Below are 72,089 nucleotides of genomic sequence, written 5' to 3'. Positions count from 1 at the left end.
AATTATATATTATCTTATTGATGAACGTTCAATCTGCCTACTAGATGTTGAAAATATCATTTCAGCCAAGTGATGATTGAAAAGAAATGTTAAGCGCAAGTTTCTAGTCAAATGGAAAGACGGTGCTACTTTAGGTTATATATGGATGACCAAGGATGAACTAAACAAGCTAAACCTTCAGCTATTGGATGCCTTGGATGCCTAAATGGAATCAACTCTCCAAATGAGTATTTTACAACCAAGGAGTGTTAATATCGTACAAACCATTAATTGTGCTAAGTTATAACGCAAAGCCCAAATGTTTGTAGGCTAATTCCAACGAGTCAAACAAGACCACAACAAAATTGAACTGTGCCTATTTTCAAGTCTTTTTCGGGGCATTTTTTTTATTTTTGGCCAAATTTTCAAGCTTTTTAATTGATTTTTATTTATTAGATTTCATTATCCCACTTTTAATTAATTTAAGGTTTGAATTTTATTAGGATTAAATTATGTTTGAATTTAAAATTTGGCTTTCTCCGCATAACAATATTTCTATAAATAGGATTTAACAGCTTATAATTTTGAAATTTCTGAATGATTGAAGTCTGATTATTTGTAAGGTTCATTGAGTGTTCCCAAGATCGAAGTTGAGCACACAGATTGTTCCTAATTATGCATGTATAGTTCTTTTGTTCCCCACCACCAGATCACCATCTTACATTGTTCTTCTCTCCCATAGACAAAAACACACGCACACTCTCTCTCTCTCTCTAACCAACAGACATGGCTGGTGCACCATCCCAACTAAACATATCCACTCTCTCTCTCTCTCTCTCTCTCTCTCTCTTCCACATCTCCCTAGCCTTCTCCTCTCACCCTATCTCACTTATAAGTATTTGGTTTTAGCTTGAGACATTTCTGGCAAAAATCTGTATCCGATTCTAACTGACATGTCAGAAAGCATGATTAACTAACAGAAAAATAAAAGTCAGGTAAAACTTATATGGGATGAAAGAACTGGCCGAATCTCAAATGGAGTTTAAGGATGCAAATAAAAGTTTTCAAAATGGACTACAATGAAATCTTAAATCTCAGCAAACTAGAAGCACTAGAACAAACTCTTAACGGGAAACCTTTATATATTATAAGGATTAACCTACTAAGCATGCAATCATTGAGATAATCTCCACATGTATGTGGATTATCTGATATACAAATAAAACACTCACAACTCAGGAAAGCGTTATTTTCATTATTAGATTCTCATTAATCTAGCTTAGTGGTCTTCTTAGACTGCAGCTTTGACCGCCAAGATGTGGTGAGAACGTAGGTATGGAGCTGTACCGACAAAATGCCACTGTGAATGGTACTCAGGATGACCTGATGGACGCTAAGAACTTGGCACATGTTATGTTTAGCGGTTCTATCAACATTTTGAAGTTGGATAACATAGTGAAAAACTGAGCATAAAAATTCAGTCCAAATAAAAACTAAACCAATTTTAGAACAGATCATAGCCTCTCTAAATTATTTTTTTTTTAAAGCAGCATAATCTAATAAACACATTTGAAAAATAAAAGTATGGCATCAAGACTTCTTAGGGTATGCAATGACCAGAAAATGCAGGTGAAAGAGCCTTTAAGAAAAATTAACTCTAAAAAGGACATTAATTTTGCAGAGGAATACCATGTCTCATTGGAGTGCTGTCATCAGATAATGATGGGAGCAATGTCTTCTTTCCCTTCTTTTTCCCACACAATCCAAAATATAAGAAAATAACAACGATCAGTAGGGCAACAATAACACCCACACAAATTCCAGCAATAGCTCCACCGTTTAGTCCTGCTGAAATCCAGGTTCATGTTTACAGTTAGCGCCTACATGCTCATCAATCATTAACTAGGTGATATACCACCATGAAAATGAGAAAAGAAGGTCCAACCATTTTTGCTGCAGAAGCATAATTGGGAAAAGTTAGAACCTAAAAAGAAAAAGGAAAAACTATTTATTGAGGCAGAGCTACGATCCCACCACCATATATTTACCTGGGTGAAATTGGGCGATAACTTCCATTTGTATCTGCAAATGGCCATTTGTAAGTCAGTAGCAGCCGTAATTTATCATGAACAAAGGTTAATGACACAACATGAAAAATATAACCACTAGAATTAAAATGCATATATTTAAGTAAAAAGGTCGCCTCTTTGTGTGGAAGTGGCACGAATTGATATGTCTTCCCTCTAAAAATGCAACTAAGACACCACTAATCCAGCAATAAACATAATATACCACAGAACCAACGTGGCTGCATAGGGAGCTGAAAGATTTTAGGCACAGACAACAAAAACTCAGCACAGGGATACCTCATAGGAAACATGCTTTGTTACCTTCAAAGCTGAAAAGGAACAGAACCATTAAAGACGAGAGTTGACAATCCGGAAAATTTGCTTACAAGGCATGGACCATATTAAGGAAGAATATCTCCAAAAATAGGATAAGGATAAGATCTTTGGGAACTTTCCTAATCTAATATTCATATAATGATGAACCAGAATTCAATGGATTTTACTAAAAAGCTCATAAACCAGCATAAATGATGAGATTAACAATATAGGAGACCAGACATCTAGGATGATAAGTACGGAGTTGTTGAATGATCGTGGCACTCAAAAATCAATCAAATTTGAAATATACCCTTGAGCAAATAGATCAAGGGTTCTAACCTTTGGATCTCTTTAGATTGCAATCCATGTGCCTCATCATCCCCTTCTAGTTGGTCGGCCCCACTTAGGACTATTTTCTTTTCTTATAAATAGCTTTAATTTAATTTCATTGTAAGATTTTAAGAACTATATACACACTTTTAAGCCTATAAATACATCCACATTTTGTACATATCAAGTAATAAAATTCAAAGTAAATTTTCTACTTTTTTTACATGTTATCAGAGCGAGGTTAGGGTTTCTTCTTCTAACATGTGTTATCTTTCCTTTTTGGATTCTTTCTACTATTCATTGTGTTTGATTTCTTTAAATTCCCTTCTAAAGAGTCAACTATCATGAATAATAAAAGTTAGATTATGGGAGAACTCTAAGGGCTACAAGCGTCATATCACTTAAATGAGAGAAACTATCTAAAGAGTCCCAAATTATAAAGATCTTACTTCAAGGAAAGGAAAAAATTCATCATATTGTGGATACTCCTCTGAAGCCAAAGGCCCCAAAGTTTGTACATTGGAATGAAGCACATCACATGACCATGACATGGCTGTTAAGTATCATAATGCCTGAAATAGTAGGTCATATATATTCCTCTCTACCACAAAAGAAGCTTGGGATGCCGTCAAACAAATGTACTCAAAAGTGAAGAATAATGCCCTCATCTATGAGATCAAAACTAAGATTTCAATCACAAGCAAGGTGACATTCATGCTATTGAGTACATTAACACAATGAATGTTTATCGGCTAGAACTGGATTATTACTAATATCTTAAGATGATATGCTAAGATGATGCAATAATTCTCAAGCAATTTATATAAATGGATTAAATTTTCAAGTTAGTGCTTATGTATTAACTAGAGAAAACCTACCATCACTAAATGATGTTTTTCTATCATATAAGCCAAAGAAAGAAGAATGATAGTAATGCTTGACATAACAATTTTTGAAACATCTGTCATGACAACCGCCAACACCAAAACCAAAGGACTACTGCAATAGGCTTTTTCCTTAAAGTGATTATAAATTCTCTACTCATTTTCTAATTATTTACTCTAATATTTGAGGGCCTTTCAAAATACTAGATATTTTTAGAACTATAGGATTTGTCAGCTTTATTGATGATTTCATATATCTTATCAAACAAAAATCAAATGACAATATTATTCTATCAATTTTTATGGTCATGAAGCTAAAAATTTTACATGCAAACATCAAGATATTGTAGGCTGATAATACTCGTATTACTATAATCATGTGTGATTGTCTTTCTTAGAGAATACATTATCCACCAATCCTCCTGCGCCAACAATCTCTAATAAAATGGAGCGGTAGAAAGAAAAAAAATCATCTTCTTCTAGAAGTCACTAAGACTCTTCTTTTCTAAAATCAAGTGTGAAAAAATGTGCTAGGAAGAATAATCCTAACTATCACATACATAATCAATTGAATACCCTCAAAGGTAATTGACTTCAAAAATACTTTATATTGTTAGCTAAATTCTTATTTACAAGTATATTCCACTACAACATTTATCCAAATATCTTTAGATGCATCGTCTTTGTCCACATCCATAAATAACATTGCTGTAAAATTAATCCAAGAGATGTCAAATATATCTTTATTGGGTATTTCTTCACTCAAAAAGGATATAAATAATATCATCCTACTACCAAAAATTTTCTTACTTCAAAAGATGTCATCGTTGATGAGAAGAAAAGTACTATCAATCAAACATATCTTTGAGTTATCTTCCATCTTTTCTACAATATAAACTCCAAAAAAATCAGATATTGCACCACTTCAAGTTTATACAAAAAAAATATAAGCCAACAAAAATCTCCAGTAAGCTCAAGGCTCGAAACTGTTATTAGATAACAATGATCAACCTATCATTACATATTCTCTTATGTATCTCATCCCAATACATATCTTTTCAAAAAATTTCCCCTACCCATAAAAGCTTCCTTACAATTATAAGCATCAATTCCATTACAACACCACAAACTCTATTTGAGACAATTGAAAACAAGAATTGAAAGCATGTCTTGAGAGAAGAGATTAATACTCTGAAAAATTCACACTTAAAACATTGTTGAACCAGCAAAAAGGAAAGAAAATAATAGAATGCAAATGAATTTTTTTATAAAATATAAAGCATATGAAAACCTAGAATGGTATAAAATGATATTGATAGCCAAAGGATATGCTCAATTCTATGAAATTGACTGTTAAGCAACTTTTGCTCCTATTACAAAAATGAATATAATACTTATTTTAATTTCACTTGCAATCAATTGTAGATTGTCCATGCAACAATACAACAACAACAACATCAAGCTTTTATCCCACTAGGTGGGGTCGGCCTACATGAATCCTTTTTCTCCATTGTATCCTATTAAGAGCCAAATTATCACTTAAATATAATTAAAAAAATATCATTTATAAAACTTTCTAACCACGTCTTTTTAGTTCTACCATTACCTTTCTTAACATAGGCCAAATCTAATAAATCTACTCTTCTAACCGAGTCATCGGAAGGCCGAAGTTTTATGTGACCAAATCATCTAAGGCAACCTATCTAATCTTATCTGTCATTGGAGCTACTCCAACATTTTCACACAACCATGTGATGTAAAAAATGCATCATTGAGGGGATGTTAAAGAAGTCTATATGAATCCACCACCTAAATTTAATTGCTCTTTCACAAAGAACAAAGTGTGAGAATTAAAAAAAGCTCAGCATGACCATAATTAATCTCCAAGGGCATAATTTGGCAAATTCATAAAATCCATAGATGAAACCGGAAACAAACAAAACCATGGAGATCATATTCACTTCCTAAAATATTCCAAAAAAGGAAAAATTTTAATTTTCATCCTATATATTGATGATATAATTGCTACATGTGATTACAATTGAAAAAAGTAGACTTTCATAAAAAAGCTTGCTGAAGAATTTGAAATTAAGGAGTGTGACAAACTCAAATACTTCATGAGAATACAAGTTACTTAATCAAAATAAAGATTATTCTCTATCAAAAAAAAATATGTCATGGATCTATTGAAAGAAATAAAAAATGATCGAATGCAAATATTGTAAAACCCTAACTAAATCAGGTCAAAAATTGAATGTAGATAAAGATGAAAAAGAAGTAGATATAGGACGATATCAAATATTAGTTGAAAAAATTACAGATCTATCCCCCACTCATCCAAACATCGCATTTATAATTATCTCATCAGTCAAACCCAATCAGTCTCACATTCAAACTACTTATAGAATCCTCAGATGCCTCAAATCAATGTATAGTACATCATAATACTTACAAATTGAAGGATATACTTATGGAGAATATGCAATACCACCAGTGAAAAAGTTGGAGTAGCTCCAGTGCAAGATAAGATTAGAGAGAGACACCTAAGATGATTTGGTCATATAAAATGCGGCCTTTCGATGGCCCGGTTAGGAAAGTAGATATAATAGATTTGGCTTATGTTAAGAAAGGTAAAGTTAAACCTAAAAGGACTTGGTTAGAAAATATTAGATATAACCTTTTTTTTATTTAAATGAGAATTTGACTCTTAACATAACACAACGGAAAAAAAAAAGATTCATATAACCGACCCCACGTAGTGGGATAAAGGCTTGATGTTATTATTGTTGCTACTCTTAACAATGAAGCATAACTAGTATAATTGTAGCTTTAAAAACATAGCTTCAAGTCATCATGGTATTCCTTTATTGGCAATATTACTGAGGCAATAGTTTTAATTATGGAGACCCAACTCTGTAAAAATTAAGTACTCGTATATCCCCATTCTTTAAATAGATAATTTAAAATAATTAAACCAGTCTCTAACATATCACTTACCATCCAACACTATTAATTGAGAAGCATCAATTTCACATCAGCTAAAACTATCCATCCTGCCCCTAATCATTATTCAATTAACATGATAATACCACATGGAAAGTTTTTTTTTTTTTTTCAAGCTCAAAAGAAATAGATTCTATCAGATACCAACTTGAGAAACTTTTTTTTAATCATTTTCAAGATACAAACAAGATCAGCAATTCAATTGAAAAACATAACCTCCAGTGAGCAAACGTCCGATTATAGGACAGCCAGGATATTAGAGTTCCAGTTATTGAAAACTACAATAAAAATAAAAAGGTAGTAAAATTTTTATTTCACGTGTGAATCATTTTAAACTTGATTCTAAAACAGTTTCCAAAGGGCGCGCACCTCTTGTGGGAACGAAAACTATCCCCGTCCCAGCGTTGAAATTTTTCCCGGGATTGTATTGCTGAATCAAGCTCTTCTGCGAGGATAGATTGAACTCCGCTGCCACCGAATCAAGGGTTTCCCCCGGACGAAGCGGGTAAGTCTCGAACAGGCCGTACTCCATCGACACCCCGGGATCCCCACACGAGCAATTGATAACTACGTTAATAAGGTCTCCGATCTGGATTCCAGATGCAGGGTAGCTGTTGGTGGCCGCAAGCCAGTCGGCGGTGGTAAGATTGGCATAGTAGTTGGTAGCAATTATATAATAAGTGTCACCAGACCGCGCAGTATAGGAGAAATTACGGCCGAAGAAATCGCCGGAGATGCACTCACAGGGGAAGCCGATGTTGAGGCGTTCACCATTTATGATGCTGTCCTGGTTGGTAAGAGAGTTGTAGGGCAGCACCTCGGCCGGTCTTTGGTTGAAGAAGTGGGCGACGTATGTGAGGTTTGAGGATTCAGCTGTGACATAATACGAGCCGAGGGCGAGGTCGCAGCCACTCCGACAGGAGGATTCCGACCGGCGAAGGAAGGCGGACAGAAGGAGGATAAGGAGGGATAGCGAAGCTTGAAAGGGGGATCGAAGCTGAAAATGCAAAATCATCTTTGGTAAGTAGAAGAGGAAAACCCTAACCTTTTAGATTTCGGAAACTCTTCTTCTACAGGACATAAGAAGCCTTTGGGGGCAAAGAGAGGAGTGCTGCTGCCGGCTGGCTACGACAGCCGGCGGCGTGCTGAAGTTTAGTAGTTCACGGCGTGGAAGAGCCGATTCCACTGTAAGACTACAGACTACCGAGGAAGAAATATTCATTTCGGATTTTTTTTAATGCCAAACTGTCAGCAATAAGTTTTCTAACCGTTGGATGCTGAGACTTTGACGAGGCGTTGCTTTGAGATCTGTGTAGTCATCATAAGTAGGCGTTAAACTTCGGCTTTTAGTGGTTTAGAAGTTCGCTGCTGGGAGTTGGGAGGGACATAGCCACATAGGAAGGGAAATATATATTAATTTATTTTACAAAATTGACCAAAAAGAATGAAATATTATAGGAATTAAAATTCAGTGATAAACTTTTTTTTTCATTTGGAATTCAGTGAGAACTTTAAATCTATTTTTCAGAATTAATTTATCCTTTTTTAAATTATATTTTAAATGTATAAAATACAAAAAAATAATATTATTACTATTACTAAAAGTTCAAAAAAAAGTTTAAATTCTATTATTATAAGACCCATATAGGATGGAATAATAAAAATATAAATAAATATTACAAAATAATTTTAATTTTGTTGATTTATTCCCTTTTTTATTTTTTAAATTGTTTTTAGTTATAATATAAATTATGATGACATAATATCTAAATTAAAAGGATAAATTAATATATCATTTAATAAAACTAATAACATGATAAATAAAACATGAATGTTTAAAGTCATATTTAAATATAAATTAATTTAAATTCTTAATAACATAAAAATATTTAACCAAATTTAAAATATAATATTTGAAATTAGTTCAAAAATAAAAAGCATATTATAACAAATAGGAGAAAGTATTCTATTCAATAGACAAATAATAAACTAATAATCTATTCAATAGCTTAAAAATGAAGAGAAACCCAATCTAGAATTGATCATTGGTCTTTTCTTATATTATACTTAAAAGATGATTGATATTCTCTTTTTTGCCCCAATTACAAATTTTATATTAATTACGATTTTGCTTGGTATAGCTTTATTACTATTTTTTAAAGCAGTGTTTTAGTTCAAAAAATTATGCTAAAAAGCTGCTTTAAAAAATAGTAAAAATGTCATCCCAAATAAAGCCTAAGATTAAGATACGATAAATATAATAGTTGTGGCAAAGATATTATATTTGATTAGATGAAATGGATTGCCACCTTCTATGACTTTTGACTATAGCTTTCCTTATAAAAGAATTTAAAAAAAAAATCAATTATGTAAGAAAACATCATTTGATATAGACATCTCCATTTATTAAGCTTTAAAGATAGAAGAATTTATATCTATTCATACCTAAATATTGTGTTAGAAAAGTCAAGCAATGTGAGAAAGCAACAATAAATTATTTATGCAAAGATTTAAAATCCTTTTGATATTTTACTTTATTTTTTTTTTATTTTTTATTATGTCATACAAATAATAAATTAGAAAAAGTTAAGTATTACACTATTTTAGTGGTTTTGGGATTAAAATAATGCCACAATATGAAACAATGAAGTAGAAATAGCATTATATATCAACCATTATATCCATTTAGAAAAATAATTTAAGATTTTCAATTCCAATATTAAAAATTGGATTAAAATAAATCACTTTCAACTCTAGTCAAATTAAGGCTCAAATTAAAAAAGATTATTACATCTATATAAACTATAATTAGTGATTAATCAGGATATTACTCTAAACTAATTATAATTTAATTGATAAAATTAAAGACAAAAATTTTTCTTAATTAAATTATATATATGTTAAATACAAGAAAATAGATTGATAATATTAATATCTGAATCTAAATTAAGATAAATGAGAAGATAGATACTATAGAAAATCAAAATTAAAAAATTATTTGGCTTAATCAAAGGTAGTGAATGGAATTATAAAAGTTTTTTTTTTTTTTTTTCAGAGAGTTCCCTTATCTATCTCATCACTAATAATATTCCAATAAAAAACAAAAATTAATATTTTGAGACAGCATCTTTCTCTTTAATCACATTTTATTTTGTAATCATATTTTTTCAAATTATTATTGATGTAATAAAAATTAGTTATGACTAGAGATAACTATTAGTCATATTTTATATAAAAAAAAAAGAATATTAATGATTTTAGACATCAACATAACATTATTTTAAGTATGAATGCATATATTTTTTTCAATAAAAAATATAAAAATATTTGACTCAAAAGTAACATTTTGGGCTATCAGATTTGCTTTGAAATTTGTGCAATATATATTTTTTATATTTATTATATTCATTTTTAAGTACATCTAGTAGTTTTGAACTCTGTTTTATCAAAAATTTGATTCCTAACTCAAAAAATTCCATTAATTTTGACAAAAGGGTACCCTATTAATTGGATTGCATTTGCATATTGTTGAATAATGGTTATTTCTAATTATTATTATGGTTACTGAAAGTTCTAGTTACAGAATCTTCATATTTAATTGGAATTATTTTCTTAAGTCAAAAATTATTGAATCCAAACTTATTTGTCTTTCATCATAACCATACTAAGATGAATGATTAAGGTTTTATTTGGAACAATTTTTTTTCACTATTTTTTTACTGATTTAAAAAAAATTTGTACTACAAAATTGATTTAAAAAGTTATAAAAAAGTTGTACCAAACAAAGCTAATTAGAAATAACAAAAAGAAAAAAAAAATCTACAGCAAGAAATTCTGAAATAATTTTCAGCGTTTCTTCTGTGAAGGAATAAGACATCTGCAGACATTCATTATTCATGAAGGAAGGAGTCCTTATGAGCTTGTTAAGCCATGATCTCTTACAATCACTTTTTCTTGCTTCTATTTTTGTTCACCATAACTTCGCTAAATAGAGGCTTTCATGATAACTTTTTTGCAGAGATAACTTATAAGGCTTTGGGACATTTTTTAATCACTATTTTTTTTTAATGTTTAAAAAAAAAATTAAGAGTACACGTTTTAGATATCAAGGATCAGTCTTAAGCCCATATCTTTTTGCTTTAGTCATAGATGTTTTTTTTTTGGGACATTTAGGCCATTTAAGGCAAACTCACACACACAACGCATACACATAGACTCGAACCCTGAACCTCTTAGTTGGAAGCCAAAGCTCTCAACCAATAGGTCAAGGAGAGTTGTGTTTAGTCATAGATGTTCTCACTAGACATTTGCAAGAGGATGTACCTTAGTGTATACTTTTTGCTTATGATATTCTTCTTGTTGATAAGACTAGAGAGGGAGTTTAAGGTAAACTTGAATTGTGGAGGTCAACGTTAGAGTCTAAAGGTTTTCGCTTGAGTAGGTCTAAAACGGAATATATGGAGTGTAATTTTAATAGTAATAGACCAAGTGAGGGGATTGTGACTTCGGGTGATCAAGTCATTAATAAGAGTACACGTTTTAGATGTCTTGGATCTATTGTTCGGAGTGATGGTGCAATAGATGCAGATATTATCAACAGAATTCAAGTTAGATGGTTGAAGATGAGGAATGCATCGGACTACTTGTTGTGTGATAAAAAAATACCCCTCAAACTTAAGGGAAAATTCTATAAGATTGTGGTAGTGAGGCCTGCAATATTTTATGGTGTCGAATGTTGACCATTAAAAGAGAAGCTTAATACTAAGTTAAGTGTGGCAGAGATGAGTGGCTTTACCCTTATAAGATATAGGATAAGAAATGAGCATATACGTGAAAGGTTGGAGTAGCTCCAGTAGAATATAAGATTAGAGAGAGTCGTCTTAGATGGTTTGGTCACATAAAACGGCGGCCTTCCGATGACCCGGTTAGGAGAGTAGAGGTATTAGATTTGACTTATGTTAAGAAAGACAGAGGCAGACCTAAAAAGACTTTGTTAGAAAATATTAGGAATGACCTTTCTTTATTAGATTTAAGTGAAAATTTGACTTTTAATATAACACAATAGAGACAAGGATTCATGTAGCCGACCCCACGTAGTGGGATAAAGGTTTGATTGTTGTTTCAAAAAAAATTATACTAAAAAAATAATTTAAAAAACAATAAGAAAGTTGTCCTAAAGGAAGCCTTGCTCTATGAGATTTTTGAAGCTCCGCTAATATCGACCAAGAAAGTGTTGCCCAATTTCACCCATACTGTGAGGTCTGCTTCCTGTCGCCCATGCTATTCTTGGCTTTCTCTCAGGTTTCGTTTGAGACGGTTTTCTTACTGCTTCTTAAAGCAGCTTTCTTATACAAAAATTTTAATTTTTATACTAAAAAATTACTTTAAGAAGCATTTAAAAAGCCGTCCCAAATGAAGCCTTAGACTATCTTGACTCAAAAGCCCATTAGGAGAACTATCTTCATGACCATAGAAGCTCCCCTTCATGTAGTTCATCGGCTAGGGGTCTCCCTGCCCCTTCAACCACCCACAACCACAATATTTCTCTCTACTTTCAGCTCAGCATTTCTCTCCTCTCCATCAGACTTATTCAGGGAAAATAAAACTATTTGAGGCTATTAAATCAAGATATGTTTAAAAATCATTATATTTTATTAGAAATTAATATTGCATGCGAAGAATTTATATTGCACTAATATCAAAATAAATTTAAAAAATTTTAAACTCATCTTAAGCTTTGCTTGAGACAGCTACTTACAGCTTTCTAAAATAGCTTTATAGTACAAAAATTTATTGAACTAAAACTTTTTGTACTAAATAACTGTTTTAGAAAGCAATAAAAAAACTGTTCCAAACGAAACTTTAATATAATTTTTATCAAGATACTCTTATATAATTTTTTTTTCTATAGAATTTTTTATACAATCATATTCTTTTTAATAAAATCATATATATAATTTTCTTGAATAAAAGATCAGAATAAAAAGAACTGAAAATTTTCAGATTTAATGAGGCTATTCTTCAAATCATCAACACAATGATGAGAGAAAAGAAAACAACATGATTAATTTTTCATCAAAGCACAAAAAGAAAAAGAAAAAAAAAAACAGTAAGAACAACAATATGATTGATTGCCTTGCTGCTATTTAATGATGAGCATCTTCTTCCTCACAGAACTTTGTGTATTCAGCTGGACCCAACAGCTGCTATTTAATGATGAGCATCTTCTTCCTCACAGAACTTAGTGTATTCAGCTGGACCCAACAATGAGTCCAATTCAGTTGGGTTGCTTGGCTTGACCTTAATCATCCATCCTTCTTCATAAGGGCTCGAATTGATCTTAGACAATGAACAAAATGGTTCACTAATCAACTCGTAAACGAATCGGTGCACTCTATGAATAATTCGATACTCGTTCATATAATACTCGCTTATTTACGTTATTTACGTAATTAAACAAATTTGAATAAAATTTTAAAAAATATATATTATTAATAAATAAACTTCGCAAAAATTCTCATTTATTGCTTAATTTTTATGCATTTATGCAATTTTTTTTAATTTTCATGTATTACTCTAGGTATAAATATAATAAAAATATGAAATAATTAGTTAAATATATTGATTGTTTTGGTAATATTTAACAAATTATATTAATTTTGATTATTTCCTATAAATTCAAATATATTAATAATAGTATGCAAGTTTAATTAAATTATTAACATTAACATAATTAAAATTTGATTACAACTTAAATCCAATGAAAATTTAATAAATAAAAATAAATAAGAATTTAGAATTCTAATTATATTCAAACTCAATTAGAAATCTATTAGATTTTTTTTTTCTTTGCTTGATTTTACCAATAAAAATGAGAAGTTTCAGTAGGAGTTTACATACCAGGCCTGGTGTTTCAGTGAGCTTTTTATTGACCTCCACCACTTCCCCTGAAATGGGAGAGTTCACATCGCTGGTTGCTTTGACGCTCTCCACAGCTCCAAAGCCGCTGCCTTTCGACACCGAGCTGCCGGATTCTGGTAGCTCTACAAACACTACTTCACCTAGATGGCCCTGCCATGGATGCAAGAGATTATTGCAACTCAAATCAGTACATAAATCGGCAAAAAGTCTCTGTAGATGGAGTTTAAACAGATAAAAAAGTTACTGTTTTTCTGCATATGCAAGAGAGAAATGAACACCTGAGCATGGTCAGTGATTCCAATGGTGGCTACTGAGCCTTCATCTTTGATCCATTCATGAGAAGAACTGTACTTCAATCCATCCAAAACTGCAGGAAATAGATTCAGACTTTATTTTGAGAAAGGGAGGAAAATTTTGAAATGTTTTATTCGTTTCTTTCATGATGTTCAAACAGCTAAGTATTGAAATTGAGTTTTGGATTGTACCAGAAGAGAAGGATCTGGAGATGGAGAAGGTGGCTCTTGCGCGGCCATTAGAGAGCTTCAGAGCATTGGCTGTTGAAGAAGCCCAGAGCTTAAGAGCCATATTATTATCTTTTTTGCCTTGTTCAGAGATTTGAATGAAGACGCTGAGGGTAAGGCAGTATTGGTGTTAGTTATCTGACTATGGAGGGTTTGTTTGATTGGTGGATATTGAAAGCCTCATCTTTGTAATCCAAAGTTCTGTTCTTGTGGATAGGTCCTTTTCTTTGGTTACTATAGAAAGGAAGGGTGTGAAAATTGAGGGTCATGATTCTGGTTCTTCTGGTGGGTGCTTCTCTATGCTTTTTTGTATGTGCCCATGCAGCCGGACGTGTAAGTTGGGTCACCTCTGTTTTTTTTTTTTTTTTTTTTTTTTTTTTTTTTTTTTTTTTTTTTTTTTTTTTCCTTAAGGTGATATTTAGGCCAATTAAAGAAAATTAACACCGACACTATATATGCAAGCTTCAAATTTGGAACATCTTGATTGGTAGCCACAGTTCCAACTAACAGGGCAAGATGAGCTGCATGTTCACCTCTGTTTCAGAACATACACTTCGACAATTGAAAAGGATTTCTGGATTCCCAATATATCTTTATACCTCTTTGTTTTTGGGTTCATATTATTGATTGTTGTGATTAGTGAATTTTTCTTTTTTTGGGCTATGATGATCAAGGGCGGATCTACTAAGAGCCTAGGGGGGAGTTTGCATCCCCCCCAATGAAAATTAAGGCTGGTTCCGCCTCTCATGATGATGATTCATCCCATTATATGCAATGCTCAAATTCATTTCAGTATTTATTTAATTGTATTTAATTTCAGTATATAATTCAGCATAATGTTCTCAGTTCTTTTGATTTTAATTATTGATTTATGTTTTAGACTACGATAGCTTACTGAGCCGTGTTAGCTCATCCTTACTTTTGCTTTTGTTTTCAGGCCCAAGGAAGGGTAAGGAGCGTGCTAAGTATTTTGTATAGCAAACTCTTATATGTACTATTGATATGTTTTGGTTAGTTTTTATATTTGCATGCTTGACATTTATTTTTATTGTGCTCACTGTTATCAAGCACTGTTGTAGTTAAATTTCATATTATATATGTTTTGAATGAAATATAGAAAATCATATTGAGATTCAATAGTCTTCCACTTTATATTGCAATTCAATAGTGTCTCTGTGTAGTATATAAATTGGATATTTTATTTTAGTACTTCTCCGACCAGATCTTGGGGTCAGTCTTGCCAAAATCGGACACGATATGACCTGTGTGATATCGAGTCAGATTGTGACACCTTGAGGGATCAAAGTGGTCTAAATGAGTCCTCCTCCTACAGCTATAGAAATTGCTAAGGATGATTATGCTTTGGTCTAGCCTACATTGACGAGTATTCATTCTACGATTTTTTTTTAAGTGGTCAAGAATCAATGAGATGACGCCTTTAATAATTTGTTAAGATCTATTGAATCTTTGAAATATAGTATCTTTGTCTTTTGTCATTAGGGATAACTCCCTTTTTTATTTTATTTTGATTTTTCAAAGATTTGCATGTAAATTCCATCAATTTTCTTTAAAAAAAATTACAACATACATTTTGATCACTTGGATATGCATTTTTAGATGGAAAAATCATATCTATGAGTGTCATAACAAAATAAAAAAGTTCATGTTGCGTGCTAGAATATACGCGGCGGTAGAGTTTGTAAATTTGCGTCCTAGTGTTGTACGAGTATTCAGCACACAAACAGAAAAGAGAAGTGAACACCAAGATTTTTACGTGGAAAACCCGAAAGAGAGAAAAAACCATGGGGTCTCGCCCAGTTGTAAAGTTTCACTAGTATTTGTTTGAAGTACAAAGGTTGATCCGTCTTACAAATCAAGATGATTAATTTACAATCAACTTCTCACAAAGTTACAAAGTTCTGCAAATTTTCGGCTTTTCCCGAAAATCCGACAGAGTTCCGGCATCTTCAGGCGGCAGGAAGAGCTCCGGCGGTGGTCGAGGAGGAGCTTCTTCCTTCTCCTCCTTCTCTTCTCCTTCTCTCTCTTCACTTGAGCCCCTTTGGTGTAGAATGAGGGCTCTATTTATAGTTTTTATGGAGTATCATAGCCTGTAAATAGGCGTGAGATCAGGGGCGAATTGGGAGTGTTTTGAATGGACGGCCGATATCGAATCCTTTGATCATGCACCGTTCGTTGGGCATTTGAAGGCCTTAATGATGTTGGAATTTGGCGATCTTGGGCTTGTTGGATTCGTCTCGTCGAGCTGTTCGATTCGAGTATAAGCTCGTCAAAATCGGAGACCGTTTGGTAACTCAAATTACGGTTTGAACATTCCAACAGCGCTTTGAGCCCTTGATTCAGACTCATTTGGGCTCGGATTGGGTTGATCTTGGTTTCGTTGGGTTCGTATTTCCGAGACGCTCAGTTTGACTATAAGCTCGCTGAAATCGGAGTTCGGGTGCTCCCAAAATTAATTTTTGAAGTTTCCAACTAGCTTTTGCCTCGAGATTCGTGCCCGATCAAGATAATTTTTGGAGTACGTATCAATTCTTATTGATACATCTAACGAAAAGTTAATCTACCTTAAATTTTATTGAAATTTTTTTTAGAGTATAACATTTTTCATATGCAATAATCAATTACATCAATTTTAGGATTATTGATTTTTTTAAAAAGAGTTTTTGTTAAGAAATTAAAATTTTTGTACTAAAACTCTATTTTATGAAGCAATTAAAAAGTCATCTCAAACGAAGCCTTGGGACATGATTGGGCCACTATCTTTTTGTTGCTTTCAACCGTTTTTTTAAACTAAAAAGCTGTTGTAGAAAGCAGTAAGAAAGCTGTCTCAAACGAAACCTTAATAACCAATTCACAATGAGATAAGTTTTATTTTGTTTATTTATTATTAATTTTAGAAGCCTTGAATAACAAGGCACCCGAGGAAAATCAAATAAGCCTAAATTTGACAATATCAACTTCAAAAATATTATAAATTGAGTCAAACAAATTTAAAATCAATAGAAGTTTGTTTACAGCTTAATTATCTGAACAGGATCAATCACATGAGGCAGTTCTTCACATTTTTTACATACCATTTATTTTAATTAGATTTATACCCTGATATAAAAAAAATCTTCTAGGAACTTTTTTGAATGATCCACTGCATCAAACTACAAGGTATCAGAATTATCATGATCATGATGCTTCTACAAAAAATAACATTATTTTATAATTATAAATTTAGATTAAATGACTTTCTTATTATTTATTAAAGCAATTTTCTAATACAAATTTTTTGTACTAAAAAACTACTTTTAGAAACAATAAGAAAGCCGTCCCAAATTAAGATTAATTTTATATAACAAGTACAACATGAAGAAATATTTTGAGAAAATTGTATATAATAAAGAGATTAAATTAGAACGACAAACAATATACTCTAAAACTAAAGCTTCATTTGGGACAAATTTCTAAAAAAAAAAAAAAAAAACTTTCTAAAAACATAGGCTTGTTTGAGACAACTTTTTATAACTTCTTAAAGCAGTTTTTTTAGTAAAAAATTATTTTTTTACTAAAAAATTACTTTTAAGCAGCAATAAGAAAGCCGTGGCAAATGAAGTCATAGTTAGACGAATATAAAGTTAAAACAAAAGAGACTAACACAGTCAAACCTGTAAAAAGAAAATGAAAGAATCTTTATTAACTTGACTCCTCATTCCCATTCTTCCATCTCTTTTTACAGAGATCTACAACTAATATAGATAAAGATAGATAGAGATAGATACAGGGACTCACGGGGCAGCCAACTATTTAATGCACAAGCAATGCTGCTCACACATGATTTCCACATTCAGTATACAATAAAATAAAACTGATTTTTTTATGAAAAGGGAAGCCCATATATATAAATATCAAAGGTCAGGTGGTTCACTTTTCACAGTGACGTCTGTAGCAGTGCCAGCAGCCGAGGAGCCTGAGCTTCCATTTTGAGGTCCAAGGCTACCAGCTACAATTGAATCGCTCACCAAATCAAAGTTGAGCCGGCCTCCAACTCTCCTGCCACTGCCATTCAGATTTCAGAAGATCAAAAAAGAAAAAAAATCAGGCAGAAACAGATGAAAGAAAGAATAGAGAATTAAACAAAGGAACATATTTTGATAAGAATAAAAGAACAACTACAACATCAAAAGCCTTTATCCCACTGTGGGGTCGATTACGCGAATCCTTTTTCTTCATTGTGTCATGTTAAAAGTTAAATTCTCATTTAAATCTAATAAAGAAATGTCATTTCTAATATTTTATAACCAAGTATTTTTAGATCTACCTCTACTCTTTTTAACAAAAGTCAAATCTAATGCATCTACTTTCCTAATCGAGTCATTAGAAGGCCGCTGTTTTATGTGACCAAACCATCTACGGCGACTCTCTCTAATCTTATCTTCCACTGGAGCTACTCCAATCTTTTCACGTATATGCTCATTTCGTATCTTGTCTCTAAGCATAAAGCTACTCATCCACCTGAGCATCTTCATCTCTGCAACACTTAACTTAATATTATGCTTCTCTTTTAATGGTCAACATTCTGCACCATAAAGCATTGCCGGTCTAACCACCATCTTATAAAATTTTTCTTTAAGTTTGCGGGGGACTTTTCTATCACACAACAAGTCTGATGCATTCCTCCACTTCAACCATCCAACTTGAATTATACTAATAATATTCCCTTTGATAAGAATGTCTCAATCAAAATTTAATGAAGATGTTATAATAAAAACGTTGAATTTATTTTGAAATAAGAGGATCATGCATTGCATTAATCGTAAAATAAATCCTATGATTGTAGAACCCATAAAAACTAATATGTAGTCAGGGATTTACTGACCAAAATTTTCTCCTAGAAAAAAAAATAATAATTTCATTGTGATGTCATGGATTCATAAAGCCATAAATAAGTTTGATAGACGCACCAATTTAGACGACTATTGATGACCATAAGGTCTTTAGATGGGCTCTGGAAGGCATGCGTGCTCTCACCAACACAGGCGTAGTAACTCTTGGAACTTGGGGCCAGTAAAGCATCCATCTGGATAAACAGATGAAGACAAAAATTAGACATTTGAGCTTGCTAGTGAAAGTGTTTTTGGTGGTAGGTTTGATACCCGACTTAAATCACTAAGAGCAAATAAATGAAAATAAAATAAAATGAATAAAAATAAACCACGAATTTTTATACATGTTTGCTCAATTGATAATTATTTTTTGTTGCCAGTAACTTTCATGATGATGATGATGATGATATTTCACAAGAGAAATTCAATCTTTTGCTCAGTACATTTTTTAAATCTCTCTGATGATCAAACCCTGACAAAAGCATCCCTTCCATAATAAAAAAAAATATATAGTTTGATTCACATATTGTGACTATGCAAGGCATTTTTTTTACATGACATTAATAATGCTCAACAACTTAACAAGAAGTATTAATATGAAATCATGTCAATCAGAGCCCTGCATTGGGTACCCATACCCACACCCACCCATGTACCCACTCATACCTGGGTATGGGTACACCCATGGCCTCATGAGTGGATATGAATGGACATTTAACATCGCAGGATAAACTGAGTTACATTGTCAATCATCATATGCCTAATATTACCACAATCCTCACTACGCAGTGTGCAGCACTGAACCGCGCTGCGACCGTGGTAATTTTGATATGCGCCTTGAAAGTTTGCAATCATAGCAAATGGCAACAAGCCTCAAGGCCATCAGTCTGTGGCAGACCGCGTTCAAAAAACATCAAAAGTAGGTGGGTATGAGTGAGTACGGCATCCCAAAAGTCACCACAGATGGGCAAAGCCCGCCTGGGCAAAGCGTGGCCACCCAACCAAAACCCCATGTTGGGCTTTGATGTCAACTTCAAACTAGACAAATTTTCACCTGCTTCAATGACTTTAGTTTTTTTTAGGAGTAAAGTGATCCTTTTTTTTTTTTAATAAAGGTTGAGTGCCCATGATTTTGATGCAATTGACATTTGATCTCAAAACATTGGCAAACATTTCCAGATCTTTATCAACTTAGCTAACACCTAAACAACAAGTAATTTACATTGAAAGCAACCAACAATGACAACAATTTCATCCTAGCTTAGAAACTTCAATGACTTTAGTTTTATATATATATGTGTGTGTGTGTGTGTGTGTGAAACAGATACTGAGATAAGGTGGCGAACCTTGGACTGCCGCAAAGGTGAAACGTAAACATTATGAGAAGCAGATACTTTCTTTGGTGACATGTCTGGAAGATTAGGGAAAGTGGACAACCGGGGCGACGAGGGAATATGGCCTGAAAATGGCAAAAAATGAAATGCATAAACTTCCACAGTAAATATGATAGAAATCAAAGCAGCAATAACAGGATAACATACCAATGGAATTGTTACACTTATCTTGAGCCAAGCCATTACTGTTTTCAACTTTAGAAGAACCCAACTCCACCAACAAGGGCTTAACAGATGGAATAAATACCGCATTGTAGAAGGTAATGATATCAATATGTTCATGCCCCTTCTTCTGTTAGCAGAAAATGTCAAGCAAGAAAATAAAAGCAAGAGTTGTTTGATTACAGAAGTTACCAATGTGCCATTACCGTATTGTGGATTGATGACCCATTAACATAAACATTCCTAAAAACTTGAGTTCTACACTGTGGCTGCTTTCTGTAGTTGTAAATGATTGCCTTAAATGTCAAATCTAAATTCAAGATCTGTTCAAAAAAAATTTCATCTTTGAGAAAAAGTGGACAAAAAGTGATAATCCTTTGTTCAATTTCTTAATGAAATACTCACCTTATTAACTCCATATATACTACATAAAATAAGTTGGTCGATATGTCTGTTGAAAAAGAGAGCTGTCTTCTGATTAAGAATTTGTTGGATGAGAAAGTAGACATGCTCTACAAATTGCTGAGGCACTCCGAGCCTTTCACACAGGCTTCTGATTCTGATAGCAGCCAATTTTGAAATCTGTAAAGCACCACAGGAAAATTAAATTTATGGAAGAAACAAAACAGAAAAAACTTTTGAATCTATCATAGGAAATTACCTTGCTAAAGAAACAACTGATCCCTGCCTCAGCACAAGGTTCCCCACCAGTTGAAGGGTTTGGACATGCAGGGCTAAGAGTATATGAAAAATGTCAGTATGTGCACACCTCAACAGGCAACCGCGCTCAAACAAAGAGAGAAGGGAAGACAACCTTGCAAATGCAGACTGAAGAGATGGTAACTTCAATTTGGGACTGTTGAAGCTAGTCAGGTTTTCTCTCACAGGTGATTTTAAGATATTATGATCAGTAACTACACGTCTGTTTTCACCGCATAATCTCTTTGGAGATCTGGAATCTCCATCTGGACCTAAAACCAAGAACACACATGAAAATGATAAGTTGTATCAAGAATTTGAAAGATTAAGAAGCCTTGATGTTGAAAACACATCATCTACAAACGAAAAGTGCGAGAGATAACAAGGAAAAATGTCAGAAATAGAAGCATAAGAGGACTGTGTTAGTAATCCATCTGATTTCGGCAAAGTTAGTCCTATTTATGTGCTCAAGCTTTATTTGACTGGTATTAACATGCAAAGAATAATATGTACGATGAAACCAGATTAACAAAACATATAGTAATATACAATAAGAGGCTACAGTATGTGAACGGCTCGCCAGTTGTCAATCTTCCTTAAATTTAAAACTGTCAATTTTCATGGACATCTACAAATAGAAACACATGTTAATCTGATTGCATGTGTCATTGATAAGCACGGCCTACAACTTCCCTCCAAACAGAATACATCAAAACAAGTAAATCCATAAAACCTTTCCTTTAAATTATACTGCAAAATGTTGACCTGAATTATGCCCTTTTCAATCTAGACGAGCTAATTTTTGGGAGAAAGCTGATCCAATAACCCGTCAAACTAAGCGCATCTAACGAGCATTTTAGAATTAGAGTCTGTTCAAGCATAAATCACATCAAACATATTCTGCAAACTAGAGTATCCTAGAATAAAATATGAGCTTGTTGAATCTTTGGGAGCAGTCCACTCATCCAAGCATGCTCATTTCACCGATCTTCAGGATAGAAAACAAATCAGATTAACGAAAAGTAAATTAAAGTAAGTATTTTAGGCGTCTAAACTCCTTCAAGTCAATATTCAGAATGCATATTAGATTGAATATAAGACTTTACCCAAATTCGCCCTCATTTTGTGAGGGCTTAATGAACCGATTCCAAGTTTTTCATTGGCAAAATCTCCTATGATTAACCACCTCTCCAGAGAAAAAGAGATAACTTTCGATTAAGGCATTTCATTAACTAGGCATTAGATGCTTAGCGTATGGTATCAACAAATTTAATATTAGGTCAGAAATTACCAACAAGCACTCATAGCAAATTATGGGGAATGATAATGAACCAAATCAAGATCTCATAATTATATTATACCGGGTTATCATAGTCCCTAGTATATTTAATCAGAGAAGATAGTAAAAACAACCTAACTGAAAGATTTTTGTCAGCAATTATGGTTACTTCATCTAAAAGAATCTTATAGAATTAGCGTGAATTTTTATTATAAGAGGATAAGTTCAAATTGACCTTTATTAATGAAGGGCTTTATGCCCTACCAATTATAATCTATGATTCATTACTTGCACTTTAAGCCATTGAGGAACTTGCATCCTTTGGTTGTGACTGTAATTAAATGGTATCATTTTGTAGAAAAACCATCATATAAGAGATCCTCAATCATAATTGTTAAATTGTTGCACCATTTGATGGTAAAATCACCCATTAGATAGCACACATCACATCCTTACTGGCCATAGAACATTTGAAAATGAATCATAGCGATACACTTATCAAGACTTTTTTGTGTGAGTTGACATTATACTCAAAGTTTATAGAAAGTATATTTCACTTGGAAAAATCAACTTTTTATGAATCTTCTTGATATTCTAGTATTTGAATTCAAGCCCAAAATGGTTTGCGAACGGATTTGATGGCATTTTGCAAACAATCACCTCTCATTGAAATTTAACTTCAACATAGCTATCATCGGGATATTTTAATATTATCAATTCTAGCCACTTGTTAGCAGAGTACTGGGTCTTCAAATTATAGAAAGCGTAAGGCGAACAAAAAATCAAATATTTCACAAATCTTATAGTCGCATGTTTATTTGCAATAATATGATTCATAGCGCACAGTTTATTTCACGTAACATAGTGTTAGTTGAGTGTTTTTCCCATTGCACTTGCTTGAATTGTTCGTGAAACACAAGCAAAGGTCAACACCAACAAAAGCACTGCATTTTGTCAATATACTATAAGATACTCCTACATCTCTTCATTTGCATATGGGCTCAAACTTCAGTTCCCTCGAGTAAGTACTTCAAATTTATTAATGAAAATTCATAACGCTACAACAGTGCATTTTAATTCACGAACACTCCAGGTAAGTGACTCATCAAAATTAAGTTCATACATTAAAACATATTCTGAGACAAAAAGTGCAAAAACAAGAGTTGAAGAATAATACAAGCACAAGGAAAGAGGATTAATAAACTGCATAGAAGTTCTCCAAGAAGTTTTTTGAGATGATAATAAAGAAATGCTCGGGCACATTAATGTGAAAATGAAAATATCACAATAAATTTTACAAAACGGTGATTAAACAGGTAATGTTGATACAATTGATGCGTGATAAAGAACTCATTGATAGGTTTAGTGTGGAAATATAAAATATTAACATAGATGACTGATAAAGTTAAGAAGAATGAATTGAGAAATAATCATAATATATGAAGGGAATTGAGGAAATAGCATATCTTGAAAAAATTATCATATAGAATGAACCAATTAAAAAACAAAATAAAATTAATATAGAGGCACTGCAAAAAAACAAAACATTAAAACCAAAGCCAGCATGGATAGAAGGTATGCAAAAAAAAAATTGCATTTAATATATTAACCACCACCAAAATACTCAAAAGGAATGAACAATAAAGATTCATCAAGCAAGCCCAATAATAGGGTAAAGCAAATGATTATGAAAGACTGCACCATAAACCTGTGAGAGAGCTCTTTGGCGCTATAAACATCAATAACCTAGTTTTACAAAAGAGACGACTATAAACAGAAAGGAATGCAAAGCTATAAGATTTCAAAACTAGCGGGTCGGCAAAAGAATAAATTCATCCAACAGAAAATTTGAGAATCTTTATATTATCAAATTTACCTGATGATCCTCCATGCTTTTGTGATGTAGAAGATTGGGTTCCTATTGTAGCGATATTTTTATGCAATGTAATTGAATCAAGTGATGGCATTGGCTCTGCTAAGAGTCCCAACCTATTTATTTCTGCAGCCAATGCAGGCTTTGCTACAATCAAGGAATTATAAAGAGAGGAACCTTTTTCCCATGACATGCTCTCTAAAAGTCGCTCTTCCAATGAATTCAAATGCCTCTTTAGCTCTCTTGGAAGAGTTTCCTCATGCCTCACAAAACTTTCAATGATTTTGCTCAAATCAAAAGCAGTTATTCCTGTTCTTTCCAGCACAGCAGGAAACATCATAGTGACAGTTTTATGCGTCGCCAAAACAAGCTCAGAAGCACAAGCAAGCATGCATCGATGAAACCGCTCACCGGATAATAACGAAGTAAGATTATTGTCATTTAGTCTCTGTGATTCTGCTTTACATATTGATTCCAATACCCTATAATATAACTTCAGAGATTCTAACTTCCGCTGTTCTGACCATACACTATCCATAAGATTCGCGCCTTGAAGACTTCCAGAAATGCACCGTTCTCCATAATGACTAGGGAAAATGGCCTCCAATATGATGTTGGCCCTGTGGATAACAGTGCTAGTTAAATCAGTGTCACAGGATTCGAGGAAATGCTGAAGCCCTGTTGAAGGTCTTGAAGGAAATGGAGAAACAACTTCACGAAGCCACTTTGCAGTAGTCATGGTGGAGCTCACTGGTGTCCACTGAACCATCCTAGAATTGCCCACAAAATTTCCATTGGCAGGTGATGCAGCCGGATGAGAGGCAGCACAGGTTATTATTGACTTTGTTGGAGTGGTAACCGCAGCATTATTATCCTGAAAAGCATAAATCAAAGTTATGAAACAATGAAACAAATAATTTAATTGAAAGTCAACAGAAATGAATCAATAGCTTGAAACAACTTTATACCACCATACCCTTTCACGAGACAAACTGATAGCATCCCCAGAAAAGTTTAAGCCTCCATTAGCATCTAAGCTATCCTCAACATTGAGAAATATGCGCTCATCGAGTTCACACTTGCTTTTGATGATTTCATCATAATCACTATTCAGAATAAGTAAATTACTCTGAAGTGACTTCTCATCTAACAGATCCTCGAAGTATGTCAGCTCATCTGTTATTGTGCTAAAATGAAAATGTATGAGAAAATGAAACCAGAAATATTTTGAGTTGCTATATCATAACCAAGCACTATCAAAGTAACATGAACACCTGTGTTTATGTCATATAAATTTTCTGTTTTGCATTCTGAAGCATGGCATGGTTTCTTCTTCAGGACATCTGCGATTAATTTATTAGCTGTTTCCATCATTCTCCTCAACTCCACTTCAGAAGCATCATAGCTCTGGCTTAAAGAAGCAAGAAGATCCACACCCTTGTCAGACTTCTTGGCTGAAATGGTAAGGCAAATTCCACAATAAGCATTTGTAACGAAAATGTATAAGACAAGTTATAATCCATAGAACATAAAATCAAGGTAACTTACTAAAGAAAGGTGAATTTGAAATAGGAAAGTTCCTCAAGCTTATTGGAACATGCAGAATAAGAATGGCCTATACAAGAACAAAAGCAAATCAAATAATCAATAAGAATTTTATTTAGATATCTAAGCCATGTGGCAAAGTCACATGTGCAAAATAAGCAAAACAAAAGAACTTACCAATATTGACACCAATGCATTAGTATAGGTAACCAGATCTTTAAAGCGGCTAAATACATTGGTACGCAACGCCAAGAATAGCAGCCACCCAAAATAATGGTAATCTGAGACATAGTCTTCACAATTGGAAAGTAGAAGTTTTCGCCCATTACACGTGTCACTCACCTTGAAAAGCTGGTGATATGCTTTCTTGTAGAACCTGTTGAGCACATGATTTTAACCATGATCCTTAAAACAGTCTGAAATGCAAATACAAATTTGAATTACAAAACCTAAATTAGTATTTGAGTGTTCATGACTGCATATGTATTTCTTTTGTTAAGAAGCAATGAAGTTATCATTAACTTATGCTATTACAAAAATTGTTTCTTTTTTAAAAGCTGATGAAGTTTAGTATTCTTAGGCTTCGTTTGGGACGACTTTCTTACCGCTTCTTAAAGCAGCTTTTTAGTACAAAATTTAAAAATTTTATACTAGAAAGCTGCTTCAAAAAGCGGTAAGAAAGCTGTCCCAAACGAAGCCTTAATGTGATAAAAAAACTAAATTTTGGTGTTTTAGCTCTTGGTTTGTGAAATCTCTGCAATGGTCAGTAAGCCAATGTTAAAGTTACTAGCAGGGCCTTAGTGATCGATTATCTTTCTTTAAGCAAAAACAAAATTAAAAACCTAGTGTTAGAACAGCATGTACTGAAGGAAACTGATTAAAAACATTACTTAAGACTACTCATTTTTTAACAATAGATCATTTTCAACAAGATATGTATACCTCTATGTCCTCCATCTAAAGCTCATTAACAAGATAATAAAGAAGTAGAACTTTTCCCTTTTATATATACTTGTTTTTGCAATAACCATTCTTCTTGTATCCTGCTATTTCTACATTTGTATGTAAGCTTTCTAGAACTTGTGGCTTTAATCACATAACCAAACTATGCATCACAATTGCTCCCCAGAGTACATTAAAATCAGGGTTTTTGGCCCCTGATATTTAAAAGGTATATTTTGTTGGTTCGCATTTCTTAAATAATTTCACTAAGGTCCCAAGCAACTTACTGCATATGCATCCCTCTGGCAAACTACCGGAATTTACATTAGATCTTTAAGGTGACCCTCTCTATTTTTCAAGCGCCCACAACAATCCCATGGCAATACGCATGACTGTAGTCTATATTTTTTATCAAAATCTACCTCATGAGAGAGATAGATATAGAGAGGATGAAAGGGGAAACAGATCCACCAAGGTTCCATCCCAAGTTCCCAACCACAAAGGAAACAGATCCACCAAGGTTCCATCCCAAGTTCCCAACCACAGAGAGGGGGGGGGGGGGGTTAGGTTGGCCACTAGCCATCACTAACCCAACCTAACTCTTAGAAGTATTTTGACTTTTCCTCTCAATTAACAATGCTATCAATCAAAATATCTTCATAAAGACCTTTTATATGAAGGGACTAAAGTGATGTGATTTAAAAAAACAGAACTCAAAGAAGCATTTATTTTGTTCATGGAATCAGATCGGATTTCAAGGTGATAACACGAAATCCTGAGATGATCATGGCACACCAAGAGGGGTCGATAGTTAAGAAATTCTTCTCCATGAGAAGCAAGACCTTCACTATTGTTGGTTTGGATCAAACTTCCGTCCTATGTATGAAAGTCAATCCATCCAAATCACTCAACAAAGTTTAATTGAATTAATATTTTTGAATGATTCCAATCTATCATATCATGCTTGTGATAATAGGAAGAGGGAAGATTGGATATATGATCACAAGTTAATCATCAAAACATGCATCAAATTACTATTCTTGGGAAGATTAGAATGCAAATATCATGGCCTGACTCATAAATTCCATAGAGCAAAATATTAGATGAACATATTTTGCTACAAAACTACAAAGGAGATCTAGGATGTTGTCCAAGAGATCTACTATGGTGTAGAAAACACAAGCCAATGTTTTAAGATTAGAATTAAAAATTTAAAATAAAAAGTACTCGTCATGGTCACAAAATTGTCACAGAATACTAACAATTCTTTAACTGAATTTTAGAAGAAAATAGATCTATTCTATGAAAGAACGATGCAAAAATATACAAAAAAATGTTGGAAAAAGAATGAATATTTAATTTCCCCCAAGGTCTGAACTCCGGTCTAGAAGAAATTCATGAAAAATTGCTTGAAATGAAGCCTATCCCAACAACTAGAGACTCATTTGACGAAGAAGAAAAGAAAGCCGAAGACAAATAATGATGAGCAAAACACCAAACTCATTAGATACCCAAAGCTCAGCACTTACTAGATCCACAGCACATTATGACTTCACAACAATGAACGCTTAAAAGAAATACAGAGGTCAAATCTCTTAAGCTAAAAAAATGCGTTGTATGAGAGTGTCACAAAAAATATCATATATGTGATCAATGCTACAAGATACATGAAAAAACAAATAATCGAAATCCTAAAATCCAAAGATGAAAAAACCGGACATCCTACATTGAAGAAAAAATCCAACAAAGTTTCTTAGTTTCACATTTCAACAAATAGAGACATTTTGCAAACTAATTTGTCAACCAATGACTAAAAAATGAAGGCAATACTCAAGAAGAGAAAATATATATGGTTACCATGGCGCCACAAGATAATACAAGCTATTTTGTAATCTAAAAAACTGAAACTTGTTGGTTTATTGATACATGAACATCTGATTATATGACGGGATCACTACAAATATTTGAAACTTAATCTAACATTGATTGTTGAAACACTTTCGCATCAAGGCCGTTTCAGCCCGAATCGAGTCGATTTGAGCCCAAATAGGCTCGATCGTGGTAGATCAATTCAATTAAACACCGTCAAAACAAAATTAAATCAAATTGGACCCAAATTTCAACAAATTAAATTCATATTAAATTAAACTAAATCAAATCGATCAAATTGACCCAAAATCGATTCAAATCGAACCCAATTGGGCCTCGTCGAGCCTCATTGAACCAAATTCGACGCAATCCGACGCTGATTTGAGTCTGAGTGAAGAGTAGATATTGTCTTCTCTAGCTGCTGCCTTCTCCTTCTTTGAACTGAAAAGAAGGTTTCCCCCACTGCCATTGCTTCCTTCCTTCAACTGAGAAGCAGAAACTTCCCTTTGCGGCTATTGGTTGTCTCTCCTCCCGAAATACAGAGCAAAGGGCTGCTTTAATCGGTCCCTATTACAATAAAAGGGAGATAGGAAGCCTCTACTTTCTTCCAAATCAACGTCGGCGACCTCGAGGCAACAAGGAAGCTTTTAGACCTTCCAAGCAGCAGTTTGGGGACTTTAGAGCGAGTTGGACAGCAAATTCTTGCAATTTTCTCACCTTTGCTAGGCGAGTGGAACATGGTTAGCATCGTGACAACCCTGCGAGGTAAAATCTTAAAAACTTAGGAAAGCCCTTTGGCCCCCTAGCCAATTGATGTGTGGTTGATGATCCAAAGCTTTAGGTCCATAGAAACCCTTGCTTTTTTACTTTCCAACCCAAGAAAATCCCTTATATACAGCTGTCCACTAGCTTGAATCATGGAAATCAAGTGGTTTCTCAAGATTTGCTTTCATGTGAGAGCAAAATAAGGATGGTGGCAAGACGATGGGTCATTGAACTTGCATTCAATGTCCCTATTTTTGCATGCAATGCACTCATGTCATGTCTAATACCTTCACCTACAACCAAACCTTAGGTTAGTTGGTTTCATTCGATGTAGAACGAAGTGTTGAGGCATAGAGTTTCTTTTCCAAGTGTGGCATGCATCGTTAGATCTCTAGACTTGTATGTTATGACAAACTAGTACATGCATGTAACAGGTTTGAACCGCCATAACATTCATGATCTCCTCTAAATTACTAGATGTTCAAACACATGTTTCAACTATTTTATGAAGTTGTGGGATCTCTTATGAACATTCTTGGTTCATGTTTTAAATCCCACAACCGATAGATTAATTGGAATCATCATTGAAGCTTCTCTAAATTTAGGGAGTCAAAGCAAGAAATTTTCATTCATATGCTTTGTTTATTAAATTAGTTGGCATGGATATATTCCTCATTCAAATCTCACATGAATGCATATTTTATGTCAATGACTATGATGTTTATATGCCTAAAATTTGTAAAGTCATAAATGTGTCCACCAAACTCATGAATGCTTGTAAATCAAAGATGAAGTGTTCTATGGTTTCAAGAAGCTTATAGATTACACCCCATCGCATGTTGAAGTTTGTTAGGCATGTTTAGTGCAATTTGCAAGTTGATGGAACAAGAGCACCGACCCATAACTTAGGTGCATGATGAAGCTTTTAAAATGACAAATCAAATGTTTTAATTCCTAGGTTCTCCTTAGACTGTAGCAAACTGATTCTTAGAACCTACCCATAAGGATTCCAATGACGATTCTATCTTATATCTCTAGGTTCTTCAAATAACGCCACAAGTTGTCTTCCCAAACGCAAAGTCGTATGAACAAATCCCTCCTATCCAATCTCCTAATCATGCAAAAAAAGTTTATTTTAGCCAAGGCTTTTCCTAAATTTCTACATGCACTTCCTATCATAATCCTAGTTCCACCTTAATACTAAGTTCAACTTAAAGTTAAATAATGAACCCTAATCTAACTTTACCACGTAATTATTAATAGGGTTATTTTTTTAAAACGAGCGGATATTAAGTAAGATTTAGGAAAAGCAGCACGAATGAGAAATAATTTGGAAAGGAGCGGATACGCCGGAATAGCTAGCGCATTCAAGAATGCGTTGTACGTCCTAGCGCATTTAGGAATGCGCCATGTGCTTTGGTGCATTGTCGTGAATACAAGGCGTATTCGGCTATGTGCATACCATATCCGAAGAATACACCTTCAAGTACGGCGTATTCTACATGCAATTTTTTTGTTTTTGGAAACTTCATAGGTTTCTCTCGTTATCAGGTTTCTCTTCTTATCCGAGTTAAATGTTGGTGTTCCGAGAAAAGGTTAAATCAAGTTACTATAATGTGTTTGCTGCTGATAAAATAATCATTAAATAAAAGGTTAAAAAATTGCATGCAGAATACGCCGTACTTGAAGGCGTATTCTTCGGATCTGGTCTGCACATAGCCGAATACACCTTGCATTCGCGACAATGCGCCAAAGCACATGGCGCATTCCTAAATGTGCCAGGACGTACAGCGCATTCTTAAATGCGCAAGCTATTCCGACGTATCCGCTCATTTCAAAATTATTTCTCATTCGTGCTGCTTTTCCTAAATCTTACTTAATATCCGCTCGTTTTAAAAATAGGCCTTATTAATATAAATTAACTCAATTTCTTACGTTAAACCACAACATTTAACTCCACTGCAAAAAAAAAAAGCAAATACAACCTTAATTCCCTACATCTAAAATAGACAACACGATCAGTAAATCCTAATGTGAAATTTAAATTATCAACTTTCAAATCCTAATATATATGCAAAATCCACAAAACAATATCCTTTTTCCATTTCTATCAAAAATTATAATGTCATCACTTTGATATCAATTTTTTAAAAACAGACGGAAGAAATGTAGTTAGGTTAAGGAAAGCTCAAACAAAAAACACGCATAAGCAGAAAAATGTTTCAACATTTCAGATGTTTCAAAGAGAGGATTTCAAGGTCAACACGGAAAAAATTAATTAGCAAAATAACGATTTACTTTCAAATTAAACAAACTGAAAACGCAACAACTTCAACAAAGCCAAAAAAAATTTACGCTCATGGTTTTCTTACGAGCACTTAACTTTTAACAGCCACAAAAACATACTATACAGCTAAAATAAGGCAATTCAAAATCAAAAGCTTTGAAGTGCATGAAAGCTAGATCAATAGGTTTACCTGCTAAGACAACAGAGTTGATCAACATTTGCATGCAACTCCTTCAACTAAACAGGAGCAAAGCGCAAGCGAATTAATCATTTGTAGATAGAAAGCCGAGCAAAATGGTGACAAAAGCCAAATGGGGATTCAATTCAACTTCTATCTTACCTCAATCCTTTTCTCCCAATCAGGCCCATAATGATTGGATAAAACATTATCAGCCTTAACAGAAAAGTGGGAAACTTCTTTGAAAAAGTTCAAAGCACTAGAATGGAAAATAGAAAAAAAAACCGTCAATTTGAGATTTTCAAGGGCACGGAAAACGCAAAATCATGTTTTTTTTTTAATTAAAAGATCAAAAGGTCCCTACTTCAGCTTAGCCACCTCCAGAATCTGGGATAGCTTCACTCTTCCATCCTCGCTCTCCTGTTTCTCCTTCCCACTGCAGAGTCTAATGACGCAATAGAGAAGAAAAGCGGACCAAAGCCTCTCGACTACCTCCGGCTGCAAAAGGAATGAGTATTGAACAAAGGAAGATCCACTAACAAACCAATATGGAAACAGATAACGAATTGAAAAAATCACCGATCCGCTTCCAACTGACAAAATGATCCCCGACAGAATTTGCTTGCTTTCTCCAAAAAGTGCAAGTGCCTCCTCTGCTGTGCCCTCATCAATCCCCACTCCGCTCTGCTAAAGCAGACCTCGAATCAGATGAAAAGACGTAGAAAACACAAATAAGACAAACAGATCGCGAACAAAATGCCAACAGAAAACCACAAAACCTTGCAAAGATTAGCGAATCGAGCTTCCATTGCGCCATCAGCCAATTGCAGAGCACTGGGACGCTTGGCCTCCTCCATATCCATACCCGCTATACCAGGACTCATTGCACCGAAGCTTTCTCGCCGCAAAACCCTAAACGATCCACCATAACAACCTCAACGCATGTGATCTAAGAAACAAACAACTGGATTGCCAAAAATAAAGTCATCACATAGAATCAGATCAATGATCACGCTTTCCCTTCCAGATCGGCCGAATCTGCAGCTGCAACACAGAATCGTACGACCAACCCAATTGATCGGCAGGGTAATTGCAAAGCGGGGCAGTCCAGTAATCACAAAAGATTAGGGCTTTTGCAAGCGGATGACAAGAGTTGTTACAATTGTAATAAAAAAGGGGGAAAAAAACCTCCTTTCTCCGCTTCCCCCGCACAACCTCTCTCTCCCTCCCTCCAAGTTCCCTCCTTTTTTGTTTTTTTTACATGTTTCTTTAATGCTGCTTTAATTTTTCGTCGTTCTTATGAAAATCCTGATCACTCAACGCGCGGGAACGAAAGCATCCGCTGCGTGCGGGCATCCCATGAGAGGAATCTCATACGGATCTATCCAACCAGAAGGAGACACGAGTACATACGCATTTTTTTTTACCGCCCAAGTTTCTCTGAACAGAGAGGTCGGGGCCCACAGGAGAACGAACCAGCCATGTCAGCATTGTCCGTGGTACGGACAACTTGATGAAATAAAGGCCGTTCACTCGAATCCACCGTCCGTTTGATGATTCCATGTTTAGCCGCGTCTACTGACTTTAAGGAATATTATTAACGCGAGTAATTACCTGATTAAACACTATACATATATAATATTTAAAATAATAATTGCTATTATAAAATGATCAAATTTAAAATACTATTAAAATATTTATAATAAATATATTCTTTAGGAATGGAAAGTAACATTCCCTTTGAGCATCATACCAAAGTTGACATCTTCAAAAGTATAATGTTTTAATAATCGTAATGCATTATAAACATTTTTTATGATACAAACTGTAAAATTATAAATTCAATATGAGGAACCTCACAATATGAATGTTTATTTAACCGATAAAACTTTTCCTCAAGCAAAGGATTAATGTAACAGATAGACTGACTCATAATATCTGATAGGTCATCAAAAATGATATTAATCATGTACGAATCTCGAGGTATATTCAAGTTGAAAATTTTTAAAATCAAATTCAGGATCATCTAAACTCCAATTTCAACAAACTTATATTCAATTTGAATGTCTCAAAGAGACAAAACCGATGATGCCAAAATCAATATAATCTGAACCCAAATGAGTCCAAATCAAGAGTTCGAAGCATATTTGGAAGATACAAAGCATTATTTGGATAACAAAAATGACATACAAATATCGCATACTTATAGTCAAATCGAGCGACTCAGTGAGATGAATCAAACGAGCCCAAGATCGGTGAATTTCAACGACGTTAAGGCACTTAAACAGTTGAAAAATACTCTATAATTGGGGAATCAATATGGGCTATCGGATGGAGCACTCGAAAATTGCCCAAGATCTTCTTTATATTTATAGGGTGTCACTCATGAAAATCTATAAATAGACCTCACTCTTTACATGGGGGAGGGGCTTTGATTAGAGATTGGAGAAAACTCTAATTCTTCAAGAACTTCAGCACCACCATCAACGAACCCCCATCAAGTGTCGTCGAACCACCATCCGACCATCGATCACCTCCAGACTTTCTCCCGAACGTCGTCGGACGATCGCCCAGCCACCGACCGCCAACGAACTTCCGCTTGACCGTCGTCAGATCATTCCCCATCAGCTAAACTTCTACCCGGAAGCCGTCAAACTTCCGCGTGACCATTGCTATTCCAAATCTCCAAACTACTGTAATTCTATCGCCTCTAAGTCAAATGACCAATCAACCATTATAATTCACTCAAAATTAGTTGAATCTTTTCACCTAGGCGCTTATGGTTTTTGCCTCTTCTAATTTTCCACATTAAAAAAAAATAGGTGTTTTAATGTTTTCTCTGTTTGTATGTTGGATATCCATACATCATTAAAACAATGAGTTTACTCACTTTAACTCAACAATATCCAATATTTGGGAATCCTAATTAGATCATTTTGACTACAAGGAAACTTTTAGCTGGTAAACCAAATAATTTCCAAGTGTAGAAGATTCAAACATCATAATGTTGGTAGATACCATTAGTTTTGTTGATTATTAAAATATTTTCCAAACCCTAAATAATTAGCCAATCCCTAACCGACTTGCCACCCATAGGAAACAGTGATGATGGTTTACCTTTCTTTCTCGATCCAATGCCATATTCTATCGGGATAATTTCTGGTCCTTGGGCGCCACGCACGGTCTTCGGAAACCGCCATTGCCTCCTCTCCTTGAGACAAACCGCCACATCTCATCCAAAGAAGACTACTCATCTCGCTTCACGATGACCCACATTTGTCTCCAAGATTATTTCTACTTCCAAACTTAGCTCTCCTTCTACAGATCTCACACCGCGCCAGCGATCAGTCCGAGTAATAACAAGAAACAATATAGTATATATTAATGTAATTTGCCTACTTATGCACAATTGCACACGGGCATATTGCACCGAGCTACATTAAAAATAAACAACATTGCGAGTGGGCTGCAAGTGAACCAAATGTTCGACGAGCTATTTGTTGCCCAGTTCAATTAAAGTTCTTTTCTGATTGTTTAACTAACTAAACAAATAAACTTGAGCATCATTTTTAATACCCGATTCTTAAATAAACAAGTTTGAACACTAATGTGTTATGTTCATTTAAAACTCATGAACAAGCTCTACATTAAATTCAATAAAAAGTTCAATTCGTGTTCGATTTAGAACTTGTGAATAAGCTTAACAAATATATTCATATAGATTAATCATATTTTCATTTTAAATAGACAACTCATTTTATTATAAATTTAATTCCATTTTATTTTATACCTTCATAACAAAAGGCATTTGACATTTGTTTATATTTGCTAGATTATTTGTACAAGATGTTCATGAACAAATAAAAAATAAAAATCATAGACCGTTTGTTCATGAACGAGTTCATTTGTTAGCTCAAAAATACTAGTTATTTATATATTCATGATCTTGCTCATTTGATAGCTCAAGAATACTCATTAGATCTATTCATGAACGTGCTTGTGTGATAGTGTTAAAAAATTCGCTAAATATATTCACGAACATAGCTCATTAAAGCTTATTTGTTTAAAGCTCTATAAGCACTAAACGAATCGAGCATAAACCAAACATGAACACCACTAATTTAAACGAACGAAACATGAACACAAACAATAAATCTTGAATAAAAAACTAACCGAATTTGAACAAGCTAATGACAAATAAACTCAAACATGAACACTAACATAATCGAATCGATTTGGTCTAATTAAGATAAGAGAGATTGAAATGCCGAAACAAATGCTCAAGACATAGCGAGCATGATATTTATGCTTCAGCACTGAAATTTTCCCCCCAATAAAAAAAAAACGGAAAAAGAAAAAGAAAACTCGATATATACATACAAAAATGACGTTATTTACATTACAGATCGACTAAATCCAGATTACAAGCTAGCCAGCCTCCAAGAAACAGTAAAACGACTCGTTGAAACATCCTACGTACATTAAAATGAGCTATATATATACAACACAAAGCTCTTCTGGACTCTAAATGAAACAAGGAGATGTCATCAACAGCTTGAAAATGACCTCAAACGCATTTGCTGGGAATTTAATATTCTCAGCTGAATGAAGAAAACTCTGTACAGAGAAAGTTAGGAATCTACGATCAGATGGGTCAGGCAAGAGTAGGAACACAGCAGGGATCAGATTTCCCACAAGAAAAACCTTCGACTCTGATTTTTGGGCTCCCGGGGTTGCATATTGGCGAACCCCTTTCAACTCTAGATGAAGAAGGGTTTGACAACACAGGAAGGTTAGATACCAGGGGGATAGCCATTTGTTTGGTAAACTCTGCGTCATGTATTACAGGATTGTGGGTGCGCACAGGAGGCGACCCACAAAAGTAACCTATTTCGTTGCCCCCATCTATATCACCGCCTACCTCTATCTCTTCCTGCAAAAGACATAGCTTAAGGTAACCACCCTAAAGGAAAAAAAATGATACAAGGATATAATATGAAACTACTCTACACTATATACCTTGTTCAGGAGGATACCAATAATTTCAAAGCCTGTTTTGTCTCTGTTCCTCGGTAAAATGCTGAAATAGGTAAAATTTATCATTCTATTGCGGAAAAAGTGCAGTTTTTTTTCCAAAACAATAAGTGAAAATAGAAACATTAGGGAAAAAATAAATGAAAGAGAAGAATAAAGGATAACACCGCCATCAACAAATAATTATTGATGATGCCACAACAATAATAAGTAAATAAAGAGATGCAGCCTTAGAGCATCTTCAATGGAACGGCAAACAACTATTTGCCCTTCTTCCATCGTTCCAACTGAGCGGCAATTCTTACAACATTTCATCACGGATGAACATTGAGACGTCAATATTGGCGTTGCACTGTTCATCTTCGTCATTTTTTGATCTCTACCGAACTTGCCGAAGAAACGCGCGAAAGAAGAGAGCGACCGTTACGGTGCAAAATGGAGTTCGATTGGAGATGAATCACAACATTTTGGAGTGAAAAATGAGATTTTCGGTTGGAGATGCCCTTTGTTGAGAAAAATAAATCTTGAAAATTATAGTCAAGCTTTTGAGATTGAATTCCTTCTACAGAAAATTTGTGTTTAAACATAAACTTTCCCAAAATAAAAAACAAAATAAAATAAAAAGATCAAATAGTATTCTAAAGATAGACAATGCGTGCATGTTAACAAGACATGGAGGGTCCAAATCCAATGTAGCTTCACAGCCATACACACTACCAAAGAGAAAAAAGATGGAAATGTGTTATTGCTGATAGATGAGGAAGTAAAATAACGGGGAAAAAACGTTAGCCAGCTCCCATAATTCAGAGGATCGCATCTTTTACGGCAATAAATGTGCAGAGCTAACTAAGCTTAAGGTGAAAAAGGTAAGGGGGAAAGTGACTGCCCGGCCGCCCACCTCATCACCGACCAAGCACCGTGACAAAAAAATAATTATAATTTTTGTTTTAATTAGGAAGATAGAATCTTGGTGGAACTACATAATTATGATATACCTCTTCGGCTCAGGGCTGAATTTGCTAAGATCTTCAATAAAATATGGGAGCCTGACTGCACGATGAGGCTGAGGACAGATGGCTTCAACACAAGCAAATGACTGGCTACTATTTTTCAAAAATCTTGTTTTTGTGTCAGACACGCAATCTGAGTACAATGGCCCCATCTTACAGAGTCTAACAGGGAAATGTCCCAACAAACTAAATCCTGAAATGAAAAATCAAGTTCATTGAGGAAGCGCCTTTTGTCCAATTCCGTGAAACAACAATAAGATTAATACCATAACCAATAATCAACAAAATACATATGAAGCAAAAATTAGTTATATGATCCACATTAAATAAATTATTTTGAGACGGAACAAAAATATATCATCTGTTATAAACAATAAGAACAAGATCTCATCCACAAAACAGGAAAGATGCTCCATCACATCACAACCCCAATCCACAGCAAAACGTATCGCAAGAGATGAACAATTGACAAAATATTCAAATGAAATGCAGAAAAAATATGGCCCTCTTTAAAAAGGTTGTTGAAAAGAATGAATTTTAGCTTTTTCTTTTCAATTAAATGTTGAGTTTGATATTACAGGCACAAATTCTCAAATAAAAATAAAAGAAAAAAAAAATTACCATCACTTAATGATTCATTGTCATAATTCAAACAAAGATAGAGAGGAGGTCATGATTACCAACATGCCCATGGAAGGTTTGTCCTTAATGATAAAGACATCCAACATCAAGAACTCAAATTCAAAACCTCTTCAACCGAAGAACACAAAAGGTCAACCCAACATTCATGGTTAAAAGCAACATACAAAAGAAATATGTTCGACAAGACAAGGACATGAAAAAGAACAAAGACATTTATGTATAACACATAAATGTATGATTATCAACAATAACATGAAAAGTTTAGACAAAGGCTACCAATATCAAAAGCTCATATTCAAGACCCATCTCTTATCAAGGACACAAGCAACTAAGCGTCTAAGCCCAACAAAAATGGTTAAAAGTGGTCATATATAGTGCACAAATACAATACATATCGAAGAAGATCACCAAAAAAACGCCCATTGAGTTCAACGGAGAATTAGAAAAGTTTTAAAACTTCCTGATATGACTAGAAAAAACTCCCAATATGTACTTATTTTGTAATATTCCAAAATATTATCTCCTCTTCTTACACTTCAAAAGTCTCAGAGATGCCCAGTCCAACTGCTAGATAATTGATTCAAAAGCTATAAATTATATAATCAACTCACATGAATTTATTTCATATATTCCTTCTCCTAACAAGGATAACATAACCATTTTCCATGGATAACTAAAGACCAATTCTAATCAATAAAATAATCTTATAAACAATATCTCGTACTTTGAAACATTCATAATATATCTAAATCATTCATCAACTCATTACCCATCCAAAATCTCACTATAAAGTCTCAATATTGAGTTTTATCCTTTGCTTTATGTCTTTCAAGAACAAGGCATGAGAAAGATGATTAGACTTCCTAAAAAGAGAGACTATCCACAATCTTGAAGATTCAATAATTAAGGAAGTACCATATAATCTTTCATGTTATCAATTCTTACAGATTGTGAAATCCAATTAAAAACCAGCTTCAACCCCAACGACATGTTCATCCATCCTTTCTTACTTTCAAAACTATGTTTCTTTTATTATTCAAATAAATTAATATTGATGAATTTCATTGTAATGTTTGAATCAAGTAAGACACACGTACCAATCTCCAAAAAAAATTATTTTTTAGTAGGCGGCATAAGAATCCTAATTTTATTCTCATTCATAGTGCCACCAAAAAACCACATAGCCGCGGCAGTTGCTACTACGAAAAAAGCCATCCTAGTTGCTGCATCATCCCCTTTGGGGATGGGGCGCAATGAACGGGTGAACACTCAAATTGGTGTAGCTCCGTGCCAAGGATTTCCAAACGTAGTGGGAATAAAGATTGATGTCATCATTGTTATCATATTGTGATATGGTAGGAGCAGAGGGGGTCCGCAACCATGCGGACCCTAGAGATGCTGGACCTGTCGGACAAGTCCAGCCAATTATTGCCCAGGTGGGGTCGGCAGACCTAGAGAGAGGCGACTGAGGAGGTGGGGCCCAATAAATAAATAAAATATTATGTTAGGACTTAGGAGTGAATCAATTTAAGAGATATTTTCTTAATTGAATTTCAATCGTGGGAAACTAATTAGTAATTAGGAAGGAGGCCGTCTAAGGTTAGGGCTAGTTTTTTTATACAATTTTTTATTTGAGAGCTATAGTTCTTTCTTGTGTGAGGGATCATAACGGCGTCTAGGGTTTGGGAGAGAATATCCTCCTATCGAAAGAGGATCAATTGTATCTTGCTTGTTGTTATTTTTTTTTTCTAGCAATAAAATCTATTTTGTGCTGAAGTCATCTTATTTGTGGGTTGTTTTTTGATACAAAGGCATATCATAGTGCCACCAAAAAAACCATCCATCTACACCTACCATCAAAAGAGATTGATGCTCATGTCTTATATCGATGATTATACCCGTGTTATGAATATTTTTACTAAGCCTAAAAGTGACATGAGTACACCATCTTTTCCCTCATTTTTTATAAAATAAAAAAAAAATCAATTTGGCATTAAAATTAAACACCATTTTATCATTCACTCTCATACTTTCAAGGAAAAAAATAAAGCATGTATGCTTATGTCTATAAAAACACTATCATTGTCATGTCCCAAGTCCTAGATGAGAAAAATGGAGTGTGTGAATTATAGAGGAATTAAGTTAATGTGTCATTCATTAAAAATATGGGAGAGGGCTATTGGGCATAGGTTATGACATCATACTAATGTTTATCTAAATCAACTTGGATTCATGTCGGATAGGTCTACTATGGAAGCTATATATTTATTGAGAGGTTTGATGGATAAGTATAGAGAGAATAAAGATGATCTACATATAATATTTATAATTTAGATAAAGTATATGATAAAGTTCCAAAATAAGTGCTTTGGAGAGTTCTAGAGAAGAAAAGAGCTAATAATGCGTTTATTCAAGTAATTAAGGATATGTATCATGCATGTATGAGTTGTTGCTTGTATTCAAATACAAGGTGATTTGACAAAGTATTTTCCTTTTTCAGTTCGATTACATTAAGGATCATCTTCAAGCCCATATATTTTTGCTTTAGTCATGGATGTTTTTACTAGACATTTACAAGAGAATGTACCCTGGTGTATGCTTTTTGTTGATGATATTTTTCTTGACAAGACTTGAGGGGGAGTTGAAGGAAAACTTAAATTATGGAGGTCAATCTTAGAGTCTAAAAGATTTCATTTTGGTAGATCTAAAACCGAATACATGGAGTGCAATTTTAGTAGCAATATATCTAGTAGGGGATTGTGACTTTGGGCGATCAAGTCATTAAAAAGAGTACATGTTTTAGATATCTTGGGTTTATTGTTCAAAGTGATGATGAAATAGATCGGGATATTATTAGTAAAATTCACGTTGGATTGTTGAAATGGAGGAATGCATCAGGCCATGTGCATATAAAAGTACCCCTTAAACTTAAAAGAAAAATTATATAAGATGTTGATCTTATTTGCAATGCTTTATGACGTAAAATATTAGCCATTAAAAGAGAAGCATAAAATCAAGTTAAGTGTAGCAAAGATGAGGATGCACAAGTGGATGAGTGGCTTCACTCTTAGAGATAGAATGAGAAACGAGTATATACATGAAAAGGTTGGAGCAGCTCTAATGGCATAAATGATTAGAGAGAGTCACCTTAGATGGTTTGGACATATAAAACGTTGGCCTTCCAATGACCTGATTAAGAGAGTAGATGTATTGAATTTGGCCTATTTTAAAAAATATAAAGTTAGACATAAAAAAACTTGGCTAAAAAATATAAGAAATAACATTTTTTTTATGAAATTGAAATGAGAATTTATTACTTAACATGACAAAATAGATAAAAAAGATTCATGTGGCCGACCCCACCTAATGGTATAAAGGCTTCATGTTGTTGTTGATGATTAAGTTCGTACACTCCAACAAAATGGAGTGGTTGAAGAAAGAACAATCACCAAGTCACTAACACAACAGCTATCCTCATTCAAAAGAATATTACAAAATAATATTGGGGGAAGTTGTTTGAACAACCGCCCACATCAAAAATGGATTATCCATAAGTCCTTTGAGTTCAAGAGTCTTCCACAAGCCCTAACTAAATTTATTCCCCACTTTAATACCTCAAAAAATCTTATTCCCAAGAAATTTAAAAGTGTTATCTTTATTCATGTGCCTCCCTAAAATAGAGTTAGCTCTGATCTATGAGTAAATAAATGTGCCTTTTCTATTCTCCAACACAAAAAGGGTACATATAGTACTATTCATATAGAAGAATAGTATATCTGCTGATATTACTTTCAATAAAGATCACTACTTTATTACTAGATCATCTTCTTACCTCACATCCCAACTAACACCTATATTCAAGAAAGAACCAGCAGCCATTCCTTCCCAAGCAAAGCTTATAATAGAACCACTAATTACTCAACCATTACAAGTTTAGTCACGATGAAAAGAATCTCAATCTACATAGATCAAATCAATCGAGTCAATCCCTATCACTAAATTAGTTGAAGGAACGATTGAACCTAAAAGTAAATGTACAAGAACTACAACAAAATCTCTTGCATTTACTTTTATCACACAAAAATCTCTCATTATCACCAAATCTTCCTTACTAACTTGCATATTGTTTATATCCCTAATATATTCTCTAATGCTATAGAGGAACAAAAATAATCACTTCAAAAGAAAAAAAGAACATGAAAATTGAAAAAATTACAAAAAAGGAGATATTGATGAATCTTTATTATAAAATACACATCTGATAATTCACCAGAAAGATTTAAAGCGATATTGGAGGCCAAAAACTTTTACTTAAAAATATAGGATTGATTATCCTAAAAAATTTCATTCCAATTGATGAATATTGTTTAAATTCTTTAATCATTAACAGCCAACAAAGACAGAAATATACAACATTCGATGTGGATGATGCCCTCTTGCATAGTTATCTAGATAAGGAAGAGTATAAGAACGTCCCATGAAGATTTGGCTCAAATTCAAAACAAAAAGCACTTAAACTAAAAAAGTCATTGTATTGGTTGAAGTAATCTCCAAAAGCGTGGTTAAAAAGGTTCATTAAGATAATGCTTAACAAGTGATACAAACAAAGTCTGAAGAGATCATACTTTTTTTTGAAAAATATGGCTTCGCGAGGAGTCTCTGCACCATTAGTTTATGTCAATGACATCATCATGATAGATACTGACTTAGAAGAAAATTGAGAATTAAAAAAAAAAATCTACTTAATGAATTCCAAATCAAAGAATTAAGAAAATTAAAGTACTTTCTTAGAATTGAAGTTGCACACTCTCGAAATGAAATTTTCAAATAAAAAAATGCATAGCATAAAAGAAATTCAAAAGCAAGCCTAATGAGCCCCACGAAATTTAATCATAAACTTGAGGATGCTTCATAAAACACAGTAGTAGTAGTTAAGAAAATCTCCTATCAAAGATTCATGGGAAGAGTTACCTACTTATCACATATTAGACCTAAAATGCATATATTATTGTATCTGTATATAGATGCATGTAACAAAGATTCATGGGAAGAATTACCAACTTATCATAAACTAGAGACCTGACATGCCTATGTTATTGTTGGAATAAGTCAATTCATGCATAATCTTAATGAATCACATCTTAGGGCAATGCAACAAATTTTACAACATCTTAAGGAACACCAAATAAAGGAATTCTATTAAAAAAAAGGGAAGATTTAACACCTAAAGCTGATTATGTTGGGAGTACGATAGGTGGTCCATTATAGGATATTATAAATACTTGAGGCAACCTCTTGACTTAAAGGCGTTGTTGGGTTTGCTACAAAAGGGAGTAAAGTATTCCAAATGCAAGGGTTTTGAAAATATTGGTGTTTGATTTTAAGTAAAAGGAATGCAAAGTAAAATTTTAAAGTAAAAGAAATTTACCCTCTAATTTAAATCAAGTGTATTTAAAAAAAAAGTGTATTTGGAATTCCTCATATTTGGGTGATTTCCAAATACATCGAATCTCACCGCCGGCCCTAAACCGTCGACGTCCGCCCTCCGGTCACAACCTTTTGCACTTTACATTGCATACATTTTAACTCAAACCAAAATAATAATAATAATCTCATGCATTCCTTTTGACAATCATTAAAACAATTTAAAAGTATTCTTTTTACACTGAATTCTTTTTTTAGTCAACCAAACAACCCCTAAATATATATAATGCAATAGCAAGATCCAATGCATCAGCCAAACTTATATTTGTAGTCCGAAAAATTTGTGAATTGCTATGGCTTAAATTATCCTATAAAATATAAAAATTGAAGGAAAATATCTTATAATGCTCTATTAATGAGAACAAATCAACCATGAATATTACATAAAACCTTACGCAACATGACTATATTAAGCATATTAAAGTTGACTAACATTGTATTAAAAAATTGGGCAATGGTTTAATTTATTACCATGGAAAAAAACTTGAGAATATTCTCACAAAACTTTATATAAGAGAATTTTTCAAAAGTTAACATACAAGTTTGGAATAGATAACATCCATTCAATTGTTTGAAGGATAATACGAAAAATTCCTTGAGAATTCACCCCTAGCTAGCTACAAGGAAGCCCACGCCATAACTTCTACCCAAACAGCCATCCACCACTGAAAACTGTCAATAGCCCTTCTACCTCAAGCATAGCTACTAACATACAACCTCATTTGCCCCTTTCTTTTCTTATTATCTTCTTTTCCACCTCACTGATCCATAGGATCATCGTAACCACCTTACCAATCAATGGATTGTCCTATTATAAGATATTTCTCTCTAATTTTCAATCTCTAGTTTTGTATATTTCCTTTTAAAAATTCCTCTAGGATTATATTAATTTTGTTAAAAAGATGAAATAAAATACTCACCAATTTTTTTCTAATTCTTTCATAAACTAAATAATACTTTGAGGCATTTACTAGTATAAATAATTCGTTGAAAAGTGAAATGCCAAAACAATTCAGGGTGCCGCATTCAAATGCATATAAGAACTACGTAGCTGAAAAAAGGAATGCATAGCGAATAACCATTCACAAGGCAAAACTATAAAACAAATGATTTCTTCCCTGATATATATATATATATGCCTGATTATTTAAAAAATCATGAAAATGTAGAAGAAATAGAAGACTGAATTAATAGCTCAAATTCAAAAAATGCAAGGAAAGCAAAAAAAGCTAGGCCCTACGGCATCTTAGCCAAACTAATTCCTACTGGAAAGCATACAGATTCTTTAAAAACAATTATGGGGCTGTTTGATCGTCTGCATTTGTAATGATGGATGAATTTAAAAAATGCACAGCATACCAAATGCAATGCATTCTATTTACTTGTAATTGTTTAGCATGCAGGAAAACTGTATTTTTTTATTTGGTTAGATGTAAATTTTGAAGCATTATACTCCATCAGATAAGGTGTAATTGGAACTGTGGTCAAGAAAGGATACAACCTCCCAAGCCCTGCTCCAACAAAACCTTTTGCATTAGTTCCATCAAACAGAAGAAAAACAAAAGATGAGAGACGAAGAGGGGAGAAATACAAGAGTCTGCAATGTAGTGATGCAAAGGGCCAATTGGAATCACTTTTTTTTTCTCTTTTTTGTGCAATAAAGTTAAGTTCGACATCTTATAAGAACATTTTGTTTTGCTTTAAAAGCAAAATAAAAAATAATTGAATAATACAGCTAAAATATGTTTTTTAAACATAAAATGAAAAATAAAAGTAGTCCCAAACAAGGCCATGAAAAAATGGTGTTGATTCAGTAGCATATTATTTTCAAGTAAAATTAAGATTTTGAGGTTTTTATGGTAAAGTTTGCTCCAAACATTGCAATATGTGTACTTAAAATCTTGTTTCAAATTACCAAGACATGCAACAAAAAATATGTTAATCATTAGTCTCACTATATAAATCACACTTGGATTTTAACATCATATGCCACAAATGATGTAGGATGTTCTATGACTTCTAGCATGCAATGTAGACATAAGCTATCCAATCAACTATCAAAAGTTATTTGTAATATAAACTTTATATTAGAAGCGATCAACTTCTGAAAGAAAACATGCAAACTTGCAGGAAAGCGAACTCTTTACACAAACATTTATTAACTACTAAAAATAAATATAGAAAAAATGAAATATACTTTATTGACAAAATTTTAGGTGGATAAATAGAAATTATCAATGAGAATTAGACATTTTGAAATTCACACAATTGATTGCAATTTTGTGCGCAACAAGAAGGTCCCAAAATATAGAAGATCAAAGAGTCAACAAAATTTTCAGGCAATTATAACAAAAAAAGAATGAAAGACGGATAAAGAGAAGCATGAAAAGAAGATGAATGGGAGAACAAACCAATAAATATAACAAACTAGTCATGTTTTAATAAAGAGATAACCTCTCTTAAAATGCTTATAATCTCACAATTGATCAACGATTAGCCACGGCGTAGGCAAGTTTTAACATCCAAAAGGAATTTTAATTCACGTGCTTTGTAATACATATATTTGTAAGTTTCATAAAATAGGTATTATGACAGAAGTTTGTAAGAATAGAAACCCATTGGGTTAGAAAAGATCACTGGAAGCCACCTGCTGCAAATTAGTCAGAAAGGAGCTCCTGCATGAATGAGAATGGTTGTAAAAACAGCCTCCATCAAATATGTATAGGAGCTCCCGCATATATGTATGGTAGAATGCCTCCAACTGTAGTAATAATAAAACAACACTCTAGTAAATAAGAATAGTAACGTGTGCATATATATATAGCTACAACCTTCAATTGTAGGAATAAGAAATGCCATGCATATGAGTGTAATAATGGGAGCTAAACTTAGAATACACCCATGAGAACCAAATCCATTAACTCTAGAAAAATTATGCTCAGAGTTAAATGGGTGAAATTTTATACAGTTTATCCATTGAAAGTAGGTGCATGTATATAGACATACAAGATGAGTAAAATGAATAATTAACCAATAGAAAAGCTTCAAACGTGAACAAGAAGAACACCTCTTACAGTATGCTGGAGGCAAGAATCACTAACTAGAAGAAGGGTATACACATTGAAAAGGACTTACACGTGCTATAGCTCGTTTCACATTCCCATAAGAATAGCAAATTGTAGAAAAAAAGATAGCAATTTTAATCATTCTTCACCCGCAAAACTAGAAATTCCCATAGAAATAGGAAATAGACGGAAATCCCACATCTAACAAATAAGACTAGAAGTTTCAACAAATAGGTATAGCTGCAAACCTCAAATCGTAGAAGAGAGAAAACCCTCAATTCAATAAGAATGGTAACTCTTGTAGAAAGGCATAAATGCAAACCTCCAACCATAGAAATAGAACTTGTCATGGTATACAATAGGAATTGAATCCGTAATAACTTGGTCCAAATAACCTCTAGAAATTTTGTTCATTATAAGCATGAAAATGCACTTATGCTGCCTTAACTCACTAATTGCAATTAAAATCAAAATATATGCAAATAAATTACAATTAATTGATTAAATTACAAACTCTAAATTTAAATTACTCCCAACATAAACAAATATTTCACACTGCTTAGACTTTGAGCTTTCCCCAAGTGCATGAACAAATTTGGTGTTCTACGACTCCTTGTCTCTGGATCAATATGATCTGCTAAGTTTACCACTTAATTGTCACTCACGATAAAAGGAACCAAAAAAGATCTATATGGTTGTATTCATTATCATATCATCAACCCCATTTCATCTATCTTTTAATTAGCTATATGAATCCTCATCCATTCATTCTTGTTAGATACTAAATAAAAAGCTACCTCTAATTTTTGGCATAGCTTTTAAACATGTTATAATTTTATCTGGCCAAAAAAAACACAAAAAAAAAAATTATGAAAATTAATTCATTACTAATACAACCCTACTATAATTAAAAACTCTTGACTTATCCAACAATTATTAATGTTAATTACAGGTTCATCAAACAGACATCTTCATGCCAACCAAATAAATTCTCATGTTAATCAATCACATACCATCTGAACATATAAAGATCATATGCCTTGTGTGTAATGCTTGTAAACAAATTTGTTTATTATAAACAAATCATATGACAATTTGATTTGTGTAATGAAAAATAAAACAAATGTCATATCGGAAATGCACTTTCTACATGATTACACAATCATGTGTAACATACTAGCATAGAAACTTATGAATCTTTCTAAGTCTGCACATCAACACCAGCACAACATTAACAAGCAAACCCTAAGCAATTCTTTTTCCAGATAGATGGATAGTGTTTCTCCTTAGGAAGGCAATGCCAACCCATCTACTTCAAAATTTTAAGCACAAGTTTTTAAATGCAAGATACTTTGACTTTGCCAAACAATAATCAAGAGTGTCGATAATCAGGTGTAGTGATCTCCATGCCTCCATGGCACACATATCCATAAATAACTAGGATAAGGTTGATTCTTAAGATGATGATAACCTTCAAGAAAAGATTAAATCTATTATCTTAAAAATGAAACGAATCATGACATGCACAATTCCTTGTGCTTCTATGATCATTATCATCTACCAAGTACATTGAAACATTTCATAGTCAATGATTTGCCCTAAAAAATATCGATGGTTTATCAACTTAAAACCTTTTAAACAATTTCTAATTTAATGAGATGCATTCAAGACTTGAAACTGCATGTCATTAGTAAAATGCAAGTGTTTTTCATAAGCCATTCTCTCTTACTAGTTTTCAATACAAAATAGATACATGAGAAAATTAGCATCATGGTTTATGAAGCATTATCCTTACAAGCTTGTATAGAAAAGAAGTATAGAACAAAATGAATTATATGATTTTGTATATGAGGAAAGCATGCCATTACAAAAGAAACATAAGAGAAGAATGGGCACTCTCCTATTACAGGGAGAAAAGCTTATTTTTGTATCTATAAATAAGGCCAATCAAGTGGACATCATGATATTGTACCATTTGATCGATGCCATGTTGAACCATCTCAATATTAAATTTCAAAAAAATGAACAGGATCTAGTTGCATAAATAACTATATGGCTTTCACGCTTCAATATTGATATTTAATAACGACAATAAACAATAGAGCCTCATACGCAAGCTTGTGATAAGCTCCCAATGTGATGGTTTAAATGTAAAAATAAATCTAATGTAGCTCAAAATACCAAAAAGAACTTAATGGACGAGAGAAAAATGCAATGTACAAACTCATCAAAGACAACAATAACACCGAATGATTCATATAACGTGCATTAAATCTTGAATACACCACAAAATTGACAAGCGGTTCACCTTAAAATCAAGTGACTGCATGGAAAAGTCGAAGAAAACTTCATTCGCTCATAAGGAATATAAACATTAATATCCATATCAAGGAAGATCACCAACTACCTACCACATTTTAAAAAAAACAACACACACACACACACACACACAATCTAAAAATCCCATGAAAAGTAAATATTAGACTCCTAAGAAAGTATAAAGTGAGAGGAGGATCACCAAACACAACATATTAACTAACACAGGACATTTTCAGCTAGCCAGACTTCTGCAAAAAAACCAAGATTCTGGTTAGCTGAACGCGGAATGGCAATTTCTTCAATAAACTGAACTAAGAGGTAAAGATTTAAATACTACGCAGGAAACGACTTGTTATCAAACAGAAAAGCATCCAGATCCACGACATATCAGCGATGAATAACAAGCCTAAAATAACAGTAGCTAAAAAAAAACAAAGATAATCAGTAAAAAGTAAACAAGTCCAATCAACTGTTCTTAACAGATATTTTCCGCCAAAGATCCCTCGCTTCAGGGATCTTCCGGTGACTTGCAAGAACAAGGACGGATACCTGAACGATTTGACACCCTGGACTGCTCCAAATCACCGGATCAAACGGCCTTCCGCCGACAAAATCATTGCCAGAACAAGAACAGGCAAATGAATTGTAAAAAAAACCCTAGATCTATATCTACAGAGGAAGAAGGCCGCGTGGAAGCTAAGAGCAACGAAAAGAGCGTGGCACGCGAAAAACAGCGCTCTTCCCTTATCCCGACTCTCTCTCCCACCCGACTCTTGCGGGCGAGGCCGAGGATCCCCGTCGACCGAGCTGCAACACCCGGATATTTAAAGCCGAAAGGCTCAACCGGGGCCCACAAACTAAACTTTGATTAAGCCCGATCTAAGTGCGGTTTTTTTGTTGTAATACCTCGACCGGCTCGGCTCGGCTCGGCTCGACCGGTCGTTTAAGCCCGTCCTATCATATGTTCCAACTCTCACCCATGTAATGATTCGGTAAACGGCACCATAGCACCTATACTCGACACGTCACAGCATCGAGAAGAGATATTTTAATTTGATTTGATTTCGCAAAGAAAAGCTTTGAGAACCCCTTTTCCTTGTTTTTCTAAAATAATTTTTTAATAAAAAATATTTTGAATTTAAAATTATAATAAAAAAATCATTTTAAAAAATATTATAAAAATTATCCCGAACGAAACCTAAATTTAATTGATCGATTGTTAAGAAAAAAGCCATAAATTATTTTCATTTCGAATCAATATGAATTTCCATCCTATAATTAAAGTTTGTCCTCTTAACAATTCAAAACTTTTAGACATATTAATGCCTTAATGATTTCGTAATTAAGTGACATTATTTTCCATCAAATAATTAAAGAAAGTCTCCTTAATTATTCAAATTTTTTAGATGTCTCTATGCTTTAATAATATAATAATTAAGTTACATTAGGGTTAATAGTTTTATTTATTTGAGATGCCACTCATTCACTATAAGCAAGTGAAATTCAAATGCCATTTGATCCATCAATGGACTTATGAAGTCTTAATTATTTTCCTAAGTGCCTCATTTATGCTAATTTTTACTCGGATCAAGTTTTTTTTTTTTAATCATTTGAGTTGTTACATCAAAGTGATATATAGTTTCGACTACAAATTTAATGAAAAGTGTAATGTCCCAAAGTTTAACTAATTAATAGATTGTTAAAAATCATATTTGAAATTAATTTGCAATTCTTGCACGCATGAAAATTCTTTTGGGGGCACTGTGATGTTGTGTTAGAGAGCACAATGGTGATGCCCTATATATTGTGGGTTCTCGACAATTGAGCATGATGGTGATGGGATCTGGAGCAAAGACGTTGTGATCAGATGTAGCGATACGTGTTCATCCACAATAATCAAAGTCAACACTGTCACGACCCGACCCGATCCGGGACGGATCCCGCTCGCACTGGGTCGCGACACGGAACGAACAGAACTGACTGACCAGGATCTGGTTATGGAATTTGGTTCGGAACTGAATCTTCCAAATAATGTACTCAAACAGACACAGAGCTACTATGAATCATCAAATGCAGCGGAACAAAACATATATCTTTTCTTTTCCTCAAAACAATCATCTACAATTACAGTACATGGCTCAGACAGAAAGAAACATAGCAGAAAGGCCATGACTGTACAAAAATCAAAAGTACAAAACAATATCTATACTGATCAGACTCTGAAATCTATTCCTGGACTTCCTTCCCTTTCCCAGAACCTGAAAACCACCAGAAAACAAGAGTGAGCTCAACAGCTCAGCAAAGCGACAAACCTCCAATCAAAATTCTCAGAATCTCAAAACCAACACATCAGACAAATCCGTACAGAAATCAGAACATAATCGGACAAATATCAAATCGCACAGATCAGAACGAAACAGATCAATCAGAACAGATACGGACATATATTAAACCAGAATCAGAGTTGTACATATCAGATCACCTCAGAATACAAATCAGAACAGAATAAATCAACAGAGTCAGAATCGTACAGAAATAAGAAATTCAGATCATATCAGAATAGAACTAAACGGAACAGATATCAAATCAAACAGATCAGATCAGACAGATCACATCAACAGAATCAGAAATCAGAATTGCAGATCATATCGTATCAGAATCATAATTGCTTACAGAACAGATACAGAAATCAGAACCATATCAAATCAGATATCAGATATTTAATTAATAGCTAAACTAAACTAAACAGAATCACTACGGATTCTGACCAGATGCAACGGTACTTGTACATCTACAATAATCAAAGTCAGCACTAAAGAATACTAATCACAATTTAAGGAGTTAGAACGAAATGATTGTTAGATTGATACATAATAATCACCTGCGTGAAATAAATAAATTTTAAAACTCACCTGGGCTTTCTTTTGGGTGATTTTTTGTTCTTTTTGTGGTAGAAAAAAAATATAAGTAAATAGTATGATTCATTTGATGAAATAGGAAATCTTTTTATTTTGTGCTCTTGTAATTTTTTTGAAAAATACTTATAGAATATCATATTATAAAAAAATGTTTCTAGCAATTTGGCTTTTAAAATTTTATTTAAAAAAAATAAAAGAAGGATAAAAATTGCCTCAATAAATTTTAATATATGGCTTCTAAATAACAAATAATGGAGGAAGAAATTAATGCCTATGATTTCTAATCATTATTAACACTCTCTCCATACAAATCACAAAATTTTAGTTGCACCTAAGAACATACATGTTTCGATATATGGAGGTAAAAGTTTTGTAATGATGTCTTCCACCCATTCATTTATATTAGAGAACTTTAAGATTATTGTGTCACTTGATGGCACGTTCGGGTTATGATAATATTGTATAACAAGTGGGGTCAGAATCAGAACAGAACAGTGTCACATAACATCCCATATTTGCTACAGCGAGTGGGACCAGAATCCCTCCCACACCTGTATTGGGCCGATGAGTCTAGGATAGAATATACATATCCCTTATCACATGTCACAGAGTGTACTTTTTAATATATAAGGTTGGGTTGAGTGGGATTCAAGCTCAAATTTTCTCTTGCCTGTTGATCGCAAAGAGATGAAAGAGAACAAAATGGGCACCCAAAGTTGGTTTTCTTGCAATAATGAAAATGCTTAGACAGTTAGAGTATGACACTGTAGGTTTTAATGGAAGACTGGAATACTTAAACCTATAATTATCTAACTCAACCATCAAATAAACAACTAAAGCTACTATAAAATCCAAATAATAAGCCAAACATAATTTATTTCATCAAAATTTATATATATTAATCTAGAAAAAAAAGTACATAAACCAAAATATTTAAATATAAGATTACATGAAAATAATACCTTATTACTAAGAACATAAAGATCCTGCCACAATATCTGATCTAGTCCACTAGGCTTTTACCTTTTCATGAAATATTAGAAAGAACAGAATGACCACAACTAGCTCAGTAGACTTGCTAACTTGACCCATCATATATATCAATAACCAAATTGAAAAATAAAATGCAAATTGATAAAAAGGAAATAATGAATAAATAAAGCACAATTAAAATAGTAAAGCATAACTTTGTTTACATTTCAATACATACTTGAAAAGTTAACTTACTTTTAAAGCCGACCACTTTCACAAAGGTTTTTAGATGCTTTACAGAATACTTATCATCGGATATTTACTTACACTTGACTTTCATATTTCATCAGAGTTCATGCAAAGTTTCAGAAATCCTAGCATTCATTTCAGATTATTACTTATATTTATTTTATTAATATAAATGTAACGCAATGATTATAATGCACATGTCTCGATGCATGCTTATAACTACACTTCTATTTACACCTTCCTTTACCTTTTACACATGCATATAGCATGTGGAGCTAATAATAGAACACTGTCACATAATGTCCCACATTAGCTATAGCGAGGAGGGCTAAAATCCCTTTCACACCTGCAATAGGGATATGCTGCTAGAACAAAATATACAGGATCCATATCAAATATCACATAGTGCGCTTTCTCATATATATGAACATCTCTGTTATGAACATTGTAAATGAAAATTTTGAATGCAATAATAAATTAATTGTACTTTTGAATGCAATGTTTATGCAGTGCATGAATTTCAATATCGATTCCAAGTAGCGTTGCTATGGAGCCAACAATGGCCACAAAGCTCGTTTAAATGCAATTTCTCACTAGAAAGCTCAACCTTGAGATGCAAACCATAGGGGTGTCAAAATATATTTTTTGGTTGGCTTAAAGACAAACTCGAAAACTTGGTCTTAACATGTATGACCCAAACCGAACATATTTGTCTAAAATGGGTTTAAAATCTAGACCCAAAACTGGCCTGTCCCTAACTCGACCCTACACGCTAACTCAGTTGAGTGCGACGAGTGAATGCGAGCGGGCATACCGTGGGTCCGTGAGGACTAGCGGGCTAACACGAGCAGTTAGGTGAGGGCGAGGGCAAGCAAGCGAGGGGGAGAGCTGTCACAGCTCAACACGACGGAGACCGTGAGGGAGAGGAGGCAAGCACGATGGTCGAGATGGGGTGACGAACGGGTCAAGTGGGTTGCATTCGGGCATAACAGTTAACCTTATCCTGATCTAATATTTCAATAGGGTCAAAAACTTAAACTCTAGCTCAACTCAATTATTAAACAAGTCAACTCGAAATTATACCTAATTAAATTAATCGCACAACAAAGAAATCAAAATTAAACAAACATCGATGATGATTACCATGCATTAATTGCACAACAAAGAAATTATACCTAATTAAATTAATTAATTTAATATATCAATTAGTAGCTTTGGTCAAGTTGAAATTGACGCAATTAACTTTTTTAAAATAAATTATATAAATCATAACTAATAATAAATTATATTTTTTTCAACAAATTTAGAACTTTCTAGAAGCTACACAACACATGATGCGCATGACAATAATTTTGAAGAGAACCTCATTAATTTATAGCAAAACAAAAATGCGATATCTAAGATCAAAAAAGAAAAGAAATATTCTTTACATCAAAATTGATTGATAAAAAGAACAACATAAAAATTGGAAAAAAATATTAAATGTACCCAATTTGCATGAAAAAAATATCATTGTACATCTAATAATACACAAAATAAATAAATAAAAAGAAAATATAAATTATATGTGATTTACACATCAATAATATGAATGATTATATTTGAAACGATTAATTAATTCTAAAATTAGAAATAATTAGTTTGATTTTGAAATGATTTGAAATCCATCCATCCAACATTAATTAGTTATTTTAACATAATATTGTACAAAATTTATAATCATAACAAAAATAAAAATAATAATATCAAAGGTCTAATCTTTATAGTCCCCTCTCCATCGATGACCACTTCAAATTAAAGACTATGGATCCACCCCGGACGACTTGAGAGACTCCACATGGCGTGGCCCGGAACAATAAACATATATTCAAATCAAAATTAATTGAAAAATCATTTAGGCTTTTTATTTTTTTTTATTGTGATAATTTTAAAAAATAACAATAGTTTGAAAAAAAAAATCTTTAAGAACAATCAAAAAGCCATTCCAAACAAAGTCTTAATACAACGTCGATAAATAAAAATAGAAAAAAAAATTAGGATATCCTAATTAATTTATTAACTAATTTAATTTTTAGTCATGATGAAATTCACTAAAAATATATATGCAATGACTTTCCTAAAACAAAATGTATTATAAATAATTAGAAATTCATTATATATATTTTAAGATTAGTATAAAGAGATTATATTAAAATAATCTAAAAGTAAATTAAAATTTTTTTCAACCTGCCTTAATATAATTTGTGCATGATTTTCATTAGGCTTAAAGTTATTAGATTTATTTTAGTATTAGTATAATATAAATTCTACGTACATTATACTCATCTAAAAATAAATCCAAATGCTTTGGTCCTGTTCAGATCAAAATTTAACTAGAATGTTATCAAGTAATTTATTTCATTAAAAAATGGCCTAAACTCAAAGATTGTTCTATTTGTTAGGAAATATAAATCATCTCATATAAATCTACGTCAAAATTTGTGCAATGATAATTTACTCAAAATCCATTGGCAATTATCTGCTCGAATTTCGATTCAATTTATATCAAAATTTAAATTCATACATCTTGAAGGCATTATTCGGCTGAGTCGGGTCAGAGATGCTAGAACGGAAAGAATCAAAATCCTACAAGTGGGCCTTCTTCCGGAAGAAGGAACGATTGACATATCGGTTTCCCTCGTCTGCCACATGGTCGGGTTGTTCGATCTCTGGCATCGTGCCTCGCATCTTCTTGTTCACCCTCACTGACGGCGAGTTCGAGAGCTGGCCCGTCGCCGTATAAGCCCCAAATACCAATGCAGTCAACGCAACCCCCAACGGAATGCACACGTCCACCATGTCTACATTCTTCGACACCTTTGACTTAGCCTCTCCTGCCATCGCCGCAGCATTATTTATCGAGCTCCGATGGCTCTGTTGACGAAAGGTGGAAAGACGACGACAACTCATAAGGATTTTGGAAGACATGACTGGTTTTATTGCCTCTATTTCTGATTATGTCGAATGGGAACATATGATAACATTTATAGAGGTGACTAGGTAGAAGAGGGAGTTGTAGGAGGGGAGAGTTTGGTAGGCCTATTTTGGATCGCCATGAGATGACCGCTGGACTCGGTCTTTAAAGATGTGAGGTGTTTGGCTAGCAATTAATAAAGTTATATTAGGAATAAATTAATTTTCATAAAAAAAAATTGTGTTTTTTATGGCCAGAAAAATTTATAACATGTTTAAAAGTTATGCCAAAAATTAGAGGTAGCTATTTATTTAGTATTTAACAATAATGAATGGATGAGGATTCATATAGCTAATTAAAAGATGATGAAAAAGGGATTGATAATATGATAATGAATAAAACCATATAGATTATTTTGGTTGCTTTTGTCGTGACAAACAATTAAGTGGTAAACTTAAGGAAAAGCTCAAAGCCTAAACAGTGTTAAATATTTTGTGAATTTTGAGAGTAATGTAAATTTAAACTTTGTAATTTAGTAAATTAATTGTAATTTAATTGCATATATTTTAATTTTAATTGCAATTTGTTAGTTAAGCCAACATAAGTTTGCATTTGCATGCTTATATTGAACATAATTTTAACTAATTGAGATTTCGTTTGTAATTTTTGTTTATGCTTTATTTTGCAGACCGTTCGGATTTTTTTTTTTGTGATGATTTTTTGTTGTTTAGTGGTAGAAAAAATCGTAAATAGTATGATTTAATTTGATGAAAAAATATATCATTTTTTCCCGTGCCTTTGTATATATATTTTTTAATACTTTTAGAGTATTATATTATAAAATGTAACTAGCAATTTGGCTTTTAAAAATTTATATAAAAAAAAAAGATAAAAGTTGCCTCAATAAATTTTAATACATGGATTATAAATAACAAAAAATGGAGGAAGAAATTAATGGCTATGATTTATAATCAAATATAATTCTCACTAAATAATAACAGATCGGTTTCGAACTTTAGAGGAATACTCACATGAATATTTTAAGACTATATAACTATTACTATTGCGAGAAAAACTCAATCAAATCGTATACTCAAAAAATTTACGTAGGAAAAAAAATAAAAGATATAAAAGTCTTAATTTGAACTCTTCTCCATATGTCTAGAAATAATTTGTATGCCTGCGAAAGTAAACATGGATTTTGAAGCGGGTCATAGAGGTTTGTTTGCATGCTATGTGAATTTGGGTTTTCCCGTGGAGCATCGTGGTGTTGGGGAAGGCGGCGCCTTGGCACCATGTCCTTTGAAATTTGAAAAGTTGTGCTAATGCAATGGCACTTGGTTTTGTTGCTTAAACACTAGAAGCTCCTAGTGGGAGAGGCATAGCGCTATTAAGTTTGGGCACTAACGACACCAGGCTTGTATTCTTTATATAAATATCATTTTTCATTAATTAAACCAATTTTATCCACTTAGGCAACATATTAGAGAGAGATAATATGAATATATTTCTAGTGAGAGAAAGTTCATTTTGGACTAGTTTGAGTCTTTTTCAACTGTCAGTCTAGCTCAAAAAGTTACATGGGTTGAGATAGGTTATATTTTACCCATATTAATTTTTAATAATTTGATTTTTTTTTCTGATTAAAATTATAATTTTGTTTTACAAAAATATGATTTTATCGAATTCCGATAAATTTCATATGTGCAACTTTTAATATTTTGGTTGAGTGAATTAGTGATTCTTCTGATTATTTTGAGTTTTTATTTGAGATTTTGCATAGAGTGATTTTGAAAAACAGCAACTTGTATTTATTCAAAAATTTATATTTGAATCAGTTCCAGTAGCTTGTAAAATGCTTGCTCAATTTAGAATCAGCGCCTCCTTTAGGTTTAGTTTTTCACACAGTACTTCAGTTTATTATTTAAGTATTTTATACCTTTTGGTTTGAGTTATTAATTTTTATTTTAGGTTTTCGCGGCCTATTGAGCTATATTAGCGCACTCCCACTTTTGATTATATTTTAAGATTAGAAAAAGAATAATAAACGAGCTGAATAGTTTTATATCAAGCTCTGATTGGTACTGTAGATATGCATTTTATTTTATTTTTTGACAGGCTAGGCTTTATTTTTGTTGTGATTTTCTATTGCTAAGTTGTGTTGTAGATTGACCTTAGATTATACTTGTATTTTTTGATTACATATAAAAAAGATATTTATGAAATTCAATATGCTCTGCATTGTGTGCAAAATTTGAATGTTTCAGCTCCTCGACATTTCTCCGATTGGATCTTGAGGCCAGCCTATACTTCATGCCTCGATCCGACACGATACGACCTATCATATTGATTGGGTCGCAACAACGACTGTGCACAAATTCACTAGGTTTTACACCCATCGAGCTATTATTATTCATTCCTACTTTATTTGTGATATGACTCCATAAAATTTATATGATCTCAACTAATTCCATGGCAATCTTTGAATTGAAAATTTTGGTAATTAAAATTTGATTATTTGAACTCTAAAATTGACATGGTTATTGTCAACTCGAGAATTCAACGAGCCTAATATCATTTGATTTTGACATCATGAAGGCACTTAAATGCTAACAAAATACTTCATGATCAAGGGAATAGATACGAACTTAGAGCATTTTGGATTCTGATTCAAATTACCAAAATGCCATAATAAAACTTATAAATAAAACATCGTTCTTTACATGAAGGAGAGAGACCCAAAAACTAAAAAGACTAAAAAGCTTTCTAGAATTTTCTGGCTATCATGACTGCCAGCCATTTTCACCACCAACGACCACTGCTAACAATCACTTTTGTTATCCCCAAATTCTATAATCAAAAGTAGGAGTTCGTAAAAATTTGCAGATTTATTTTTTAGGGAAGTAAAAGACTCTTACTAAGTGCATGCTACTTATGCTTGAGTTTATAGTCAACCTATTTTAATTTTATGCGTGCCAAATTTTGCATAACATTAATGGGCTGCTTGGTATCGGATTTGGCAAGAGATTTAAGCAAGATTTAACCTAAATCCCGCGACGACGTAAATCCTGGATTTACGACATAAATCTGTGTAAATCCGAATCCCATTCTTTGGCGATTCGAGGGATTTACTGACTACGGGATTTACAACTCGTGCGGCGTCCTTGTCGTGGAGAAAGATGATTACCTTCACAGTGAGTGCTCTCTCATCATGTCTTTCGATCCGACGTCGGAGGAGGAGGCATCAAAACTTCTATAGTGACTCTTTCAACACTATTTCACGCTAAGTAGGCGAGGTCGAAGCAACAACAAATAACTGACGACGAGGAAAAGTAATAGCAATGGATAAATGGAGAAGATTAATAAAGCAAACTTAGAGAGCCTCCATCTAAATTAGTAATTAATCTTATTTAACATAATTATAGTATAATTAGCAAACATTTAAAGGCCTCTACAATATTAATAATTAGTAGTATAGTTAGTAGTCTAATTAAGTAATTTAATTAAGCTTAAATAAATAATTAGTTATATAATTTGTAATTAAAAATGAATATAATTAGCTTAGGGTTTATAAATTGAAATAGAATAATTAATTATATAATTAACATTATAAGTAATAATTAAATTAATACTTAATTGTAGAATATTTAAGTGATTAATGAATTACTTAATTACATTATTTGATAATTAGTATTAGAATTAGTAATAAAATTATTAATTAAATACATTTTTAAGTAATTTCATATTTTTTGAATTTTAGATAAGTTGTGAAAGTAATTCAGTATTATTACTTTAGATTTAAATCTCTAACAATTTTAAACCCTAAAATCTGTTTCCAAACATTCAAACAGTTTCTCAAAATTTAAAAAGCTTTAACATTTTTATATCAAATAATTTTCAGAATTTAACGGTCTCAATATTTACTAAATCCAGATTTATAGAATCGAATCCTACTACATTAAATCAAATCCAATATCAAACAGCCCCTAAGAAAAATAATTTAGTGGAGACCCGTTAGCCAACGGTACAAATAATCTCGTCGGGCTCAGTTTCCTAATTCTGTCCACAAAAACCATCTCCCTCAAATCCACACCGAAACCCTCCCAAAACCCTCACTCATCCCAATCTCGCATGACGAATTTCAGTTCTCGATAGACCCAAACTGGGTTGCAGCAATGGCCTCGGCCGGAGCATTTCCGCTTCCAAACTTGCAAAGCAAGCATCGTGATTTATCATTTCGGTTTTTTTTCTCGGACTTCCTGGTTCAGCTTGGTCCTCCGAAGCCATCTCCTTCGAAATGCCCATGCAGGGACTGGAAGTTCTCAGTCCGCACGAACGCCGTCTACACGGAGGCGTCCCGTGGCCCTGCGGTGGCACCTTGGAAGGAGAAGGGTAACTCGTCTTCCGATCTTGACGACATCTCCATATTAAACGAGAGAATACGAAAAGAACTCGGTAAGAGACAGGGTTTGAGGGCAGGGAATAAAGCAGTAAACTCCACCGAGGTGGAGAAGTATATCAATACAGTGAAGCAGCAGCAGCAACTTGGGCTTCAGAAGCTCAAGGGAGACAACAAGGACAAGGGTGGGATTGGCTATAAGGTGGATCCTTACACGCTTGAATCGGGAGATTATGTTGTGCATAAGAAGGTGGGTATTGGGAGATTTGTAGCGATCAAGTATGATGTGTCCAAGAGTTCCTCGGATCCCACGGAGTATGTCTTCATCGAGTATGCGGATGGGATGGCAAAGCTTCCTGTCAAGCAGGCGGCCAGGATGCTTTACCGCTATAATCTGTGAGCTACTTTGATTGTCAGAATTTTATTTCGCACTTGTTTTATGTTCATTTGCAGGATTGAATATAACATGTTCATGTAATGAAGGTGTAATGAAGGTGTTCTATGTAACAACTCAAACTATTAAGCATCAAGATATTGTTTGCTTTGACCTAATGGCTTTAAGATATTGTCCTCTTAGTGTAACTTCCCAGTAGATAAAGCATCCCATGAGTGCTCTTATGCGAGCATTCTTAATTTTAGAATTTCTACTAAAATTCCTACCGTTATACCAAAACTCCTCAATAATTAAGAATTTAACTTTATTTTCTTAAGGGGTTTTGTAGTCTCCTCCACTTAGTTTCAGCTTGTGAATTGCTTTGATGTCATCTGTGACGGCCATAACTTTTTACTATTGTGATATTGTCTGCTTGGCCTAACGACCTCATGTTTCACCAGTTTAGTGTAACTTCACAGGATGCCACTTATCTTAAATTTTCGTCAATCCTAGAATTGGTCTTATATGAGCATGCTTAACTTTGAAATTTCTATTGAAATTCCAACCGTTGCACCAAAGGCGTCTCAATGATTAAGGATTTAATTTTATTTTCTTGAAGGGTTTCAAATTCTAGGAGGGGAATTTACATTTTTGCATATCTTTTAGGTTTTTGGCCCTTGTTGATTGGCAAGGCTTTGACTACAATAGTCATGTTCAGGATAGCTTTATGGTGATAGTGTTTTACCTTAATAAAACAAGAACAGAACCTACATCAGTATCATGGTGGACATTGCTAAATCACCATAACGGAATTCTATGATTTAATGAAGTGCTATAGGACTATTATTATTTTATAATAAAATGATTGTTCTTCCACTTCAGAAGATTGTTGTAACTGTTTCTTTTTATAAAAGATACCATGTAAGTACAGAAGTGGTGATATGTACACAGTTCTATAACATCTTCTTACTCTATTTGGAATGTATTTTTTTTTAATGAGAAATGCAGATAACATAGTGTCAAAACTTGTCAACGTTGTAAAGTAACTCGGTTACTTTGAGTTAAAAAAAAATCTGACTACACTTTTCTTTGTTTTAAGAAATATGTTTATTCTATGCATATTTAAATAATGAATGAAACTCCTTGTCTAACATCATTGTAAATGGCTTATTCCAGTACTGCAATGCATGATAATTTGAATAATACTAATCATATATTTAAAAATGAGTTAATTTAGCTCATCCAGCTTCCAATTTCGGTGAACCATATTCAGTATAAATTAGTTCATCCACCTGGCTGATTATTGAAATAAGTTTATTAATATCATAATGATAGAAACGTGGGAGGTTTGCTTATCAAGCTGAAATTTCTTTTTTACGAGGTACTTAATATTTATACAATTGTGCTTGCTGTAGTCCAAGTGAAACCAGAAGACCACGGGCATTGAGCAAATTGAATGACACTAGTGCATGGGAGAGAAGAAGGGTAAAGGGAAAGGTTGCTGTGCAGAAAATGGTTGTTGACTTGATGGAACTCTATCTACACAGGTTGAAGCAGAAGAGGCTCTCATATCGAAGAACTCCTGCCATGGCTGAATTTGTATCTCAGTTTCCTTATGATCCCACACAAGATCAGAAACAGGTATTGCATCTAAGAAAATCTTCTTTGATGCTCTTTTATTGGTTGGTCTCTAGTTCTTTTTGGTTGTTCTCTTTGTCCTGTCCTAAGCGTGAAAAACTTATTACATCTCTGCTGTTTAATTTTTAGATATACGCATATGAGAAAGGCCAATACCATGTTAATACTTTTAAAATATCTGAAATTCACTTTTCTTGACTTTTCAATCCTTGCCCAGGAGGCTTAATTCTAAATATATGGTGACAACCATGACAATACGTCAATAGCAGGCTATGAATTGCGTGCTTCTGCTTATAACATTATACATTTGCTACTATATGATGGTTAAAAGATTTTATAGTTAGTTTTTCTTACGCTAGTTAGTTTTTAATGGCAATGGAGAGCATTCAAAACAGCTGAGATAAGAATGAAGCTTCTGTGAATGAATTATCTGAAATTTTCTACTTTGATGAAACTGTTGGTGTATAGATACTACATTTTCCTATCTAATGGACATCATTCAAATGCCGAAGTCTTAGTTTAGTTATTTCTGTTTTTGATGGCAAGACTTTGTTTTGCATGGGGTTTCTAAATCCATGTCCTTAGATATGAGGATGACGTTTTAGCTAATGATCAGGTTTTTAATGAGATATTACAGGCTTTCTTCTATTCCTTGCAAATTTTTTTGACTTATTTGCATTTCTTGAAAATGAGGACAGAAAGATCTTGGTGTTTTTTAACTTATGTACAGATGAGGTGTAATACCATCCTAGGTATTTAATATGTTGACATATTAAACACATACACTTTAAACTACTGTTCTGGACCAAATTTTTTCTATCTTAAAGAATATCCTTCTTTCAGTTAGTATTGTTCCTTTACTCAAACCTTATTTCGTCATGGGTCACATATTGTCCTTCGGTTCTTTTGTTTTCTATCAAGCATTTCCATTTTCCTGCTTATTGCGAATGATTTTTTTTGAAACGTATCGCATCACCTTCTCTCGATAGTCGATACTATCATGAATTAAATAACTTTGTGGTTTATGATTTTCCGTACACTTGTTTCCATAGGTTTTCTTAATTATTTAAGCTGTTTTGTGAATATATAAAATTGGGCACCGTAGACTAATTTTTTCCAAATTTAGTGATTTCAATGAGTTTTGGTTACTATTAATATATTTGTTAATAATGAAGTATTCTCCGTTTATAATTCTATGGTTAAACTTAAACTTAGTTGTTTTTTAGCCTAATATATTTTTCACTATTAGATTGATAACTTATTTACTTTGATAGAGGGCAGAATTGATTTATGTAGGTTGCCTTGACAGGCCTTTATTGATGTTGAGAAAGACTTGACAGAAAGAGAAACTCCAATGGACAGGCTTATTTGTGGAGATGTCGGTTTTGGTAAAACTGAAGTTGCCCTGCGTGCCATCTTTATTGTTGTTTCTGCTGGGAAACAAGCAATGGTTTTGGCGCCAACTATTGTTCTCGCCAAACAACACTTTGATGTCATTTCGGAGCGCTTCTGTAGCTATCCTCATATCAGCATTGGCCTGTTATGTAGGTTTCAGGTATGATAGATTCGAATGAACATGTTTGATTGAATGTTATTTCTGGTTACTTACTTTGTTCTCTAGACCATCTTTCTAGATTCTAAATGTGAGTTATCAACTATTAGCTATTCTCTTAGTGTGTTTTAGTGTATATATACACTTTCCTTTCTAGCTCCTAAATGTGACTTGCCGACTATTAGCTTTTCTCTTTTTGTGTGTGTGTATATATACACTCTTATTGACTATTAACACTTAAATTTTTTTGCTTGTGGTATGCTTACCACAATCCTAAGCACACAATACCTAGGATGTATCCTTTTTTAAATATAAGCATCGCTCTAATGTGTTATCACGGGGTCCTTAATCTCATATATTAGTCACATGTACCCAAAAATAACTTCCTTATTGTGTTACTTAAGATAACCTCATACAATGCAGGGACAATTAACTCATGTCATATAATAATTTGAACAATTTATGTATTTTTCTCTCATTTTATTTGGCTTTATTTTCATTATAATGTAAATGGTGATAATGTATAATTAATTTAAAAGAATAGAATTGATAAATTATTTTATGATTAAAATAATTTGACTTTGCTTTATTCATTGCTTTGATACAACAAATCTTTAAAATTAAGTTGTATATTTAATTTTGTTTATAGTATTAAATTGCATCTATTTGATTAAAAAACAAAACAATCTTTTAAATTGTAATTGCTACGAGTCTTTTGGCTAACCTATAATAATGATAACATGATAGTGAATTATTAACGAATAATTAAACAAAATTTGTAAAAGTTAATCTTATATATTATGTGTCTAAATAGTCATAAATATAGGTTAGTTAGATTAATTGATGTGATATGTTGCTCTTAAATAGAAAATGTTTTTTTCCCATCAAGTGAGTAAAAAATAAAAAAAATGGGAGAAGCCCATTTCAAAATGGAGTTCTCTCGTTATTTTGGAGCTTTGGGCAAAATATTTTTTCTCATTATGACCTAATAATATTCATATAGAATATAAAGTTATTAAGATGAAGTCAAATAATTCAGCAATATTTGGTAAGTTGGAGAGGACTCTCACCTTTAAATTATTATTGGTCTCAATCAGCATGCTATTGGAAAACTGAAGCTTGAAATTGTGGCAACAATCATTGTTGATGACTGTCATGATGCCGAAAATGAAGAAAAAAAAGAAGACAGTATCTCCAATCTGAAATGTGTTTAAGAGACCTTGATTTTATTGATATGGGCATCATGGTTTCCTCATTGCAGTTGTAGTAAGGAAATACTTGCTATCAGCTATCATTAATATTTAGAGGTACCTAGAGTTGTTACCATGAGCATGTAATGCATAACTGACTCAATGCAAATCATTCTAACAGCTTTTTATTCCATCTTCATATCTTCAAAATAAATTTGATTTATTCTTCAGAAGAAGTCAGAGAAAGAGGAGCATCTTTCATCAATCAAGAATGGGGATTTGGACATAATTGTTGGAACTCATGCACTTCTTGGCAATCGGGTGGTTTACAACAATCTTGGCCTTCTTATTGTTGATGAAGAACAGGTTCCCCTTTATCTCCCATGTTCGTGAAAATTTTGGAGACTGTTGGGTATTATCATATCATTAAACATGTCAAACAATAATATAGCTAGAAATAATCAAATGATTTTTTTACTACATTTATAGAACACGTCTAATCTGATACCTTGAATGGTTTACCGAGGCAGAAATTAATTTATTTTTCTTTCAAGAAATCTTTTGTCTGTTTAATTGATTCTTGGCTATATGTTTTTCATATTATTCCTTAATTTTTATTGCTTATCCATTAATTCAATTTTTTAGCCTGCTTGAACCTTGTTAATAATCAGGTAACTTGAACTTTGCTATATGTTAAGCAGCTTGCTGTTGTCATTTTTATGATCATATTCTTCTTTTTATTCTTTAGATCCATAATCAGATCTGCTACATGGGCTCCTAGTTGTTCCTTTCTTTTCTGAATTTGTACTTGAGTTAGCCTCAATCCTTGAAGCAACTTATTGATCAATTGTTCCACGTAAATCATCGCGTATGCTCTAATTTATGATAGAACTTTATTATAATTTTCAGGTTGTTCAACAAAATTTGATTTCTGATTTAAACCACATTTTGGTGCTCAATATGCTAAGTGGAGTAGATACATCTTATTGCTTCAGTGTAAATTGCAAGCTAAGGTGCCGTTTTATCAAATCATGACTTTGTAATACTTGCGTAAATTTTCACATACATACATGGCTAAAATGCATCGCTACCATGACACGGGAAATTAAGAACTGCATCACATAAGAAAGGACATCATTCTTATGCTTTTCAACAAGATATAATACCGTTTAAGCAAGGAACATGAGCAAAAACATGTTTTGTTTAAAATGCTAATAAGAATATCAGCAAATTTAACTTTTTATCAATTGTTTTTTGTGTCATAATAATCCTATGTTATGCCAATTTTCAAACACAATAATCTAGAATTGCAAGTTCAAATAAAAAACAAGGCTAAAGTGTTCTACGTAAAGTGCGTCTTAATTGCACTTCTGTTGTGCACTGTAAACTAGAGCAACACGTATGGCTGCTCTACCATTTGCTACCTTTCACATTACTGCAGGGCAGATATACTGCATCACATTACTTCAGTTTCTGTATTGAACATGGAGGGTGACTGATTTTTTTCTCTAGTTTTTGATTGACAGAGGTTTGGCGTAAAACAGAAAGAGAAGATAGCATCAATGAAAACATCAGTTGATGTTCTCACTCTTTCTGCCACTCCTATTCCACGCACGCTTTACTTGGCTTTGACTGGGTTCCGTGATGCTAGGTAAATATACTAATTTGCTTCCGTCCACTATATGGTGTTAGTTTGATGTTGGTTCACAATGTGCTGTCAAATATTTAGTTGTTTCAATAATATCTTTCCTTTTTTTATATTATACTTTCACAATTTTTACACCAACCATCAACAAGGATCCATCAAAACAATTAAGTACCAAATGATAGGTATTGTACTTAAATTTGACATATTCTAAATCAAATAAAAAGAATAGATTAAATATGTTAGTACTCGAAGCACATTCTGGAAAAGCTTATTTATTCACTGGATAGTGTGACAGTCTTCCTAAAAGGTCAAATAAACTCTGCACCATTAAGCTACCATATTTATGAAATTTTCCCCAAATACAACATTGTATCAGCAAAATCCTTCATTAAAATGTGGAAAATATCTGTTTGCTGTGAAATGAATAATGGCTTCTTTTGCATGTAGGTCCTTCAATTGGAGGAGAGTAGTCTTTATGAACTTACCTTCAATGGATCTAAGTGTATAGGCTGAACCATTTTGGATACATTGAATTCGACTGTCCTTCACTTTGATTGTCATCATATTTTCTGATCATTGGAGCTGATTTCATAGTTATTTTTAATATACTACAAGACATGCAACAAAATTATTCTAGAATTTTCAAGATTATTCTAGTATTTTTGGATAATTCTGTGTTTTTATTACAGTTATAATGCATTTAATTTTATGATTAACTTCTTAAGATCATAGGATTTTTTGGATTTATCAAGTTTTAAATTTTAAATAGGATGCTTCTATTATGTATTTGAATACTTATTTCTATAAATAAAGTTTTCAGTGCTTGTAATTAATTTATCCATCAAAGAATGAAATTTGAATTATGATTCTGGTTGAATCCTTTCTTCTTTCTCTCTCTTTCTCCTTCCTCAACTATTTCTTAGTTGCCGTACAATTACAATTCCCAAGATCCTCTCTAATGGAATTCTCTCCTTCACAGTATGAAGCATAAATCCCGAAATTGCTTGATTTCTATCAATCTCAAAACTTCCCTTCCTTTTGTTCCTTTTGATTGTGGCTTCCTTGTGTATCAAGATTGCCTTTGGTTGTAGCCTCTTTTTTTTGACATCAATATTTTGATTTAAGAGTAGTGAGGAGAGAAAGGATATTAAAGAGAGAAATGAAGGGAGGAGCTTCAATTCTATGGAAAACCGAGTAGTGTTTTCTTAGGATTAATGTTTTATGTCAAGAGAGAAAATTATGTTGCGAGAGATTTGGACATTGGACCTGTACAATAAGGGAGAGAAAGTGAAGGAGGGAGTCGTGGGAAGAGAGACCAGTGAGAGAAAAGAGAAATAAGGGTAGTCTTGATTCTCATTTTATTCTATTGTTGTTAATTCAATTACATACATTTAAATTTCTATTTATAAAAAAAATGATTACTTAATAAAAATTTAACTATTTAAAATTTAAATCTAGATAAGTCTTAAAAATTCTATCGTTTAAAGATAATATTTCTAAAATTAGACACATTCAAACTGAAATAAAGATGCTAAAATAATCCAAAATTACTAGAATAATTTTGATGAAGATATCAACTTCTCTAGAACCAATAGAACTGTTTGTCACGACCCGACCCGACGGGGACGGATCCCGCCCGAGCCGGATCGCGACGAGAGACCTTTCTTAACCAGGATCTGGGCGAAGGGTTCACGGGAGAATTTTCGTCCAGACGATCCAATTTTCGTCCCGACGAATCATACAACCAAAACTGATTTTCTGCACAACCTGTACCGATCGTCCCGGACGATCCAACTTCGTCCCGGACGAACCTGGAGCAAAAACTGATATTACACTGTTCTCCTTAAGATTCATTCCAAAGCCTTTTCTTTGAAGACTGTTTTCAATGAGTAAATGGTGATGGCATTAGTTCATGATTATGACTTGAATCTTTTTGACTGCTCGAAATAAAATTTGGAGGCTTCAGATTCAACTATTTTTATGTTTTGTACATTTTTCTCGGTTCAATTCTAATGGCGAGGATAGTATAGTCATATGTTAGTGGTAATACTAACCCAACCTATAGTTTTTGGTGCAGAACCAAACGAAAGTTTTGGAATCTCTGCAACATTATATATATTTGGAGATAAATCTGGTAATAATATCATAGTTTATGAATCAACTCAATTTCATAATCTTAATGTACTTTTGAATTAGAACGCTGGTAGAAATGATTTTAGTCTCAGGCTGCGCAATAGGGCCATACATGATATCAAATTTAGGTTGAATAAAAGTCTTAAGAATAGCCTTAAGTTCTGGTTTAACAAGAGACTCAATAAATGACATCTAATTATCTTTGTCATTAAGCTTATATGTAAAATCCATTTCATCGCAGTAGCAATCCTCAAAAGACTAAATCAACATAAGGACTAGGTTTTTAAATTGTGGAAAGTACACATTTACTTGAACTTAACATTTGATGTTCAAAAAACTGGCGCATGATTTGATTTTTCCATCATGAATGAGATGGTCTTAAATGAGATGATCAAGTATAAATTCATGATATAAAAGTTTTGATGCCATAATTTGTTTTCCTAGTTAATTCATGATAGAAAATTTTTGATGTATTAAAGAACCAATTGCAATAGACAGTTGGATGTTCATATTCATCAAAATTGTTATTTTTGAAGATGATTAATGATATCTTTATCACTCGCGATGAATGTAATAATTGGCATAATTATGGTTGTAATATGATACATTTTTGTTATCATATTGACGAGGAATAGATATATATGCTCATTTGCATCATATTATGTTTGATCTATAATGCGAAATATAATGCGTATTATTATACTGGTTGGGAAATTTCTATAATATTCTTTCAATGAAATTTATACCATATCCATTATAATGTTTCAGTCTTATATTCTTACGATGTTATGGGTAGGATTAGGCGTATGGAGATTGGTTGAAGGGGTGGTGTGGGATGAGTACAGGGAAGGGAAGGATAATGATGGCTAGAGTTCAGCTGTTAACTTCAAGAAATTTCCCTTTGATGTCAGAATTAACATAGAAAATATCATTCTTGATGCCAAATTGATGATGGGGCCTTATTGATAATTGGCTTGTTTGATCACTCTTTTGTTCTATCAAATTGTCTTTGATTGCAACTTCCTTTTCTTGAAGTCAACCCTTTAGGTGTGCAAGGATTGGAGAGAGTTTAGAGAGAGAAAAATTGGGAGGGGATTTGGGTATTATAGAAAACCATGCTTTCCTTTCTAGGGATTGTTGTTTTTCACCATTGAGAGAAACTGTGTAAGAGGATTCTAGAGGAGAGAGTCTTGATATTTGGAATTGTATGGAAAGAGTGAGACGATAGAGTAGAGAGGAAGAAGGAGAATTTTGATTCAAATTTAATTCGTAAGGATTGAAATCTCTATTCATAGAAATATGATTATTAGATAACATGAACTACTTGAAATTTTAATATGATAAGTCCTGAAAATGCTATTTTCTAATAATACTAAAAGAAAATAATCAAATGATCTAGAAAACGCTAGAATGATTTTGATTTATTTCATGTACATCATTAATAGGTCTTAATGAGGGGGCCCGTCATGCATGAAACTTATTGCAATTATAGCGTGCAGTTGCCATTCATGACTTCATGTGCAATTTTCAGCCTAATTTCAATCAATTTTTTGTATATCTGATCCATGCATATCTTCAACTCATCTTGGATGAGAACCCTACTGTTTTTTAAGATTCCATAGGATTACTGCAGCTTTAACATTAAAAAAAAAAAAAAAACTAATGATCAACTTGCAATGATAAATACTCTAAAGAAGAGGGTTTTAAATGAATCATGAATGTTTAAGTCATTCAATCAGCCTTTCTCAAAAGTTGTTTCTTTAATGATGACCATGGTCTTGTATTTGTTGAGCATTCCTCATCCTGATTCTTTTTCAGCTTAATTTCAACACCACCCCCAGAAAGAGTTCCTATAAAGACTCATCTATCAGCCTATAGTAAAGAGAAGGTTCTATCTGCAATCAAATTTGAGTTAGACCGTGGTGGTCAAGTTTTCTATGTTCTGCCTCGAATTAAAGGTGATTGTTTCTTTCCCGTTTGGTGGATTTTTTTTTTTTTGGAAAATTTCAGTGCAATATTTTCAGATTATTTCATGCTAACGTGTAATCGGAATTTACTTTCTATCAGCATTACGCATGCAAATAATTTCTATACTAGATATATTCTGCCATAATAGGATGGGGCTATATTAATTATATTATGTATTTGTATCAGGGTTTATTTATTCCTTTGGTTCTAATGATGCAGATTAAATTTAGCTTACATAACAACCAAATATATTAAAAAGTTAAAGTGTCAACTTTAAAAGTCATGGCCAAATATTCAACTACCTTCAATTTACATGTGATGTAAGATTCTCAAATGATGATCAATTCGTATAAAAATGAATTTTATTATGGAGTTGCAGGATGAGACTACTATAACTTTTTTGCTGCTAATTGTGTTGTGATATATGATGTTAGTGATTTTGTCTGTTTTTGACAGACCTAGAAGAGGTAATGGAATTTCTTGAGCAATCATTTTCACATGTTGCGATTGCTATTGCTCATGGGAAGGTCAGTTGGCTTGTAACGTGGCATCTGTTTTACTTGACTAGTTCCGCTCATATTTTCTTTTATTTTTCATAAAGTCAAATTATAAAAGCTCTCATTTGTTGGGGAGCC

The 72,089-nt window shown here is 33.1% G+C and overlaps 5 protein-coding genes across 11 annotated transcripts in view; 1 reads left to right on the top strand and 4 right to left on the bottom strand.

Annotated features, from left to right (window-relative positions):
* The window catches only part of LOC110096388 (chitin elicitor receptor kinase 1), a 32,330-nt gene extending 24,529 nt beyond the window's left edge, over positions 1 to 7,801 (bottom strand). The window contains exons 1-4 of one of the 2 annotated variants that reach the window (XM_020822311.2): positions 6,953 to 7,801; positions 2,028 to 2,061; positions 1,925 to 1,932; positions 1,669 to 1,824 (exon numbers count right to left, since the gene is read on the bottom strand). In XM_020822311.2, the coding sequence (XP_020677970.1) occupies positions 1,669 to 1,824; positions 1,925 to 1,932; positions 2,028 to 2,061; positions 6,953 to 7,598 (844 nt within the window). In that variant the 5' untranslated portion in view covers positions 7,599 to 7,801. Of the gene's footprint in view, positions 1 to 1,668; positions 1,828 to 1,924; positions 1,933 to 2,027; positions 2,062 to 6,952 lie in introns of both variants that reach the window. The other variant, XM_020822310.2, reaches the window with a different exon arrangement.
* A 4,778-nt stretch (positions 7,802 to 12,579) lies between these two features.
* On the bottom strand, positions 12,580 to 14,181 carry LOC110096402 (glycine cleavage system H protein, mitochondrial-like). 2 transcript variants are annotated; one of them, XM_020822347.2, is made up of 5 exons: positions 13,990 to 14,181; positions 13,783 to 13,871; positions 13,484 to 13,654; positions 12,844 to 12,922; positions 12,580 to 12,779 (listed from the first exon to the last, which is right to left on the bottom strand). In XM_020822347.2, the coding sequence occupies exons 1-5, from the start codon at positions 14,087 to 14,089 to the stop codon at positions 12,730 to 12,732; spliced, it is 489 nt and encodes a 162-aa protein (XP_020678006.1). In that variant the 5' UTR covers positions 14,090 to 14,181; the 3' UTR covers positions 12,580 to 12,729. The 2 variants fall into 2 exon arrangements, with proteins under 2 accessions (XP_020678006.1, XP_020678005.1); XM_020822346.2 differs by lacking the exon at positions 12,580 to 12,779 and having other exon boundaries at positions 12,790 to 12,922; positions 13,990 to 14,179.
* A 3,516-nt stretch (positions 14,182 to 17,697) lies between these two features.
* Positions 17,698 to 33,191, bottom strand: LOC110096389 (retinoblastoma-related protein). Of its 2 annotated transcripts, none has more exons than XM_028695304.1 (19): positions 32,899 to 33,191; positions 32,687 to 32,819; positions 32,487 to 32,591; positions 32,272 to 32,405; positions 32,070 to 32,166; positions 31,920 to 31,966; positions 26,044 to 26,242; positions 25,870 to 25,936; positions 25,596 to 25,775; positions 25,298 to 25,497; positions 24,325 to 25,195; positions 21,285 to 21,441; positions 21,132 to 21,204; positions 20,876 to 21,052; positions 20,677 to 20,793; positions 20,456 to 20,600; positions 20,261 to 20,373; positions 18,993 to 19,108; positions 17,698 to 18,081 (listed from the first exon to the last, which is right to left on the bottom strand). In XM_028695304.1, coding segments are annotated over exons 1-19 (3,078 nt in total). In that variant the 5' UTR covers positions 32,901 to 33,191; the 3' UTR covers positions 17,698 to 17,936. The 2 variants fall into 2 exon arrangements, with proteins under 2 accessions (XP_028551137.1, XP_028551136.1); XM_028695303.1 differs by having other exon boundaries at positions 17,698 to 18,087; positions 32,899 to 33,190.
* A 3,065-nt stretch (positions 33,192 to 36,256) lies between these two features.
* On the bottom strand, positions 36,257 to 50,259 carry LOC110096385. 2 transcript variants are annotated; one of them, XM_028695301.1, is made up of 6 exons: positions 49,942 to 50,259; positions 46,725 to 46,838; positions 43,219 to 43,252; positions 37,937 to 38,144; positions 36,927 to 36,987; positions 36,257 to 36,840 (listed from the first exon to the last, which is right to left on the bottom strand). In XM_028695301.1, the coding sequence occupies exons 2-6, from the start codon at positions 46,812 to 46,814 to the stop codon at positions 36,562 to 36,564; spliced, it is 672 nt and encodes a 223-aa protein (XP_028551134.1). In that variant the 5' UTR covers positions 46,815 to 46,838; positions 49,942 to 50,259; the 3' UTR covers positions 36,257 to 36,561. The 2 variants fall into 2 exon arrangements, with proteins under 2 accessions (XP_028551134.1, XP_020677965.1); XM_020822306.2 differs by having other exon boundaries at positions 50,011 to 50,259.
* Positions 50,260 to 60,601: 10,342 nt separating this feature from the next.
* The window catches only part of LOC110096395 (ATP-dependent DNA helicase At3g02060, chloroplastic), a 42,944-nt gene continuing 31,456 nt past the window's right edge, over positions 60,602 to 72,089 (top strand). For 2 of the 3 annotated variants that reach the window (XR_002303082.2, XM_020822323.2), the window contains exons 1-7: positions 60,602 to 61,348; positions 62,741 to 62,966; positions 64,273 to 64,518; positions 65,937 to 66,071; positions 67,232 to 67,356; positions 71,305 to 71,444; positions 71,911 to 71,981. Coding sequence is in view for 2 of the 3 variants with exons in the window: in XM_020822323.2 (XP_020677982.1) it covers positions 60,729 to 61,348; positions 62,741 to 62,966; positions 64,273 to 64,518; positions 65,937 to 66,071; positions 67,232 to 67,356; positions 71,305 to 71,444; positions 71,911 to 71,981 (1,563 nt within the window). In the remaining variant the exon portion in view is untranslated. The remainder of the gene's footprint in view (positions 61,349 to 62,740; positions 62,967 to 64,272; positions 64,519 to 65,936; positions 66,072 to 67,231; positions 67,357 to 71,304; positions 71,445 to 71,910; positions 71,982 to 72,089) is intronic. The other variant, XM_020822324.2, reaches the window with a different exon arrangement.

The sequence above is a fragment of the Dendrobium catenatum genome, unplaced genomic scaffold (assembly GCF_001605985.2).
Source record: "Dendrobium catenatum unplaced genomic scaffold, ASM160598v2 fragScaff_scaffold_621, whole genome shotgun sequence".
Classification (NCBI taxonomy): Eukaryota; Viridiplantae; Streptophyta; class Magnoliopsida; order Asparagales; family Orchidaceae; genus Dendrobium; species Dendrobium catenatum.
Note: the sequence above shows the minus strand (reverse complement) of the source record. Positions and strands in the feature narration are given on the sequence as shown.

What these genes read in the sequence shown, in the direction of transcription:
- LOC110096402 (XM_020822347.2), bottom strand. Translation starts at nt 14,089, where the DNA reads ATGGCTCTTAAGCTCTGGGCTTCTTCAACAGCCAATGCTCTGAAGCTC. An exon ending in TCACTGAAACACCAGGCCTG is followed by an intron (nt 12,923 to 13,483) that starts GTATGTAAACTC and finishes TCATTGTCTAAG; the next exon opens with ATCAATTCGAGCCCTTATGA. An exon ending in TGAATTGGACTCATTGTTGG is followed by an intron (nt 12,780 to 12,843) that starts GTCCAGCTGAAT and finishes AGCAGCTGTTGG; the next exon opens with GTCCAGCTGAATACACAAAG.
- LOC110096389 (XM_028695303.1), bottom strand. An exon ending in TTTATATGACATAAACACAG is followed by an intron (nt 25,498 to 25,595) that starts GTGTTCATGTTA and finishes GCACAATAACAG; the next exon opens with ATGAGCTGACATACTTCGAG. An exon ending in GTATATATGGAGTTAATAAG is followed by an intron (nt 20,794 to 20,875) that starts GTGAGTATTTCA and finishes TTTTTTGAACAG; the next exon opens with ATCTTGAATTTAGATTTGAC.
- LOC110096385 (XM_028695301.1), bottom strand. Translation starts at nt 46,814, where the DNA reads ATGCGGGAGCTCCTATACATATTTGATGGAGGCTGTTTTTACAACCAT. An exon ending in TTCAGCCCTGAGCCGAAGAG is followed by an intron (nt 36,988 to 37,936) that starts GTATATCATAAT and finishes TACCTATTTCAG; the next exon opens with CATTTTACCGAGGAACAGAG. An exon ending in TTGGTATCCTCCTGAACAAG is followed by an intron (nt 36,841 to 36,926) that starts GTATATAGTGTA and finishes TGTCTTTTGCAG; the next exon opens with GAAGAGATAGAGGTAGGCGG.